Source organism: Brassica rapa, chromosome A06, assembly GCF_000309985.2.
Source record: "Brassica rapa cultivar Chiifu-401-42 chromosome A06, CAAS_Brap_v3.01, whole genome shotgun sequence".
NCBI lineage: Eukaryota > Viridiplantae > Streptophyta > Magnoliopsida > Brassicales > Brassicaceae > Brassica > Brassica rapa.
In genome coordinates, this window is record NC_024800.2 from 13,733,233 (window position 1) to 13,805,321 (window position 72,089).

The 72,089-nt window shown below is 37.7% G+C and overlaps 4 protein-coding genes across 7 annotated transcripts in view; 1 reads left to right on the top strand and 3 right to left on the bottom strand.

The window, feature by feature from the left end:
• The window catches only part of LOC103848025 (auxin-responsive protein SAUR71), a 1,811-nt gene extending 422 nt beyond the window's left edge, over positions 1 to 1,389 (bottom strand). The window contains exons 1-2 of the mRNA XM_009125015.3: positions 1,235 to 1,389; positions 41 to 532 (exon numbers count right to left, since the gene is read on the bottom strand). Coding sequence (XP_009123263.1) covers positions 41 to 491 — 451 coding nt within the window. The 5' untranslated portion in view covers positions 492 to 532; positions 1,235 to 1,389. The remainder of the gene's footprint in view (positions 1 to 40; positions 533 to 1,234) is intronic.
• A 19,323-nt stretch (positions 1,390 to 20,712) lies between these two features.
• Positions 20,713 to 22,743, bottom strand: LOC103848023 (pollen receptor-like kinase 3). Its single transcript, XM_009125013.3, has 2 exons — positions 21,423 to 22,743; positions 20,713 to 21,281 (listed from the first exon to the last, which is right to left on the bottom strand). Exons 1-2 carry the CDS (start codon positions 22,741 to 22,743, stop codon positions 20,713 to 20,715), a joined length of 1,890 nt encoding a protein of 629 aa, XP_009123261.2.
• Positions 22,744 to 29,814: 7,071 nt separating this feature from the next.
• On the top strand, positions 29,815 to 37,279 carry LOC103848022 (PHD finger protein ALFIN-LIKE 3). 4 transcript variants are annotated; one of them, XM_009125012.3, is made up of 5 exons: positions 36,066 to 36,234; positions 36,346 to 36,378; positions 36,454 to 36,682; positions 36,753 to 36,888; positions 37,013 to 37,279. In XM_009125012.3, exons 1-5 carry the CDS (start codon positions 36,135 to 36,137, stop codon positions 37,277 to 37,279), a joined length of 765 nt encoding a protein of 254 aa, XP_009123260.1. In that variant the 5' UTR covers positions 36,066 to 36,134. The 4 variants fall into 4 exon arrangements, with proteins under 4 accessions (XP_033129006.1, XP_009123260.1, XP_033129004.1 ...); XM_033273113.1 differs by having other exon boundaries at positions 36,134 to 36,234; positions 36,753 to 36,920; positions 37,015 to 37,279; XM_033273114.1 differs by having other exon boundaries at positions 36,134 to 36,234; positions 36,753 to 36,885.
• A 2,837-nt stretch (positions 37,280 to 40,116) lies between these two features.
• LOC103848021 (WD repeat and HMG-box DNA-binding protein 1) lies at positions 40,117 to 44,638 on the bottom strand. The gene is made up of 12 exons (XM_009125011.3): positions 44,359 to 44,638; positions 43,218 to 44,293; positions 42,917 to 43,093; positions 42,714 to 42,827; positions 42,206 to 42,310; positions 41,745 to 41,879; positions 41,607 to 41,662; positions 41,409 to 41,511; positions 41,197 to 41,313; positions 40,875 to 41,001; positions 40,616 to 40,746; positions 40,117 to 40,500 (listed from the first exon to the last, which is right to left on the bottom strand). The coding sequence occupies exons 1-12, from the start codon at positions 44,636 to 44,638 to the stop codon at positions 40,117 to 40,119; spliced, it is 2,805 nt and encodes a 934-aa protein (XP_009123259.1).
• Between the last annotated feature and the right edge of the window lie 27,451 nt (positions 44,639 to 72,089).

The following is a 72,089-nucleotide window of genomic DNA, read 5'->3' on the forward strand; positions in this document are numbered from 1 at the left end:
GTGGATATTTAAAAAAGGAGGAAGAAGAAGAGCTTATTACCTGAGGTGTCATCTTTAGGATGATTCTCAATGCAGTTAAGTAAGTACTTGAAAGTCTCGACCTCGCAAGGTATGGTTAAGGCGCCGCTATGATCAAATCCGTATTCTTCCTCAGCTTTCTCAAGCAAGACCTTGAACAGAGAATGGCTTAGAAAGTTTGTAGGAATTATAAATCTCCGGAGCTCGGGTCCAACATAGACCGCCAAATACCCTTCAGGGACATCAGAAGGTGGCTCAGGACTTTGGCTAGTTTCCTCATCCGAATCACATGTCTTCATATCCAATAGCCTCTGGTTGATAACAGGAGAAATGATGGCTGTGTGCTTTCTTGCTCCCAACTCGGTATCATCTGACTTTGAACCTATTGTGACACTTTGCCATTTTTGCAGAATCTCCTTTAGCCTCACAATCTGCTTGATCCCGGTTAACTTTCCTGCGTTGTTTTCATCCATTTTTCTCCTTGTTAAGGATATGTAAGATCTTCCGAGGAAAGCTGCAATTTAGAATCCCGCAAACCATTTTAAAAAGGGAAAGGAAAAGGAAAAGCATATTTCATCGTTTTGCTTCATATTGCATTGCTTAAGATCAACAAAGTCAATGTTTTCTAAATCAATCCGACTATAGGTTTGATAAAGCTTGAGTTTGTAAGGTTGTATAATTTTGGCACTTATAAGACACGGTGGTAAGATCAATCACTATTATAAATAACCTAGTAAAGTGCTATTTGTTTATAGGACAGATATGCTATTTGCAAATATCTCTCTATATGTCCATAGAATTAACGCAAGTTTCCAAAACAATGTAGGATTGATTTTCGAGAATAAATGCGTAAGATGTATCATGTTTACATAAACAAATTGTGCGTTATTCGATCTGATCTCAATAAACATGAACTCTGGATCACAAAGGCCCAAGAAAATTAGTACAAAATTTATTTGATCCTACATAAATTTGTAACCTTATATCAATCTCACAAAACATCAACCCTCCCTTATGTTTCCTTGTATATTTTTCTGTAGCCTTCCTAAAATTGCAGCATTCAACCATATATAAGCAGGGAATCAAAAGCACATCAATCGAATGGAAAAAAAAATCGAAATACATGAAGCAAAATCGTTAACAAGACCAATCAAAATAAATCACCGGTGATTCTCAATAACTATTCATGCTAGTTACATAAGAATGTACAGATTACCAGAAGAGGAAATGGAAATGAAGCACTCTTAGACACGAAGAGGAAACGCCATACAAATGGATTTAGCAGCTCTGGAAGATTTTATTCTTTTTCGATGACTTTTTTTGTTTAGTTTTAAGATGATAGCGAGAGAGATTTCAAGCAACGGATCTACGAAATTTACAATTTAATTTCTAATTTTTTTAAAAAAAAAATCTTATTTTAGATTTTATAATTTCACTGATTTTCTTTGCAAAACAAAGATCTTTCTTGGCCTTTCCGTTACTTTCGCCATTATATGTTTTTTTTTTCTATTTATATCATCATTAGTTCACTAACAATATCTTAAAAATTACAGGGTCTCTTTTTTTAAAAAACTATTCTATTATTTAGGAATATATATTGGAATAAAATAACCAACAAAAACTAAAAAAACAATGAAAAATATGAGACATCATACCTAAACCATATGTTGTACGATTCTTCTCTTTCAGAATATAGAAAATTTTGAAATCCGGAAATTTCGTTGAATCAATGCTACCTCACTTAACTCTGTGGAGAAACTCTTCAATGTTTTTGGATCATGATCATCAATATAATATCCTTGCTTTCTGCCACAAAAATGCTAGCAATTTGTGTGTTGAAACATGATCTCCTAGACCAAATTAACACCTCCACTTCTGAATACAAAGAAAACATACTATTTTCTTTGTTACATGATCCCTTTTTATTTCAGCAAAATTATTATGTTATTCTGTCATTGTATTTAGCCTAGATCTTATCTTCATTTCTCTCTCTCCTCGCAGGAGGCAAGCGAGTCAAAATGTTCTTTGTATCGCCACTTGCAAATTTGTTGGAGCCAGAAAAGTTTGCATTATAGTGTACTATTTTGTTGTGTTCTATTCTTTTTGAAATTATATAGTAGAAAATATGATTTTTATGGTAAATGAAAATGTATTATGTTTTTGTTGTATTTTTGTTATGAATTGATTAATTTGCACCTATTGATAAAAATTAAGGATTTACAATTGACAATATTTTAAATATACATGTCAATTAGGACCGAATCCTGCAGCTCAATCCCGCCTATCCTTAAAAATACCGGGTTTGGGCTTAGTTTTATAAGTTCAAAAAAATATGTTTTTCGAGCTAAGCCTATTTGGGCTTTAGGTATTTTAGGCCTAAGCCTGTTTCGGCTAGAGCCAGCCCGAAAACCCAAAATTTTGTATTTTACCAAAAATATTATCGTTCTTGCAATCAAAACAATTATTAGTATTGACATATTATTTAAATATTTTTCTAAAATCTAATAAAGCAAATATAAAAGTTGTTAATGCACTTTATTGTTTAACCATTACAAGTGTCACATTTTAAATTTTGCAGATGTACCTTCTTATTTTATGTACAACATGTTTTTTATTTCAAAATACAAAGTATGAAACGTTTGACCATGTTTATCACAAATTTTTTCTATTATATATTTAGTTTTAATTTATATTTAATTATTTAAATTTTATTAAATTTAGTTTGTTTATAATATGGTTTTAAAGCATACGAAAAAGTAAAATATTTTTTTATAATGAAAAAAAGTTAAAACTCACTTTATATTTTAAAACAAAAAAAAAATAAAACTGTATTTTTATGAAAATTCACATGTATTAAAATGATGAAAGTGACAATGACAAACTATTTTTTTCGAAAAGCTCAAAAAGCCTGAAAAGCACTATAGCCCTATAAAGGCCGGTGATATACCATAGATTTTATCCACTCTTAGCCACAGTATATAGGTGTTTTAGGAACTATTTATTATGTTTTAGGGTCTTTTTAACATATTTACAGGTCTAGAGTGTTTTGGAGGAGAGTGGTGATTTTGATACATTTTAGAGATAAAATGAGAGGAAGCCCGTAGCTGACCATCGAACATGTCCGAAGGTCGACATTCAGAGATAAAATCGATCGACGCACATCTTGTTACGTTGATCGACAGCGAAGCGCACAAGACCCGACTGGGTTTGCAGCCGACTTAAATCCCAAGTCACCCACATTTACAGAAATACTCCTGGCCAATTTTAACCTAATATTTATGTGCTCTGCCATTGTTCCATTCATACTTTTCACAGCAAACACTATTTAGGGTTTATAGTAGTTTGAAGAGAATATCCTAGACTCATTCAGAGATTTGTATTGGAACTCGAATATTTCTGAATATATTCTATTTATGCAATTTATTTAGTTATTTATTATGATTTGCTTTGCTATGTATGAGTAATTCTTCGGTTAGATTCATGGTTCAAATAGGCTATGAGGGATTAGCCCAAAACATAGAATTGCTAAGGTGATAAATATCTTTAAAAAATTGTTGTTAATACATGTGTTTTAGAGTTGCTAACTAGAACCTTGAACTTCAACTACGACGGTAAGTTCTGCACCAGAATTAATTCCTTTGAGCTAGTATTGCTAGAAACAAGTGAAAGCTTATTTAGACAATACTGGTGAACCTATCGATCAATTCGCTAATGCTTTTCTAAGAGAACACATCGATCGACGTTCTTACTATAACATCGATCGATGTTCGATCCGTATCAACAAACGACAGCTGAGATATTGGACTTAGTCAATAGGATTTATTCAACAACGAAAGCTGGAATACTTTTTCATAAGAAGTCGAGTTCTAGGATTGACAACCTAAGTATTCAATACCTCTAAAATCCTGATTACCTGAATAGGAACCCTAGATCTAGCGCTTTCTAAAAACTGTTTACAAACCTCAAACCAATCAATTGAATAACTGTCTTGTTCGCCTTACTTGCTTATTTATTGTTTTATTAATTTACCTAGCTTAGTCACTCCTGATTAGGATATATTGTGTGCCCTAGCTTCATGTGGATTCGATCTCTAAGTACTACAATTGAACCTCTTATTTGAAAGAGTAAATCACTCATTAGGAGAATTTGAGTGATATCAAATTTGGCGCCGTTGCCGGGGAGCTTTGATCGCCATTAAATCTTATCTAGTTAGATTTAGTCTAGGTTTTTCAACTGTTCAAGAAATTTTATAATGTTTTTTCTTAATTTCTTTCAGGTGCATGCCCAGCAGTACCAGAAGCAACAAGGAAAAATCACTGTTATTCTCAGACCCAACACTCTTGAAATGCACGATCCACAAAGAGAAGAGAGCCGCATCGATCGACAATAACCTCAGTTCGTCGACCGGCACTTCTTAGCAAACGTTGACTGATACTACTAATCCGTCGACCGATACCTGTGAGCTACCGCCGATCGACACTTCTATCTGAACATCGATTGACACCCGTCAGCGAGACATGGTTGCGACCCCAATCTTAGTGCGAGATGAGAAAGAATACATGCATGACCAGGAGGGTTATCTACGTAATGCAGCAGGTCAGAGGCTAGATGATCAAAGGCCTGTAATTCCTGATCATGATCCTGATATTGCTGCAACTGCTCAAGCTGTAGACGAGGCTGCTTGACCCAGAACGTTCGCTGAGTACAACCGTCCAGATCAATACTACCCCATTCGCTGACTACAACCGTCAAGATCAATACTACCCCAAGTGCTATTCGTCCTCCAGCTATCCAAAGGAACAACTTCGAGCTGAAACCCCAGTACTTTACACTCGTGGCGAGACATCATATTGTGGTCTTTCGCACAATCATCCTATGAACCATCTGGAGCGGTTTGAGGATCTGGTTCTGCCATTAAAGCCAATGGAGTCCCTGTGGACCATCTCTTTTGCAACTCTTCAAGTACTCACTATTTGGAGAAGCTTCGCGCTGGCTTAAGCAGTTACCACCAGGATCTCTTACATCCTGGCCTGACATCAAAACACATTTCTCCGTAATTTCTTTGATGAGTCATGAGCTGAGGACTTAAGGAGCAAGATTGATACATTCACATATGAGCCAACAGAATCATTCAGAAGCTACAGGATCAGATTCAAGTCCTATCAGAGAGACTATCCACACCATGGATTCAACGAAGTGCAGCTGCTTAGCACTTTATTCAGAGGCATCCAGCTGGCATATCAGATGGCTCCGGACACTGCTAGTGAAGGAAACTTCAACACTAGAAATCTAGAAGAGGCTGTGAGACTTATTGAGAACTTGGCATCTAGCAATAGCACCAAGAACACTGATTTTGAGAGGAGAAAATTGGCCACCCTAGGAAAGGAGGAGATGGACGATGTTAACGCTAAGTTGGATAGTGTTCACAAGCTTCTCAAGAAGGAGGTTAGCTTTGTAGAGGCTGTAGATGTCGAAAATGGCAGAGCGTTCGAGGAGGATGTGAACTTCATCAGTGGTACCGGTTTTCAGAATCAGAAGACTGGAAATCAAAGTGGATACATAAACTCTTATGGCAATGGACAGTGGAGTAACTTCAACCAGAGTTCACAGTACCAGAAACCCTACAACATCAACTTCAACAACAACAACAACAACAGAACTTATAGCAATTCTTCCTCGAGAGAATATGATAGAAGGAATGATTGATCAGGTTCTTGAGGGCCAGCAGAAGCTGATGGTGAATGTCAATGGGAAGATAGATGATGTCTACAACGAGCCGAATGCAAAGTTTAAAACCTTGAATACACATGTAAAAAAGTTGGAGACACAAAGGGTTCAGACAGGAGACGCTGTTAAGAGGCAAGAGACCTTCATCAAGGATAAAGGAGATGAAGTACTGAAGTACCACGTGAATGCCATCATAGAGGATAATTGCTGGCAAGTGGTTAAGGAGGAGAAGCTTCAGGAGGGAGGTTTTGAAGTTGAAATCTCTATTAGTTTCGAAAGTTCACATTAGTGTCGACCGACACCGAGAGAGGAACATCAGCCGATGGAGTCAGGTGAACACCGATCGATACTTGCTCTCAAAAATCGATTGATACCTGCTGTCCAACATCGATCGACGGTTCATACGGAGTCAGTTGCATCATGCCAGATGGTAAGAATCATGACCCATGAAGAGTTAACAGCTAAGCGCCCTCATCCACCCAAACCCTATCATACATCGATCGGCCCCATGAGACAGTCACTGATCGACAGAGAGACTCAACCGACGATGGACAAACACCTTCCAGCATTGATTAACGAGCACCTCTCACCTACCGAGTGCAACTACCCAAAATCAATGTAGCGTGATTGAATGCACTCAGAAACCCATCTCAACCTTCAGATACATCAAGAGACAACATCAATAAGCAATCTGAAGATGCATCAGAGCCTATGGAAGTTGATCAGGCTACTGTTGGAAGAACCTTAAGGAAGAGGAAGGAAAAGGTTCCTAAGCATCTGAAGAAATGAGCTAATGATAAGGAGATGGATAGTTTCACAAAAAGGATTCTAAGGATTCCAATGGACAAGGATTTGAGGAGGCTTACTTTACCCACAGGTTGTGGATGTTCTTCAGAGAGACAAAGGAGACTGAAGAAGAAAATAGGAGAATGTTCCACCAGTTCAGAGGGAAAATGAACACATGATTACACTGAAAAAGAAGAGTAATCCTGAAAATTTTGTAGTACCATGCTTGATAGGAGGCATCAATTACCCTAGTGTGCTCTGCGACACATGTTCTTCAGTCAGAATTCTACCAAAGGTGATGGCATACATCTAGGTCTGAAGATAGAGCCTTCAGAGGATTCATTCACTTTAGTGAATTGTTCTCAGAGGAACTCAGGAGGAATCATCAGAAACTTGGAGGTGAAAATTGGTAATGCCCTATTTCCAGTAGACTTCCATGTCATGGACATCAGGCTCAACTGGAATTCTTCTCTATTACTTGGGAGAACTTTCATGGCTACTGTAGAAACAATTTGCGACATGAAGACCAACAAGTTGTGCCTGACACTCATAGACCCTACTGTCTATTATGATCCAGTGAGAGTTGTCAAGCAACAAACGTGATACATGGAGATTGGAGATGATCCAGGATTCATTGTAGTTTGTTACTGCGACCATAGAGCTGAAGTGGAATCAAAGAATGAAGCATCAATCGACACTCAACTTGAAGAATCCATCGACGAGATGTCTGAAGCGATGATCGACAAAGCTTTGGAAGCACCGATCGATAGTGACCTTGTGAATGAGATAAGACGACTTCCCAGAAGGATCTATCAATAGTTGGGAGAACGATTACTACCAACCTAGCTTCGCAATTCAGACTGCTACACCTTCAAAGAGGAAGATCAGTGCAATGGATCCTGATGAGTATGATGAGAACTACAGAAAAGAAGAGATCATTGAGTATCGTGGCTTTGCCATGGAAGAAGAAGGAGTTCTCAAGATTTCCCATGAGACCAGGGGGAAACATCGATAGACGGAAACCACAAACCATCAGTCGATACTCATCACGAGACAAAGTCAGATGCAAGAGCAGAAGATGACGCGGATTTTGGTTATCTCAGAGCAGATGAGTTTGGTATTTTCAGAGATTCGGAAGGACAAGCACGTGTTTGGATGGACGAGTTATACACATCTCTAAAATCTTCGCAGAAATAATTGCAATGGCTAGAGAATCAGGAAACCTTCTCAGCCAGCAAAACGAAACAGAAGAACTAGCATCGATCAATAGGAGAGGTCAACCATCGATCGACAGCCGCTACGAGTTTGGAAAGAGAGTTTATTATCACAGCGGCAGAAGAAGATTCTAGTGGGAAACAAGAGATGAATACTATATATACGGAAACGAGCATGGAAATGCACAAACTGTAGATGGCAGAATCAGTCATATGTCTAGGAAAGAGATCAGGGAAATTATGGAAAGAGCTGCAATGGATGGACACACTCATATCTTTCTACCATAATATGGAGAGAAAGTCACCAGAACCATGCCAGTGCCAGACAATTACAGCAGAGCAAAAATTGATGACATGGTACATGGGATTTATAGAGACCAGGAGATGTCACTGGATAAATCCTACAAGAGGCTCGATGATGTCTACTACCCAATCAACGACCAAATTGACAGGCTGAATGTACGGATGGATGAGCTGAAAGAGGAAATATACATGATTCAGAGACAAACTGTGGTTCGATCAGAAGACTATCCATTTATCGACGGTCACACTCGACCATCGATAGATACTAGTCACACACCTTTCAGAGGAAACCTGGTAACAGTGAAGTTGTTAGAAGACAAGCTTGATGAGATTAATTTTTCTCAAGACTTGCTGAAAGAGGATATTCCCCAGAGATTAGAGGACATCGTGGAAGCAACTCATGCCAGACTTAGAATGCAGCAAGGCTGTATTGGACACCTTCAGGAAAGGATGCAAGTTAATGAGGTTGCTAGAGAGGTAATGAAAAACAAGTGGACCAGAGGAAATGAAGCCATAAGAAGCTTCGTTGGAACATGGTTTCAGATGATCAAAGAAGATGTATACATTTTGTTTTCCAGCAAGTAGTCACTTCCTTCCATAATAGCCAAACAATCTCCAAAAGTCAAGCTAAATGACTAAAAATAAGCGCTGAGTGAGAGGCAACCTATCGACAAACACTTAAATGCAGGTCTAATATTAAAAAAAAATCCAAGGAGACGATTGCTCAGTCTATCGACCGATGAGACCTGGTCAACATCGATCGACAATACTACACCAGCAAAGATCGACATACACTTAATTGTGTCGATCGACCCTAACATAAGCGAGCAGGTATATCGTTCTTCCTTACTAATTTGTGTACTTTTAGTTTATGTTATCACCAAACTTCGACTAAATATACATTAGGGACAATATAATTTAAGTGGGGGGGGGGGAGTTTACTGATATTTAGTTTATTTATGAATTTATAAAATATTTTCAAAAAGTTTTTTTTTAATTGAATCGAGAAGGGGACAATGAACTTTTTCAATTTCACTTATTATATAACCACTCTCGAGCACCACTCTTAGATTTATTGATTGTAGAGTGTATTAGAGTTACTAAAGTGGATAACATGCCAGTTACACTTGCTGAAAATGTTTGAAAGAACCAAAAATTGACCTCCAACTTAATTGAGTTTAATATGCTTGTCTTGGGGCTTGGTATACATTAGATAGGATTCCTCCCGTAAGTCTGGAAGGTAAAAGTTTGTGTGTGTCTCTCTCTCTCTCTCTCTCTCTCTCTCTCTCTCTCTCTCTCTCTCTCTCTCTCTCTCTCTCTCTCTCTCTCTCTCTCTCTCTCTCTCTCTCTCTCTCTCTCTCTCTCTCTCTCTCTCTCTCTCTCTCTCTCTCTCTCTCTCTCTCTCTCTCTCTCTCTCTCTCTCTCTCTCTCTCTCTCTCTCTCTCTCTCTCTCCAGCATCCATAAGAATAATAGATTGAAATGACTTCATGTGGTTTAGAGGGGTAGGAGTATCTCATGCGACCCCATTATTCTACTCTAATTGAATGATCACATATCTTTGGAAGCAAAGGATAGGAGTGTCTCATGTGATCCCATTATTCGCCTACACTTTTCCAAGAAAAAAAAAGAAGAGAAAACACGAAATGAAGATGAATAAGATGGACTGTATCAACATCATTGGAATTGGAATTGAGATTCAGAAAAGACAGAAAGATGGAAGAAATGGATCAGATAAGATTACTTGCGTGTTTAGAAACTTGCTTGAGTAAGAATCTATATGTCTTTTGATTGATACTCCCAAGGTAAAACGTACACTTTTTATATATGTAAAAAATGAGGTCAGTAGAGGGGGTTAGTACAATATTAGGTAAGTTGCTAGATGGATTTGGTTGCTAAGCTAGGATATGGTATATAAAATACCACTAAAGTTGGGACTGATCTGATGTGGCTTGCAACATTGTAGAGGTGATGATAGTGAGTTCTTAAATTGTGTGTGTCCCTGCTGTTTTCAAACCTCTTTCATAAAAACTACTCTTTATTTTGCTTGACGACAAGCAAAAGGGTAAGTCTCGGGGTGTTGATACACCATGGATTTTATCCACTTTCAGCCATGATATATAAGTGTTTTAGGAACTATTTATTATGTTTTGGTGTCTTTTTAGAATATTTACATATTTGAGAGTGTTTTGGAGGAAAGTGGTGATTTTGGTGTATTTTAGAAATAAATGAGAGGAATCACGTAGCTAATCATCTAACCAGTCCAAAGGTCGACATTCAGAGATAAACATTGATCGACGCACATCCTGTGCCGACTACATTTCCAGGCAACTTAAATCCCAATTCACACACATTTACAAAAATACCTCTGACCGATTTTAACCTAATATTTATATGATTTACCATTGTTCTAGGTAATACACGCTTTCATACTTTCATACTTTTCACAACAAACAAAACTTATGGTTTTTAGTAGTTTGGAGAGAAGATCCAAGACTTCTTTAGAGATTTCTATTAGAACTCCAGTCTTTCTAACTATATTCTATTTATGCAATTTATTCAGTTATATATTATGATTTGCTTTGCTATGTATGAGTAATTCATCTGTTAGATTTAAGGTTCAAATAGGTTACGAGGGATTAGCCCAAAATATAGAATTGTTGTTAATGCATGTGTTCTAGAGTAGCTAACTAGAACCTTAAACTTAGGATTGTGGACAACTACGATGGTAGGTTCTACACCAGAATTAATTCTTTTGAGCTAGTATTGCTAGAAACAAACAAAAGTTGATTTAGACAATAATAGTGAACCTATCGATCAACTCGCTAACGCTTGCCTAAGAGAATATCGATTGACGTTCTTACCATAACATTGATTGACGTTCAATCCGTATCAACAAGCGACAGCTGAGATATTGGACTTAGTCAATAGGATTTATTCAACAGCTAAAGCTGGAATACATTCTCATAAGAAGCCGAGTTCTAGGATTGACAACCTAAGTATTTTATACATGTATAATCATGATTACCTGAATAGAAACCTTAAATCTAGCGCTTTATAATAACTGTTTACAAACCTCAAACCAGTCAACTGCCTTATTCGCCTTACTTGCTTATTTATTGTTTTCATAATTTACCTAGCTTAATCACTGATGATTAGGATATATTTTGTGTCCTAGTTACTTGTGGATTCGATCCCTAAGTACTATAATTGAACCTTCTATTTGAAAGAGTATAATCACCCCTTAGGATAATTTGAGTGATATCAGTCAGACCGGGCCAGCCCGAATTGACACCCCTAACTTTAGAGTTATATTATTTAAAATTGAAATGGTTAAAGAGTTGTTGAATACTATGAACTAGTAAAACAAAGACTATACTATTTGTGTTTAGTATAACATGTTTTTCATCGTAGCCACAATCTTCTCGTCCAACATTGTCGTCATCTATTAGAGTATCATTGTATATATGGAAATGATCATAGTGTAAATGTATATACCCTAGTTCTCTCTGTATCTTAGCTCCTATATATTGTACTTACTATCATTCTAATAAAATATACAGTTCTACATTATATATGGTATCAGAGCCGTCACACCTAAAACCTAAAATTTTCTCACGTTTTTCTTTCACGCAACCTGCTATCACAGAAACGATCACGACAAACAACCAAACCCTCCTCAACATAACCATGTCAAAAGTTTCTAACTTTCCACATCCAGTTACCTGATGTGGAGTCGCCAAGTCCATGCTCTCATTGATGGATATGGTCTTATTGGCTATCTTGATGGATATGTTGCAGCCCCGTCTCTAGTTGTTGTCACGAATGGAGAAATTTCTTTCAATCCCGATCACACCACCTAGAACTGAAAAGATCAATTGATCTACAGTACACTCATCGGTGATATTTCCTTTCCTCTGCAACCTCTTGTTTCCCATGCTGTCACAGCTGCTCAAGTATGGGAGACACTTGCTTCAACCTATGCGAAGCCAAGTCGAGGACGTATTAAACAATTGAGAGATCAACTCAAAGTTTGGAAGAAGGACAACAAATCAATTGACCTCTACTTACAAGGTGACATTACTCGCTTTAATCAGTTCATCATCTTAGGAAACCATGGATCATGAAGATCAGATTGACACTGTTCTTGCTCGTTTGCCGGAAGAATACAAATCAATTGTAGATCAGATAGAAGGACGTGAAACAGCTCCTTCCATCACTGAGCTTCACGAGAAGCTCCTAAACCATGAAGCTAAGTTGTTGTCTGCTTCTCCATCGCCACAAACACCATTCCTTATCTCTGTGAATCTGTTTCACAAGAAGAATCAGCCTATCAACACCAGCAATCACAACAAGGGACGTCAGCACTACAACTACTTCAATCCGCAGTCTCGCCCAATCAACAACACCAATTGGCAACACCAACAACAATAAAACTGTGGACCAAGACCTTACTTTGGAAAGTGCCAGATCCGTGGCACACAAGGACATGGTGCGAAGAGGTGTCCAGAGCTCCTAAGCTTCCAGCAATCTCCCTTCACGCCATGACAGCCACGTGCGAATGTTGCTGTGACAAATCCTTATACATCAAACAACTGGTTACTTGACAGTGGGGCAACTCACCATATTACTTCTGATCTCCATAACCTGTCCCTACATCAACCATAAGAAGGAGGAGAAGTTGTGGTCATTCCCGATGGATCAAAGCAGAACATAACTCATACGGGTTCCACTACTCTATTATCTTATAACAAACCGTTTGCTTTAAATAACGTCTGTGTGTTCCTAATATACACTAAAACTTGATATCAGCCTATCGGTTATGCAATGCTAATAGGATTTCAGTGGAATTCTTTCCATCATCTTTTCAGGTGAAAGATTTGAGCACAGGGATCCAGTTGTACTGAGGCAAAACTAGGAATCAGCTGTATGAGTGGCCTTCTCAGACATCTCCACCGGTTGCATTGTTCTCCTCTCCAACTTCCAAGACTACTTTATCTTTTTGGCATTCCCGATTGGGATATCCATATATTTCTGTTCTCAATAAAACTATCTCTAAATTTCAGCTCCCTATTTCAGACACTTCTTCAAACAAAATTTCTTGCTCAGATTGCATGATAAATAAGAGTCACAAGTTATCTTTTTCAGACTCGAGCATTTCATCTACTCGTCCCTAGAAATGATTTTTACTGATGTTTGGTCTTCACCTATTCTTTCTACAGACCAATTCAAATATTACCTCCTATTTGATGATCACTATACTCGATACTCTTGGTTATACCCAGTAAAACAAAAATCGGATGTCAAACATATATTTGTAGTTTTCAAAAGTTTGGTTGAGAATCAATTCCAGCAAAAGAGTGGTACCTTATTCTCTGACAATGGTGGCAAGTACATCGACCTGAGACCATTTCCTCAACAACATGGTATCTCTCATCTCACCTCATCCCCCCCCCCTTCCCCCACCCCCCCCCCCCCCCCCCCCCCCCCCCCCCCCCCCCCACACGCCAGAACACAACGGAATCGCAGAGAGGAAATATAGACACATTGTTAAAACTGGTTTAACACTACTCTCGCAAGCCTCGATGCCAAGAGAGTATTGGCCTTTTGCCTTTGCAGTTATGGTCTTCCTTATCAACAGAATGTTGACGCCAAATCTTGATAACAAAACACCTTATCAAAAGCTCTTCCAGCAAGCTCTCAGTTACAACAGACACTGAGTGTTTGGATCTCTCTACTTTCCTTGGCGCCACCCTTGCACCAAGAATAAGATGGAAGATCGGTCAAAAGGTTGTGTCTTCCTCAGCTATTCCACTACTCAAAGCGCATATCTTTGTCTAATCTCCCTACCGACCGAATCTATAAGTCGTGCCATGTGATCTTTGAAGAAAGCCGATTTACATTCTCTGATTTGTCTCGCTTTCTGCCGGTCACTGTTAACAAAACTAGCCTATCGGAAAGCTTCAACCCGCCAGTCACTCATGTATGTCGCCTAAAGAAACCTATCTACGGACTGGAACAGGCTCCGCGCGCATATTACATGGCTCTCAAGCATTATCTTCTCGACCTTGGCTTCACAAACTCTCTCTCTAAAACGTCCTTGTTCACTCACCAGTTTGGCAATCACAGCACATACATCCTCGTTTACGTGGATGACATTATTGTCACTGGAAGTAACTTATTGAGGATTTCAGATGTTCTGCGATCTTTAGCGAACAGATTCTTAATCAATTATCCCGTAGATCTTCACTACTTTCTTGGCATAGAAGTAACTCGAACCTCCTTGGGTTTACACGATGCAGAGACAATACATTCTTGAATTACTAGCCAAGACCAACATGACTGACGCCAAACCGGTATCAACGCCAATGCAAACATCTCCTAAATTGACGCTCTCTGATGGAAGTAGTCTCACAGATGCATCTCAATATCGTTCTGTTGTAGGAATTTTACAGTATTTCGTCTTCACCCGACCATATATTTCATTCACGGTGAATCGTCTCTCTCAGTTCATGCACCAGCCAACAGACTCACACTGGCAAACTGTGAAACGAGTTCTTCGATATCTCGCCGGTACACCTTCGCATGGAATACATATGCGAGTTAGCTCTCCTCTCACACTTCATGCTTTTATAAACGCTGATTGGGCTGGGGATCGCGATGAATACGTCTCCACGAATTCATATGTTATTTATCTTGGCTCAACTCCAATCTCTTGGTCATCTAAGAAACAAAATGGAGTTGCGCGGTCTTCGACGGAGGCAGAATATAGGGCCATTGCAAATACGGCATCTGAGGTCAGTTGGTTATGTTCTCTCCTTCATAAGCTTGGGATCAAGATACCGGTTGCACCTATCATATATTGTGATAACATGGGTGCTATGTACCTATGTGTTAATCCTATATTTCAGTTTCAGATGAAACACATAGCCATAGACTATCACTTCATTCGGAACTTGGTTCAAGCTGGGGTGTTACGTGTGCCTCACATTTCCTCAAAGGATCATCTGGCTGCCGCTTTGAACAAACCCTTATCACGCCAGCAGTTCTTCTTAGCAACATCCAAGATTGGAATCACAAAAGTTCTTCCATATTTAGGGGTATATTAGAGTATCATCGTATATATGGAAAAGATCATTGTGTAAATGTATATATCCTAACAAGATATACAGTTCTACATTCTATATCGTCCATCTTCTCTTCACCTTTTCCTACTATATCTTCTTCTCCTCCACTTTTTGTAACAACAACAGCATCATTTCTTTCGCCGTCGTTAGATAACCTTCTTCTTCACTGCAATTAGTTTTGTAAAATGATCGGAAAAGATGAACAATTTATTCCACTTCTAGCCTCCACCTCTTTCTCCGTCTCAATCACCTTCACATGTAACTCGGCACCACCACTGCCGGTTGTTTCATCACCATCACTGTAGAAACCCGTTAAAAAAAAAAAAAAAAGAGAGAGAGAGAGAGAGAATGGTCGAGTATCTTTGTGGTGGTCGATTCTTGGGCGATATGGATCGATCGAGAAGTTTTGAAGTACGAGGTGGGCGAAGAAGTGATCGTGAGTTAACTATGGGTCGAATAAGTTGGTCGACCATAGTTAGAAGATGCCTTAGATTGATGAGACGGACGTTTTGGAAACATAATATTTTTGGAAGCACGACGGTTTAGAAGCTTGACGTTTGTGAAGAATGACGTTTCTTCAGCACGAAGTTTTCCGCGAAACTTCGTATCAGCGGAATATTATTTCGAAGACATTGGAAACATGACGGGAATTAAGCACGACGGGAAGCAAGCACGACGCGAAGCAAGCACGACGGGATCAAAGCACGACGGAAAAACCTGAAGTTGGGCGAAAACCCTAATTTCGGTATAATGGAATTCTTCGAGGAGGCCGGAGGCTCAGGGAATATTTTTCATCAAGGTCAGAAATATTTTGTAGTCTCTGAAGAATAATTAGCTCATGAGAACGGGAGCGGAAAAATATTCGGGATTGTTCGCGGGATGAAAATATGCCGGAAGGGTCAAAAATCGCGTAAACCGACCAAGAAGCTCGAGGTGTCTCTATGCATTTGACCAGGACGTTCTGTTTATCACATCAGCAGCTGAGTGTCAACACAAGGAGGAGGTGTAGACGTGCATGGAAGCTGCACATGCAGCTTGACATGTAGAAGCACGAGGTGGATCGACCAAGCACGAGGTGTCTCCGCGCATGCAACTGAAGCATGCAGCCAGCCATGTGTGTGATGCTGTGGCGCCTTGCATGAGTTCCAGTAATGCAGCCTGACATCTGGGAGGAGTTGTGGCGTCCTGCATGTGTCCTGGACATGCAGCAAGCCATGTGGAGCACGAGGTGGATCGGCCAAGCACGAGATGTCGCGACGCATGCAACCGAAGCATGCTGATCGACATGTGTGAGGATGTGTGGCGCCTTGCATGAGCTCCAGTCATGCAGCCTGACATCTGGGAGGAGTGGTGGCGTCCTGCATGTGTCCTGGACATGCAGCCAGCCATGTGGGGCACGAGGTGTCGCCGTGCATGCGTCCGGAGCCATGCGGAGCGACACACGGGCTGCCACCAACCTGAAGCTGATTGGCTGGTGTCTCCTATAAATACCCCACGACCCCAGCTCATTTCTTCACATCCAGACCTGTCCAAACAAAGTTAAAACCTTGAGAGAAAAGTAGAAAAAGAAAGCAAGTGATTCCGAGCTATTTCGAGAGTTTTAGAGAGTTTTCGAGATCAGTTCTCTATTGATTTCGAGTCATCGCCTTGGGAAGGTTCTGTCCAACTGAAGGTCAATCAAGTGAAGATCAGATCAGATGGGAGTCAAGTCAACGTGGCTATAGAGAGAGAGAGAGAGAAAGGAAGTGATCGATTCTAGAGTATTGTCGATTCTGAAGACCGATACTCCACTGAGAAGGCCAGTTCCGTCCAATCGGCGATTCTCTACGATTGTGACGCGGAAGCTCTGTCCAATTCAATTCGTCCAAGCCAGTCATATTCTATGATGGTCTAGTGGAGGTTCTGCCCAGAGTTAGTTCAGAACCACGGGTTCAGATCAGTCGAAGTTCTGCTCGATACTCCGCGAGAAGTCCGAAGAACTGTCCAGAAGCTAGAGGAGGTTCTGTCCGAGTCCAGATCAGCCTGTCGAGGCCTGTCAACTTCTTCATGGTGAAGCCAAGGTTGTGTCCAAGACAAGATCAGTCCATTCCAGTCCAGTCAAGGCGTCCATTGGGTTTTGGCCAAGTCTTCTCCGATCAACCAGCTGCTTCTCGCCTAGAACACTGTGAGTTGGTTTGTTTGAATTCCACTTGGAATTTAGGGTAGATCGAGTCGCATATAGAGTAGAATGATCACGTTATTGAATGGTAGAGTCCTTAGGGTTATTTTATTTATGGAACCGGACTCAGTTTAGCAAGGGCTAAGCTGAGATGAATGGAATTAAGACTGAGTTAATAACCTGACTAAGACTAGGGCTAGGATGCATCATGTTTTCTATTATTGCGTGTTGATATTGTTGAGTGCAGGTTCCCGTTATCTTTAAAGATAGTTTCTCAGCGGGAGGCTGGACTATCTGGGTAACTGTTTGATTGTGTTGTTTAGTATTCATATTATTGTTTAGTAGTTAGTACTAATTGTCTTAGGCCATATAGGCCCGACTACTGGTACTATTGGTTTGTGTTGTAGAGTCGAGTGTCTAGTTTGGATCTGGAACTTTGGCTTTAGGTTAGGTTCTAGATTGAGTTTGTTTTGTTGTGAGTGTGCCGACAGTATGTGCGTGACCCGCCCATACTAGGCATGTGTAGGGGTGATTAGTGTTTCCTCGGCCTCGTACCCAGCGGGTTCAAGGAAACCCCTTATTCGCTGGATCGGGAAGACTCAGACGAACGGTGTCATGTACTATGGCTGAGTATTACACGACGGTGTAATGTGGCAGTGACCCGAAGGACTGTGGGCTGTCGCGCGGTGACCCGAAGGACTGTGGGCCGCGGTCGGTTGAAAGTTCCTTCTTCTGGCCTTTGTGGTAGGAAGATAGGATATTGCCGATAGGGAGGAGGAACACGAAGTCACCAGGGCCCAGGTTAGAGTGTTGTGTTAGAGTCTCGTAGAGGGTTATGGAACCCTCGAGTTAGTGTAGCACCGATATACGGTGTTACAAGTTAGATCGAGTCGTAGTTACTCATAGTCTTATTAGTGTGATTGTGTTTGTGGTTGATTGATTTGCTTGCAGGTTCTGACATTAAGTCCTAAGTCTGGCTTAGGTACCGAATTAGGCTTGATGTGTATTTTGTTAGTGTAGGCCTGACGTTGGCCTATATGTGTTTGAGTGATTGCTTGTGAGGGGTGGTGGATATTAAAGCTATGCGGTATCATTGGTTGGCCGATCATGTTCTTGTTTGATTGTTGGTCGATCGGCCAATGGTATTTGTATAGTCTAAGTGTCTAACACTACATGAGTACTGAACTCAAGCGTATATATGGTTAACTAGGGATTGCTTGTTGACTTGTTTTAATGCAGGTTCCCGTTACTTGAAGCTAGATCATGGCAGGAGGCCAAGTCTAACTTAGTAACGGTTTGCTTAGCCTTAGCTTTTATTGCATGCTAGGGCTAGATTGATTGTTATTTTGGGTTGTCTGGGTAGAGTCTAGGTTGCGGGTAGAGGCCGCCAGCTCACTGAGTAATACTAGATTACTCATCCAACTCCGTTGTCCTTTTTGCAGGTTGCTTTAGGTAAGGATGATAGGATAGCTTCGTGCTGGACGTTAGGACCGCCGGTGTAGATTTTCATGCCTTTTGTAAACGGTATTGTGAATTGTGTTATGTTGACTCGATTTGGCATTAGGCCGGGCCCAGTCTTGAATTATTCAATGTATGAATATTTCTTGAATCAATAAAAGTAATTGTTTTATATGCGCTTCATGAGTACTCTGATATTTGACTAGTCCGGTCTAACACAACGTTAGGTCGTGGTACGGGTTGAAAAGCCTTAGGCCTCGATCTAACGGAAAACGCTAACTCTAGGTACGGGTTGCAAAGCCTTATGCCTTGACACAGCGGGACGAGTTAGTGGATGAACTGGTCTAGGTCGTGGACTAAAGTTTATGACTCTGACCGGATCGTCCCTAGCCTGTCACGTAGCGCTTCCGGACCATGGTGTTGGGTTGGACGGTCAGTCATGTTCTTGTTTGATTGTTGGCTGGCCGGTTCGCCTTTCATCTCCAACCCTTGGTGTAGGTCGTCCGTCGGTCATGTTCTTGTTTGATTGTTGGCCGGTGGGTCGACCTATGCCTAGGACGGTTCGGGGGTGTTACAATCACCATCTTCTCCTCCATCACCGTTGCCACCCATCGTCTTCTCACCTCCTCCCACTTGCGCTTCTTATCACCGACCCTCATGTGGTAAATTATTTTCCTTTTCTCAATCAACTTCAGTAATAACTCCATCAGCTCCTCCGAAAATCATGTCTTCCTCCTTCTCCTGATTCTTCTCACTCACTTGCGGCACCAATAACAACATTTCCACATGTAAAGCTGAATATTATAGTATTTGGATAAACAATGCGTTATAGTGGATGATTGGTTGCGGCTGTAGATGCGATCTAGACAGCCAAAATTTAGTCTAAAATAATATATGTCAACCAATCGAGCTTTTCTTTCCTTAAAAATCTCACAGAAAAAAAATCTCTACAAATTATAATATGGCTGTAGAAAACATTATTTCCAGAGCAAAAAGATAGTGCTTTACAAAGGTACAGTAAAATAATCTACATCAAATAAATTTATAGTTTAAATTCTACAGGCAAAAACATAAATCTACGGACAAAAACATAAATCTACAGCTCATTCCAATCTTCATCATAGTGTGAGATTTAGTGTTTTGTCACATAATTAAGTAATAATACTATACTACTGAAAATTGCATATTCTATCATATATCTCGAATGCGCATGTTCACTCACGCACATGTTGGGTTATTTGGTCTAAATTGGTGATAAAGTGTTACATCATCCTGTACATGGCTATATTTTTAATTATTATTTTTTTTTGAAAAATATATTTTTAATTATTTCCATCATTTTTGTTTAACAAATTCTCCCTAAAATTAATTGAAAAGTTACAAAAAAAATATTACTCGAAAAGAAACTATTTATATAATATTCTTTCCAGTTCATGAATTATAATATATGATTTAGGAAGGTTTTATATTTTCAAAGGTAATAATTTTTGAGATTTCTATGTTAACTATAACTTTATTGAAAAGAAAATTAACGATTACATTTTGAAGTTTTTTATTAGTCCCTTTTTATTATTTGATAAATTATTCTTAATGATATATGAGATGAGTTTTTTAATATTTGTGATTTTAGTCATAACATTCAAAATCTATTAGCATCTTATATTACGAGACATATTTTACAGTCTTTTGAAAAAAAGTAAAATGGGAAATGAAAAAAAAAAAAAAGAAACAAAAAAAACAGCGAAAATCTATGAAACAAAAAAAAATATATATATATGGTTTTATCTTCGTCTCTTCCTAATGAACACGGAAATATGATTTTTATCGGTTATCAGTTAGTATCTTCACTCCTATTTATGTAACACTCATTTCCTGTTATGTTTGTTTATCTACAGATTCCGAAGGCTTCCTCTTAAAACCTTGTCAAATCGTTATTCCTTCTATCCTTGTAACAGTTTCCTTCATGGTTTCTCTGTCATCTGGATTACTTGCAATACAAGCAGCCCCGATCCGCAGCAATTCCACCATTAGTTGCAACGAATCAGTATTACTTGCTATCTCTGGATCAATAAGTTCTTCTTCTTTATGCTGCTCAACTGAAGATTGCACCCATTCAACGATATCCGTCCCGCCTTTACCATTGTTTAGGTACTGCGAAGGAAATTTCCCCGTCATGACCTCAAGAAGGATAATTCCGAGGCAATAGACGTCTGATTTTGGTGAAACTTGCTGGTTTTGAGCGAACTCTGGTGATTTAAAAGCGAATAAAGCCTGTGAGGCGTTGTTAGGCTGAAGAAACGGGAGGAATGCGTAATCACTGATTAATGGCTCATAGGTTTCACTTAGTAGAACGTTACTGGATTTAAGATTTCCATGTGGAAGGTCGTAGGACGCAAACTCTTCGTGCAGGAACTGCATCCCACGTGCGACCCCTTGTATGATCTTCAACCTTGTTGGCCAAGTTAGCTCGGAATGATAAATCCCTCGATCTCCTGAAATTATTAATAAAAAGAAAAGACATTCGAAATTTGTTGCGAGTAGGGATAACAATTTGGGGGAAAAGTCTGCGGAACATGAGACAAAGCATGGCCTTTTTCAAAAAAAAAACATGAGACTAAGCCATGCATGTGTACCGTGCAAAACGTAGAGTAGACTGCTTTTAGGCATGTACTCGGAGACGACAAGCTTTTCTTCGCGACGATAGTGATAAGCTAAAGGGGTAAGAACGTTAGGATGTCGTAGTTTCCCAAACCGTTGTAGCTCGACATCAAATGCGTCACGTGTGAGCTTGTTCATATCCCTAATCCTCTTAACAACCACAGATAATCCGTTAGCCATTACGGCCTTATAAGCCGATCCAAGACTACCATTTCCCAGCACTTCGGCTGCAGCCTTCATGAGATCAGGTAAACCAAAGGCGCCTTTCTCGCTGTTCACCATTATAATGTCTCCCATGCCGCCTCCTCCAGGACCACCTTTCCCATGATGATTTGAACCTTTCTTAGAGGAACCGTCGGCGTTACTCCGCTTCTTGGTTGACTCAGCAGGCTTCTTTACCGACTCTGGCAAACGGACTTCCCCGCTTTCACGGTCATTTAGATGGTCCTTGCCGAGCATCCGGAACTCGGACTGCCTCTTCTTCTTCCATCTTGTTATAATTGCCACCAAGATCAAGAATATCAAAAGAAAAAATATGACCATAAAGACGGCTTTCCCCGTGACCTCGTTTGGGTCTCTCCCTGGTGATGATGGTTTATCATCACATTTGATATTCAGCGGCTGTCCACAAAGCTTCTGGTTCCCTTGGAAGTTCATCTGTAGATTCTTTCTTTCTGCAATGCTCTTCGGGATCTCTCCCTCCAGGTTATTATTGGAGAGGTCGAGAGATTTCAAAACCATGTTGCCATCTGTAAGCAAAGGTATCTCACCAGAGAACTGGTTGCCTTGCAAGTGAAGCTCCTCCAGGCCCGGGAGTTGCATCACGGACGCGGGAATTTTCCCAGCAAAACGGTTGTTATCTAAAAACACCCGCTTGAGCTGTTGCATATCCTTGAAGAAATCATCAGCAATCTCTTCAGAGAAGCTGTTGTTTGATAGCAAGAGGGATCTCAGGCCATGAAGCTTGAAGAAAGGAGGGAGTGGGCCTGAAAGAAGGTTATTGTCGAGCCTGATTGTTCTTAGGTTTGGGAGATCATTTAGATCCTCGATATGGATGATCCCAGAGAGACCCAGCTTAGTGACATGAATACCGGAGACTGTTTGACCTTTTTGACAGTAGATACCAAACCATTTGCCATTGCAAGGATCGGTTCCTGTTCTCCATGAATTCAGGTCCCCTTTGGTTATATTCACTGAGCTTTTGAACCGCATGAGCGGCTCAGACTCGCTGACGTGTTGCAGAGAAGGGGTGAAGGAGAAACAGAGGAGGAGGCAGAGAAATTGAACAGCAGTCATGGGTTAAGGAAAAGAAAAATAGCTGCTGTTGAATTGTTCTTTATGAAGAATCTGATCACAAATATGATGTGTGGTGATGTCTCTTCGTCTATGAATGTTTTGTTTGCTTGGATTGTGTTTATTGTTCAAAACTTTGGTCATTTTTTTTGAGGGTTCAAAAAGAAAGGGAGACATTTTTCCTTGTCCTTGAGGGAGTTAGCTGGCAAAGTTTAGACTTGCTCTTACCAAAAATAGGGTTTAATTATTTTCCTAAATTGAAGATTGATGCCAGAGACTTTCTTGGAGAGTTTCTTACGGCCATGGGTTTTAAAAGGTTTTGACCTTGTATTTACCATCGTTCTCGGGGTCTTTTTTTGCGACATCTCTCATTTCTTCATAGGATTTGTTTTAACTTTTATTTCATTGGTAAATTACCATAATTATACCAGTTAACTATCTATTTTCTTTTTAACATTGGCTTCACTATCTATTTTGCGTTAAGCTACTATATCTATGCGAAAGTTTACCAACTCTTTTTTTTTTTTAGTTTTAATTTTTTTTTGAAATTTTACTGAATAATACTCTCTTTTACTAGAATAAATTGTTTTATAAGAATTTTTATCATTTTATAAAATGTTAACAAGTTTATGCCTATTTTAACGTTATTTATTACTTTTTACTCTTAAAATTTATAATATTTTATATAAATTATTGAGCATATGTTGTAACTAAAAAATAATATATTTATATGTTTTTATTTTGATATGTATTTAAGTTTAGGTTATGAAAAGAATTACATTTTTTGATTTGTACTTTTCTTTTATGTTAAAAAGCTATTATATTACTAAAACGAGATGGTATAGAAGCTACATCAGAATAAAACTAACATATAAAGATCTTTATGAAAGAAATTTAACAGTCTTAGCTAATGAATCGGCAATCCCATTTTGAACCTATGGTAAGTAAGAAATCATGAAGTCTTGAAATCTTGTTTTTAGAGATGCTAACTTCTTCAGTTATGTTTTGAGAAGTTTGGTCATCTCACTCGTTCTTCGATCATCAAGATCATGTCTTTGCATTCCGAACCAAAATGCTGACAAGTTGAATAGCAGAATATACTTTTCATTGTTCAAACAAGTGCTTCCAGATTCGAATACAGAGAGGATACTGGCCTCTTTTGATTTTTTTTACCCATAAGCTAAATCTGACCAGATGTCTCTTTTTACAAATCCATCCACACGAACTATATTGCAATGTAGAAGTCCATGAATCATCTATCATACAAATGTTCAGTAAGCATACAGCTTGTGAAGCTGTTGGATAAAGTGGTTGCTACCTTCACTGCAAACCATGCATGATATTCTCCTTCTGCATACTTAGTAAGCTCTAAAGGATCTTTGTTGATTCCTCTGAATAATTTATCGTTTCGAGATTTTCAATGATATCATATTATCCACGGATAAATATTTCTATTCAACTCCATATCTTTAATAATTTTTCCACCATAAGAGATATGCCAAATTGTTATGGACACTCGTACGGATGGTGTAGACCATAAGACCCATGTTTGTAAAGATGGTGGACATTCAAAGATAGCATGAGTTACAAATTCAGTCTCTCCACGTTTAGAAAAATGATTATCATAAAGCATATGACGACGGGTCATGTTTCGTGTTACAACTAAATGTCATGTACATGAATCGTGGCTTTTTGCAGAATCGTGGCTTTTTGCAGAATCGACATTCTTCTAGCTTCTCATCATCTCCCAATAGATCATGGAGTTTTCAATGCAAACATCTATCATCTCCGAAGGAAACCCAAGACTATAAACCAATTTCTGAATCTCATAATAAGAATCAGCAGACACATTGTCTTCCGGCAAATACTCTTTAAACAAGTCCGCCCATTCGTTCATGCAACTTTCAGGTAGATTGTGATCAGTTTTAATATTCATCATTCTAGCAGCCAACGACAATTTAGAGAGACCTTCTCTACAACCACTGTAAAGTGGTTGATTCGCCGCGTTTAACATTTCGTAAAACTTTTTTGCATCTATATTAGGTTCTTCATCTTCATCATGAGCTACGAATGCATCAGCTACCATATCATGAACCCTATCATAATCTACCATCTCCTCCTGATGGTAACTATGTTCATTATGCAAATGATGATTAACCGGTTCTTCCTGAAAATTGCTATTACTACTACTAGCTTCATTCTGATCATAATTAAAACCTTTCCCATGTTGAAACCAGATATAGTAATTTGGCGTGAAACCTCTATTTATTAAATGCTTCCAAACATTTTCACGGTTTGCCAATTTTGAATTGTTGCATTTCCGACAAGGACAGAACATCTTACCACTTTCTTGGGCGAGCGGTGTTGAATCTGCTTGATGCATAAATGTCTCCAGCCCTGCAAGGTATTCTTTCGTCACTCTCCCGTTAGCATCTCTATGCATATACATCCAATTCCGCAACTCGTAAATAGTCCCAGCACTACAAGAAAACACAAGTTTTACGAGGGCAGTTTTCCTCGTGACTTCGTCGTAAAAGCAGTGTTACGAGGAATTAGCGAGGAAACCCGTTTCGTCGTTATACGTTTGTCGTAACGCATATATCCTCGCTAATTCGTCGTAACATAGCGAGGAAATAATTTCGTCGTAAAAGCGAAGAGGAATATTTCGTCGTAAAGACCACGTAAAGTTTCCACGTAAGGACGTCGCTAAGTTTCCTCGTAAATACCACGAAAGACTTTCCTCGTAAAACCCACGTAAATAAAAACTCGTAAAGTAAACGTAAATACCTTGATAGCTTTCCTCGTAAAGTAAACGTAAATACCTTGATAGCTTTCCTCGTAAAGTAAACGTAAATACCTTGATAGCTTTCCACGTTATTTCCTTGTAAACAATTCCTCGTAAAAACCACGTTAAGCTTCCACGTAAAGAAGCCGCAAAATTAGCTACGAATTTACTTTGTTTCGCTATTTTACAGAAATATAAAAATTTATAATTAAAAAAATAATTTAAATTATTTAAATTATTAATAAAATTAAAATTCTAAAAAAATCAAAACCAAAATATTTTATATATAAATAAGTTTTGAATTCATAATACAAGAACCGAAATTAAAAAGAACTAATGGTTGTTAATCGCCCGGTAGAATTCATCACTCCTCGCCGTTACATCCGCCTCGACATCTGAGTCGTCGGTTGGTGACTCGCCTGGGATAGGATTTTGTTGTCGCATGGTCCTCAACAAAGTCGCCCATTCCGGATTTGTGGCCGCTACAACGTCCAAGAAGCCCTCGAGTCCACCCACACGAGCTGTGAACGCAGATCGCGTCGAGCTCAACTCGTGACGCAGCTCAGTAGACTCTCTACGCAGCTCTTCGGACTCCCTACGCAGCTGAGAGACTTCATCATCCCGTCGCTGAACATATGACGATGTTGCTCTCGGAACATTGTTGACGGAGCCAATCCCCAACGTCCGTCCCTTTTTTTTAGGGGCAACCTTAAAAACAAAAAATAAATTTTGTTAGTAAAAATTAAAAGTTAAATTAAATGAATAATTTAAAAAATTAAAATTTTAGAAAATTTACCTCCTCGTAAAGCTTATCCACTTCAGGTGTGGATAAGGTGACGGGTAATCCATCGGTGGACTGCTGGGTCTGCTGGGTCTGGCGTTCTTCAACCCGAGCAGCCAAATCGTTGTAGATTTGCTCGGAGTTGCCATCTATAAATCGGCACGCCTTGTTCTTGTGGGTCCTCTCGTAAAGTTGCATAAGAGACGGGAGAATTCCCGTCTCTTTGGCCTAAAAAACATTTAAGAAAGTTGTTAGAATATATATAAAAATATACTAAAAATTTAATATAATTAAATATTTAATTACCATTTCCAAACGGACACCGGCGTGGGGTTTTTGGCCCGTAGTGTGAAGCATCGGCCCGTTCCCGTGCTCATCGACTGTGTTACGGGAGTTAGAGCAAGACTGGGCGATTCTAATGGAATCAGGAAGACGCCAATATCGGATGAGGCCATCCCAGACATCCGTGGTGAGCTCAGCAGGTTTGCCACGCTCATACCCCTTCACGATCCAGTCACCCTTCCAGTTGGAGACCGTGTCCAACAAGCGAACTTTCGCCTTCGCGATAAACTTCTTCCTCACCCTCTCAGTGATCCCCAAGGCCCAATTATATTTTTGCTGTTGGAAAAAATAATTTATAATTAGTTTTTCAGAAAGAAATATATATATAAATAATGAAAAAATTTAAAGATATATAATTAATTAATAGAAACTTAAAGCGTAAATTTTGAACCACGTCTTTCTGACGTAGTGAGGCGTCTTACTCCAGTTCGGATGTGCCATGGAGAAGTAACCTTTTATCGTGTCGGTTACGTCCGATGCAAGACATCCGTCAATCCCAAACTTGGAAAATACAAATTTAAAATTTAAATTATTTTTTAAAGTTATAAAAGAATTTAAAAAGAACAAAAAAATAATGAAACATACCACAAAGTTCCGTCCGGTCGGTCGGGGTCGATGACTGGTAAACCTTCTCTGCCTGGCAAACGGAGAATGTCCTCTACGGTGTAGTGCGAGTAAGGAGCACTCGGAGGCACCATCAAATCGGGATGAATCTCGGCGGGCATCGGAGGTGCCATCGGAGGAGGCACAGGAGGAGGAGCCATCGGGGGAGGCACGTGAGGAACCGATGGTGCACTAGAAGAAGGAGATCCAAAGACTCTCTGAGTGTACTGAGTCTCGGGGACAGTCTCCTGACCCGAAGAACCGGGAGCTAAAGAAGACGACGGGTCTAAACGACTACCCGGCTCACCGAACATCTCTCTGTAATGGGCAGTAAGTCTACCTTTTCGAACCTGAGAAAAAAATTTAATTTTTTAAATTTTCGTGAACAATATACTTTCCAACATTATCCACCTAATCAACACTAAATAACATAAGATCCGTAAACCTATCTAAATTCCCTATACTAACCACCTAATCTATCCTTAACTAATCAAACTAGAGAGGAATTAGAGAGACTTACCATTGCTACGAAATAGGGAGGAAGTGGAGAGGAAAGAAAGAGCGAGCTCGCTCGGGGATATATATAAGATTACTTGTCCTCGTCATTTCCTCGTAAAGTTACGAGGAATTACAGAGGCCCGCGTTTTCGTTAACGACGTTTTTACGACGAGTTATGTTACGTGAAATTAACGAGTTAACTTGTTACGAGGAATTAGCGAGCTTATATTTTCTATAAATACCCACAACTTTCCTTCTCAAACCACACACAAACTCACAAAACACACCCTATCTCAAATCACACACCTCACCAAAATGCTTTTCAAATTAGAAATATTTGAAAAAAAAAGAAGAGAAGAAGATTTTGGAACTTATGTGGACGAGACGTAAGTCTCGCCAAATATAATTCCAGAATCTTTCTTCTTTTCTTTTTTTACTAGTTTTTATACTATGAGAAAGTAGCAAGTCCCGCTTTTTACCAAATTAGAAATATTTGGAAAAAAAGGAAGAGAAGAAGATATTGGAATTTATGTGGGCGAGACTTAAATATTATAATTGCTGGAAGTCTTGCCACATGTAAATCTGGTATCTCTCTTCTTTTTCTTTTTTTTTTCTAGTTTTTACTCTACGAGGTTTTTACGACGATTTTTGTTATGAGGTGTTTACGACGAATTCATCCTACGTGGAATTAAAGAGTGCCTCCTTCGTCATTTACTTTACGGGGTATTTACGTCTATTTACCTTACGAGGTCTTTACGACGATTCCGTCCTGCGTGGAATTAACGGGTTTCGCTTTCTTTATTTTTTTAATTTCGTCGTTATTTCCACGTTACCTAACGAGTTCTTTACGATGATTCTGTCCTACGTGGAATAAACTAGGATTACGTCGTACATTCGACGTCAACTTACGAGGAATTAATGAGTAGTACGTTTAAATCCCTAAAATCCGAAACCCCAAACCCCAAAACCCCATATTCCTTATCTTCTACTTCATATATTCCAAACCCCATCTTTATTTCCATTCCAAACCACAATTCCCATATTTACTTATTTATAAAACAAACTCCCACATTTTCTTATTCATAAAACAAACTCCCACATTACCTTATTCATAAAACAAACTCTCACATTACCTTATTCATAAAACAAACTACACAAAGTCAAATACATCAATCGGATACATCGACATTCTCGTCATCACTAGAAATATCATCATTTTCATTAAACTCGTCTTCTACAGCTTCGTCTGTGGCATCATCGGTAAGATCTTCGTATTCGTGATTATGCGGATCAATGAGAAGGATGTCATCAATTTCTTGTTCAGGTTCCTCGACTTCATTTATCTGTTCTTCTTGCAATGGTGGTTCTTCTCCACTGATGATTCGTCCTCGAGGTGTAACTTTGATCACTGCTAACCAATTTATACCTGAATCTCTCATCCGAGGGTATGGAAGGAAACTAACTTGGTCTGCTTGTGAAGCTAAGATGAAAGGCTCGAATTTGTTGTACCGTCATCCACCGTTGACATCAACTACACCAAATTTGTTAGACCGAACACCTCTGTTGACGACGGGGTCGAACCATTCACATTTGAAGAGGACGCATTTCAGCTTCAGTATCCCTGAAAATTCGACTTCAATAATCTCCGTCAAGATCCCGTAGAAATCTGTTTCCCCTTTCACACATATTCCATAGTTACTGGTCGCCCGCTGTCTACCATACTCATATGTGTGAAAAGTATAGCCTCGTGTGAAATACATCTGTGATGTGGTGACCTTTACAAGTGGAGATTGAATTACTTCGTGTAACCACTTAGGATAATCTGCATCGTCGTCATAATCAACCTGCAAAAATAAAGAGAACATTAAAATATAAATCATGTATGAAAAAATAGTTTGAGTTAATACCTGATTCCGCAACCACTTAATGAAGTGCTGATCTTTCCTTTTGTCTACGTCACTTGTGTATATACCAGGAAATGTTTCTTCGACTTGAGAAACAAATAGGCTGTAAAATTAATCACATTTCATAGGAATGAATCTCTTGCAATTATATAATTAATTATATGTGTTTTAAAGTGTCCATATATGTTACCTTTCAAAATAACGCATCAATGGATCCTCGCAATTGAGTAGAATATAGGTGTGTGCACTATGAACGTCTTGTTCATTCGACCACCAAACCTCTTTAGACTTCCCACCGAGTCGTCCAATCTGGCTAAAGATGTCTGGAACACCAGCAACTGCATATGTTGGCGCAACCCCACCATCATCATATCTTCTTGGAGCTCTTCTCCGGGTACGTACTTTTGACGCAAAGTAGTACGATGTGAAGTGAGAAACTTCTTCCGTCAAACTTCCAGAAATTATAGAACCTTCAACTTTGGCGAGGTTCTTTGCTTTTCCCTTCAAATATTTCATGGCTCGCTCATACTGATACATCCATCCGTAATGTACAGGTCCACGAAGCAATGCTTCATATGGGAGGTAGACAGCTAGATGCTCCATGACGTCAAAAAATCCAGGAGGAAATATCTTCTCCAAGTTGCACAAAAAGATGGGAATGTTCTCCTGAAGCTGTTCCACAACTTCTTCTTTAAGAGTGCGTGTGCTCAGATCCCTGAAAAATGCTTCAATGCCTTTTATATTCCAAAAACAATTAAACACATTGTTAGTCATATATTATTTTGCAAACTAGACAGTTATAAAATTATTGTGATATAATACACTACGAACCTGCAAGTGCTTCATGTACGTTTGTTGGAAGTAGCTCCGCAAATGCAAAGGGCAGTAGTTGTTGCATAAAGACATGACAATCATGACTCTTCAGCCCGGAGAACTTTTGACCCTTTTCAACACATCTAGAGAGATTTGAAACATACCCATCGGGGAATTTCACTTCTGATGCCACCCAGTTGAACAACACCGACTTTTTTTCTGAAGACAGTCTGAATATCGGAACGGGAACTTGTCCATTGCTTTTAATATGTAACTCGCTTCTTGAGCAAATATCCGGCAAGTCCAACCTCGATTTTATGTTGTCTTTTGTCTTCCCTGGGACATTCAATATTGTATTCATGATGTTCTCAAAGAAATTCTTCTCTATATGCATCACATCGAGGTTGTGGCGCAGAAGAAGATCCTTCCAATATGGCAACTCCCAAAATATACTCTTCTTGTGCCAGTTGTGATGAACACCGTAAGAATCAGGCATATTACGAGGGACATGCCAATTACCACCCCAACGAACTGTTTCGTTAGCTCCGTAGTAGTCGATTTGTGCTTCAATTTGTTCTCCAGTTAGATATGGTGGAGGAGTGTCTCTCACAACCCTTTTGTGCCTAAACAAATTCTTGTTTCTTCGGCAAGGATGGCCAATGGGAAGAAATCGACGATGACAATCAAACCAACTTGTCTTCCTACCATTCTTCAGTTGAAATGCATCTGTCGTTCCATTACAATATGGACAAGCTAATCTCCCATGTGTAGTCCATCCAGACAACATACCATAGGCAGGAAAGTCACTTATGGTCCACAGAAGCATAGCTCGCATCGTAAAATTTGTCTTCGTTGAACAGTCGTACGTCCTCACCCCTGTTGACCACAAATCCTTCAACTCTTTTATCAGTGGTTGTAGGAAAACATCCAGGGACCTTTTTGGATGGTTCGGACCAGGTATCAATATGGTCAAGAATAGCAACTCCCGTTGCATGCACATCTCCGGTGGCAGGTTGTATGGCGTAAGAAAGACTGGCCACAATAAATATTGTCTCCCTGACATTCCGAACGGACTAAATCCATCTGTGCATAATCCGAGATACACATTCCGGCTATTGCTAGCAAAATCCGGATGTACTTTGTTGAAATGTTTCCAGGCTCTTGCATCTGATGGATGAGTCATCTCACCATCCGTCTGAGTATGCTCGGCATGCTATCTCATCTTTCCAGCAGTCTGCTCTGATTGATACAATCTTTTCAATCTGTCTGTAATTGGTAGGTACCACATCCTTTGGTACGGTACCCTATTACGTCCCCGTCCTTGCGGCTTGAATCGTGGCTTCTTGCAGAATCGACATTCTTCTAGCTTCTCATCATCTCCCCAATAGATCATGCAGTTGTCGATGCAGACATCTATCATCTCCGAAGGCGACCCAAGACTATAAACCAATTTCTGAATCTCATAATAAGAATCAGCAGACATATTGTCTTCCGGCAAATACTCTTTAAACAAGTCCGCCCATTCGTTCATGCAACTTTCAGGTAGATTGTGATCAGTTTTAATATTCATCATTCTAGCAGCCTACGACAATTTAGAGAGACCTTCTCTACAACCACTGTAAAGTGGTTGATTCACCGCGTTTAACATTCCGTAAAACTTTTTTGCATCTATATTAGGTTCTTCATCTTCATCATGAGCTACGAATGCATCAGCTACCATATCATGAACCCTATCATAATCTACCATCTCCTCCTGATGGTAACTATGTTCATTATGCAAATGATGATTAACCGGTTCTTCCTGAAAATTGCTATTACTACTACTAGCTTCATTCTGATCATAATTAAAACCTTCCCCATGTTGAAACCAGATATAGTAATTTGGTGTGAAACCTCTATTTATTAAATGCTTCCAAACATTTTCACGGTTTGCCAATTTCGAATTGTTGCATTTCCGACAAGGACAGAACATCTTACCACTTTCTTGGGCGAGCGGTGTTGAATCTGCTTGGTGCATAAATGTCTCCAGCCCCGCAAGGTATTCTTTCGTCACTCTCCCGTTAGCATCTCTATGCATATACATCCAATTCTGCAACTCGTAAATAGTCCCAGAGCCAGCCATTTTTTTTCTTTCACGTTTTTTGTTGTTGGTGTGTTTAAAATGATGTTCAAACATCCATATTTATAGGAAATTTCGAATCTGGTAGTTGTAATTTTACTATGAAATTACGACGAAAATTAATTGGATGGCCAAAAAAAAAACGTGGGCCCCCTACCAGGTTGGTAGATTCAAAATTTCCTCGTTAAGTACGCGTAAAATATTTCGTCGTAAAGAACTCGCGAACTTTACGTCGTATTTACGAGGAAATAGTGTTTTCTCGTAAAAGCCACGTCAATTTACATTGTCTTTACGACGAATATGTTTTGTCGTGACCTTACGACGAAATAACGATGCTTTTCTTTTTCCACGTACTTTCCTCGCAAAATCAACGTACTTTTACGAGGATTGTTTTTCCTCGTTAAATTTCCTCGTTAAGCTTACGTTTTCTTGTAGTACAGAGCCAGCCATTTTTTTTTCTTTCACGTTTTTTGTTGTTGGTGTGTTTAAAATGATGTTCAAACATCCATATTTATAGGAAATTTCGAATCTGGTAGTTGTAATTTTCCTATGAAATTACGACGAAAATTAATAAGATGGCAAAAAAAAAAAGCGTGAGGCACCTACCAAGTTGGTGGATTCAATATTTCCTCGTTAAGTACACGTAAACTATTTCCTTGTAAAGAACTCGCGAAGTTTACGTCGTATTTACGAGGAAATAGTGTTTCCTCGTAAAAACCACGCCAATTTACATCGTCTTTACGACGAATCTGTTTTGTCGTGACCTTACGAGGAAATAACGATGCTTTTCTTTTTCCACGTACTTTCCTCGCAAAATCAACGTACTTTTACGAGGATTGTTTTTCCTCGTTAATTTTCCTCGTTAAACTTCTGTTTTCTTGTAGTGTGTTGCAGTCTGCCATATAAGATGGTGCATCTTTTGAGGAGCATTAATTTTACGAGTAAAGACTTGAAGCTTAATGATAATAGACTCTAAGTATACAATATCAGGTTCTCGATTTAGGACATTCCTTTCTACCTGATATTCCGACTTGACAGTGTACAGACCACTCTTCATATAGCTCAACAAAAAAAATATTGATGGGTGGTTTAGCTTATGGACAAGCTCCGAGTAAGCGGTATGTCTTCCGATACAACTTAACTCTTAAGTACTTTCACATTCCCTTCCTTAGGATTATCTTGAAAAAATCAATAATTATAATCTCAAGTGGACTACCGGAATGTTAGGCCATGCCAACCTCAAAGGAATTGTCAGAATCTAAGGAGCATGCCAAGCTCTAACCTCATAACCAAATGCACTTTCTGTCCAACGTAAATAATGGCTTCAAAGCTAAAAGACTTGTCCATACATAAGAAGCATTATCTAGAGAACTTAACCACAAAGGCAAGCTAAGTTTGTGATACTTGCCACACATCACTCACGCAAGCAAAGAGTCAGAAATTGTACTAGTCTCCATAATTGTTTTGCCAACAACGCTAGATTAAATTCGTGGATCATAAGAGAACCAAGACCAGGTTCATCTTTTGGAATGCAAAGTTTCTACCATTTTCCCATATAACACTTTTTGGTGGATTTTAACTCCATCAGAATCGTGGCTCTTGCATTCACAAATTTCTAAGGGAAGCAAAACCTAGACGTAATATAGTTAAGAAAAGCTAGTGTAATAGAGTTAATAAGAACCTCATTTCCTCCTTTTAACAATCATCTTGCCAACCACCCATCAACTCTATGTTGTAATATGTTCTATAAGAAGGCAAAATGTTTGCATTTTTTACCACTAATACCTTATGGTATTCCCAGTATGAGCCCATTCCACCTTAATTTTGAATCTCTAAATCATCTTTGATTGTTTACTTCACATTCCCAAGGACTCTCTTACCAAAGAGTAGAGATGACTTATCAAATTTGATGCACTGCTCCGAGACTTTTCCATATATCCCTAACTGCTTTCATAAATAATGGTGATGATTGGTTCGACTGTGGCTTTAAAATTTTAGTTGTAGATGTTTAGCTGTAGATAAATCGGTTGTCACTGTAAAGTTGTTACTGTAGACTTTTTCTGCAGAGACTTTTGTTGTAGTTAAATTTGTTGTAGCTGTAAGTTATAGGCTGTAGATATTTTAAAATAAAATATATGAAATATGTGTTGTATATATAAAAATATTATTTTATATGAATTAAAATAATTTATATTAATATTTTTTTTATAAAGTATCAAAATTTATTGTAATTTAAAATGTGATAAGTAAGTAATATTTATATTATTTAAATATCTTAATAATTAAAAAACACTCAAATCCAAAATTAAAATATTTAAAAGTTTTTTTTATGATTATATAATTTATTTGATATTATAGATATTTTTTAAAAAATATTTACAGATTCTATAGCCTATAAAAAGATGATGTAGCATTTTTGCCTAAAATACATAAGAAAAAATTTTGCTTTATTTTTTTTTGTTGTAGCTTTAAAAATAAAGCTAAAGCATGATTGGTAAAACTAAATAAAAACTTCATGTAGACTTTAATTTTTAAAAGTAAAGCTACAACATGATTGGTAAAATTTAGTGATTTAAAAATAAATAAAGCTAAAGTATGGAGATAAAACCCAACCAATCACCCCCAATATCATCACATTTATGGACTTCGTGAAGGGACCCAACCCATTTTCGTACTATTGGGACGACTCTTTACTCCCTTGATCAGACTTAGGCCATTTTCCAAGTTTTCTATACTTTAGCGTTTAGTTCACTTTAAGAGGCGGCTTATTCTGATGTGTAGTTAGCTCGTTTTGGACGGGCAAAATTACAATAGGGTATCGTTTGGGTAGCATAGAATCTATCTATGTGATCGTAGGTGATATTAGTTGACTCTATTGTATGTTTGGTTTAATCTGTGTATATGTAACAATCATGTATTATCCACTTGGTTAATGAAAGTTGTGAAGGAACCAAAATATGTATATATATAAATTCCCTTCGATAACCTTTTTTAAGTTTTTGTCACAAAAATAGCTTTCAATAAAGAAAATGACCAAAATAAGTTTTATTGAAGGATAAAAATGTATTTTTACCTTACGGTTAACTGATCTAAATTTAAGGTTTAGAGTTAAGGGGTGAAGTTTTGGGGATAGAGTTTCCAATTAAAAATAATAAAAAATAAATATTAAAATTTTCAAAATAAAAAAAAAAAGTTATTTTGGTTATTATCTTTTTTTAGAGTTGTTTTGTGACAAAAACTTAAAAAAAAAAATCTATTTGAGAGAATTGTCCAAATATATGGATGGGTCTAGTTGAGGTTTGTTTTCATTTAACACCCCTCCCCACCAAATAAAAATATCCATTGTCCAATAATTAATTAACGAGCCTGGGCTTTTCGGTTTGTACCTACGATCCGACCCGAACCCAACTTTGACCAAAAGCAAAAACTGACTCCAGACTTTTTGTCAATAAGAAAGAAGATCGGGTCTGGTCTGAGCACAGTCCACGGCGTCTTCTCGATTTAATTTTTTAAAAAGGATCCAAACCACAGAGAGAGAGATAGCTAGCTATGGAAGGAGGAGCTGGTCTTTACAATCCTCGCACCGTCGAAGAAGTTTTCAGAGATTTCAAAGGCCGTAGAGCCGCCATTGTCAAAGCTCTCACCTCCGGTATTCGCAATTTTATCTCATTTTTTTTTGTATTTATAATTTCATCTCCGATCTAATTGATTTTCATTTTTTGTTTTCTTTTTCATTTTTTGTTTTCTTTTTCTTTTGCAGATGTTGGAGAGTTTTACCAGCAATGCGACCCAGGTTAGGGTTTCTCTTTCGCTCGATTTTCTTCCCAATCCTTACTCTTATAATTATTTGTTTTTCTATGATAATCAGAGAAAGAGAATCTTTGCTTGTATGGGTTACCAAACGAACAATGGGAAGTTAACTTACCAGCTGAAGAGGTGCCTCCAGAGCTTCCAGAGCCAGCTTTAGGCATTAACTTTGCAAGAGATGGGCTTTCTGAGAAGGAATGGCTTTCTCTTGTTGCTATCCACAGCGACACTTGGTTGCTCTCCGTCTCTTTTTACTTCGGGTCCAGATTCGCTTTCGACAAAGCTGATAGGTAGATGGTTTCATGATTTTAAACACATGTCTGTTTTATATTGCTAACTTGTATGGCTTGTCTAATTCAGGAAACGCTTGTTTGATATGATCAATGGGGTTCCTACCATTTTTGAAGTAGTCACTGGAAATATGAAAAAGCAAACAAAGGAAAAGTCCTCTGCTGCAAATCGATATGGCAATCTATCCAAGTCTGATTCGAAAGTGGTAAAGACTATTTACCTGAAACCCAACTTAAAGTTTTACATTGTTGGTTGGATTAGTTTTGAGTTTCTTCTTAGGTTTTCAGCTGTAGGTTAATATATAATATATTGTTTGTCTCGGAATGCAGAGATCTTCGGATGGCAAAAACTCAAAGGCCGTGCAGGCAAGCAATGAGGAAGATGGATCAGAGGAAGAGGATGAGGATGAACACGGGGAAACCCTCTGTGGTGCCTGTGGAGACGGTGATGGTACTGGTACTGATGATTTCTGGATCTGCTGTGACGTTTGCGAGGTATGGTTCCATGGGAAGTGTGTGAAGATAACTCCAGCTAGAGCTGAGCATATCAAACAGTACAAGTGCCCTGCATGTAGCAACAAAAGAGCACGACCTTAAATGTTCTATTGTAGAGAGTAGCCTGTAGTAAGAAACTCTTACTACCCTCATCTTTATTTGGCTAGTCTTAGCTCTTTATCCACCATAACAACTTAGCCCTATTTCTCATTTGAATTGCTGTATAATTGGTTTGTTTGCAGAAACATATTTCTAAGTCCATTAATCAAACTCTTCATATGCATCTAGCTTTAAAACCATCAGGACAAACAGTTTTGAACACCTGTATTCTGATCTTAAATTGTCTATGGTCTGAAAAATATATGTTGTGCAGACAATTTAAACATAAGCTAAAACGATTATGTATTCAGAACTGCAGAACAAGTACCTAGGTTATCAACTTCTTTTCTACCAATACATTCATCTTGTGTTTGCCGGTAACTGCAAGAGGCTTGCAAGTTCCAGCTCATAATCCTCATGCCTATCCGAAACAATAACACTACTTCCAGTGTATAAAACTTGTACTGTTTGCCTCCTTACCATCTCCCGTAAATGATCCATCTGTAATAGTCTAAACAACAAAAGATCAAACTTGTGGAACCCTAGTGTGGGATTAGAACCCGCAATCAACAATATAATAGAATAAAAGTTAGGTTTATGAATTCGGTCTGAGAGAGTGTATGTGAGTAGAATTTTAATATAGTTTGATCAAACTGGACTTTAATATTGACAATAAATATGACGAATACAAAAGTATAATATCAAAGATAATATGACTCGAAGAGCGTATTCTAAGTAGAACAAGTCGGAAATCATATGTAAATGCCCACCCTCTTTCTCTTTCTATAGGATCTGCTCATGATTTCCCTCTAAGAGACTTCTCTCTCTCTCTCTCTCTCTCTCTCTCTCTCTCTCTCTCTCTCTCTCTCTCTCTCTCTCTCTCCTCTTTTGGCAGATAGAGCAATACTTCGATAATCTCAACATGGTGGATGAGCATGCAAAGGTGAAGGCCATGACGTCTTACTTGGGGGACACGGCGATGTGGTGGCGGAAGAAGCATACCATCATCGAACGGGAAACTTTCCGAATTGATACTTGGAAGGATTTGAAGGAGTTTTGTGACAATTTCATCCAAAGAATGGTGTATATGGAGCCCGTTTGAAGTTGAGGGAACTTAGAGAGCAATGTACAATTTGTTACTATGTAAAGGAGTTCACTACTCTCATGTTTAGATTACAAACATGATAGACGAAGATCTCGTCTAGTACTTTTCTGATGGGTTGCAGTCTTCGGCGAAGCAAGAGTTGCAGCGACAAGAAGTGCAGTCTGTCGATGAAGCTATCGCGGTGGTCGAATCATGGACTGCCTTTTCCACTTCAGGTACTTTCGAGTCCTTTAAGAGGAAGGAGAAGGTTGTGACCAAGGGTAGGGGAGAGACAGGATACTGCCCGACCAACCAAGACAATGTGTACTTAAGAGAGGATGCTTTGTGTGCAATGGCCCACATCCTATGACGGACTGCCCAAAGATGGGGGTCATTGTCCGTAATCATGGAGAATTGTGAGACAGAGACTAAAAAATAAGAACTGAGCAAAATGGGTCGCTACAACTCTTTAACGCTTTAAAGTCTTATCCGGTGGGAAAGCCAACGAGCAATGGGATCATATATATTGAAGCTCAGATCCACCCATAACTTCATGGCGGAAGATGAAGCCTTAAGACTCAGTGTTAAGTGGAGTAGAAGAGATGGTTGGATGAAGTCGGTGAATGCTAAGGCTCAACCCCTCAATGGGATAGCTCGGGGACTGAGATGTGTCTGGGAAAGTTGGAGCGGTACGGTGAATCAGTGTGTTGTTCTTGGTGAATTTCTTGGTTCTTGGATCCATTTTGATATGGCTGATCTTTGATTAGGCTTTTGAGTTAAAGATTTTTTATGGCCTCTCTATAGACAGCGCCAAATAATTGAAGGTAAAACCCGTAATCAAAAATTTAATAAAAACAAAGTAAGGTTTAGGAAAATAATGGGAAAGAGATTTTGTTTTAGTAGATCTCTAAGATAGTTTGCTCGAACTGGATTTTATTATTGACAATGAATATGGTACATACAAATGAATAAAGCCGAAGATGATACAGCTCGAAGGAAGTATTCTATGTATCAAGTGAAACAACTCAGAAATGGTATGTAAAATAATGGTATTTGCTTGTATATTATACACTTCAACTCGTTCCAACTACTCCGCGTATATACCGTGCCTTACTCTGGAGATTTTGTATTGGTTGGTATCCACTTAGTTTGAACTCGCTACCAGCCGTTGGACAGGATTGTTGGTTTCGCCCATGGAAGTTGTCAATACCTTTAGTAAGCCGGATTTATGTGATAAATCTTCCTCACCATCTTTAGTGTCATTAGTGATAAAGTTGATAAATCTTACTGACACACTAAGAAAAATGTTCTGTACTGAACAATAGATTGATAAAAATAAACAAGGCTTTTCTGCACAGAAACAGATCAACTTCAAGGAAGCTGCACCTTTTCTTGGGCCATTATCTGTTGATTATCCAGAAAAGGGATTAACATTCTGCTGGGTTTACCGGAAAAGAAAGGAATGAAATTCTAATAAAAGCAGAAACCAGTCTTGCTCAAAAGAAAAAAAAAAGCAGAAAGAAGTCTCTGTGTTGGGGTTTAAGAGCATGAGCTGAAAACTTTCAAGGTCATAGAGATACCAACATCATCGAACTGGACAACAAAGTTAAGTTTGGGAAAACCCATGAAGAAACTCACATACATGCTGACAGAGAAATAGATTTGAAAGTCATTTCTAACTGAACACAGAGAGTTTGGCAGAAAGTGACGTAGAGGCTGACGGTGCCAAACCAGAATCAAAAACATCCAAAACTCATTAAACAATTGATTTCAGGAACGGGTTTGAAGAAGGTCGTGCGTCTTGTTGATTCGCTTCCTTTCTCAGTCCCTTGTCTTCACTACTAACACTGTTCACAGGATTCTTCATCAAGTTCAATTTATTTACCTCTCGTTTCTTCACATCGTCAGTTTCGTCTCTCTTTATTTGTTCTTTTCCCAGGTTGAGACCTTCTGAAACTTTTGCTTTCCTAACAAGTGTAGTAGCAGACGGTTTAGGTGCAGAAGCTTTCAGAACTGCCTCTGTGTTTTCGCTTGTCTGAACCAGAGCCGAAGAATTCTGGACCTTGGATTTAACCACTTCTCTGCTTGGATTTTGCGGATGATTTTCGGTAGCCTCGTTAGCTTCTTCGAGCAACTTTTCCTGTTAGTGAAAAACCATAAGTTAGCATCATGAGAATGAGAATCGGTGGTTGAACTTTCTTTCTTTCTTTTGTGCAGAATATAAGAATTGCTAAAAGGTCTTTGCAAAGGAGTACCTCGAGTATGCTACAGAATTTCTCTGCCAAGAATGGAAGCTTGAGTTTGGTAACCAGTGTTATTGCGGCTCTCATCGATTTTTCTAGAGAGAGTAACCTCATAAGTTCACCAGCCCTTACAAACTTGTCACCTAAAAGAAAGTAAAGAAAATTGTTGTCAAAATCTGGAAAATAACTTCACATAGAATTCGACATGTTCTAAGTATGTAAGCGCTCACAAACGCGTGTACGAACAACAAATGTAAAATAATTGACTTACGGCTACAACACGAGCTGATGAGCCTTAGTATGCATCTATCTTGAGAAACTTCCAGGTCGAAAGCCTCATCTTCAAGTGCTGTCGTGTCCACCTCGGCAAAAGCCATATCGTCCACCCTTCTTTGAGTCTGGGATCAGGAGGAAAAGATATATTAGAATTGCTTGAAAATATACGCAGATTTCTCCTCCCTGTTTGTTACCTAAAAAACTTTGACAGTTTCACTCACACATTCCTGACGCGAACAACTCAGATAAAACTTCTTACGAAAATGAAGGGAGACATAATAGCAATTATAAATGGTGTAACAAGGAGAGAGGAAAACCTCGTATAAACGCAGCTGCTTTAGAATGAACTCATTTTCTAGAGATGCTGCTCCTAAATCTGAAGATGCAAGCGGGAGGGAGAGGTCCAGAATACTAAGGATTGGTTTTGGTGTCACCTGAAATGGAAGGCAGAAGAGTGGTGAGGCATCCTATCCTTTTGCAGATACAGTAAACACCATACCATAGTCTCGGCAACTATAATATATATTACCTGTGGGAAACGTTCTGGGTGTTTACAAGCTATACAGTATAAACTGGTCGTATTCAAACCAACCACCCAGTAGTTTTCTTCCTGTTTCTTCACTTTGGTGGTACTGAAAATGACAATGAATTCAGTAACGTACAAATACCATTTGAGAAAAGATAATAAGGAACTTGTCAGAAATTGTAGATAGCTACGTTAACAAACCTGAAGACCGGGATCCACGAGCCACCATATTGACTAGTAAAAACCCTCAGTACACCCTGCAATAAAAATGTTGTTGTTGTAATCCATATTTTATGAAATGAATACCAAAAACATAGCAAATGAGTCAGCCAAACTAACCTCAGAATCAAATGAGCTGAAAGAACCTTCTTCACTGAATCCTATCCATGTTAAATGTGAGCCAGGGGTTAAGGCAACACGGCCGTTCAACTGTTGAGTCATTTTGCTTATGTTCAAGACTCTAAATTCCATCACCTGCATATTGTAAACACAAGAATTAGCGGATGTACCGTACATAACAACCTGGGCGTATGTTTGTTTGTCATATTTGTAGATAAATGAAATGTCCATCAAATAATTATTTTTTCCTTTTTTGGTCAAAGTTCAAAGTTCTTTTAAAAATAGAAGTTTCATGTAATGAAACCACATCAAAAAGATAGATCTTAAGAAGTTGGATCAGTATTCAAAAAACATGAATGAAAATGTTCTCTCACACTATTTAATCTTTAAATGGATATCAAGTGACTCCAGGGTTAATCCATAAGGAAAATAAAACAAGAAAAAAAGAAAACTATGCCTACCTGTTCATTTGAAGGAAGACAGTCTGAAACATGAGTTACCACAGCAAGTTGATCTCTACATCCTGTTGCAGTGACAACTGGGCCACTAAGGGAGATAACATGTTTCTGCAGGAAATGACATGTTCTTATCAGATCACAAAAATCAAAGTATTTCACTAGTGAGGTACACATTACACACTAGCACCCCCTAATTTGGTTAGAAACTGTGGAAGTCGATAAATACACTAAATCAGTCATTCCCTAGCACTCGGTTCAAGTTAGTTTTTCGAGAACTGCAGATTCTCATTGTAACTACAGGATGAAACAAACATTCAACTACATAACCTTTTCATCTGACAATACAGTATACACCAGTAAGAGACAAACAGGGAACATAACACAACAGCAAGTTCAGTAGAGAAAAACGATTTACAACACTTTAGGGTAAACAACGATCAATCAGTTGCGTAGACTATCAGCTTACGTCAATGGTGACACATGATAAACAATCGAAAGCAAAAGAAGAGACCTGTAAACCACCCTCGCTAAATATGTGAAGCAAATTGAGGCTTGTAATCGCAGCTACCCAACCAGAACCGTTAGCGACAACCTTCACCTCTTCACCTTCAAACCTCATTGTCCACTTCATGTTTTCAATAAAAAAAAAAAGCAAGTCAATTATTTTCTATGCTGGTCTGTAAGTTGGGATGAATTAAGTGTAAGGATTCTAACCTCACTATTACTGGCCCAGCTTCTGAATGGTCGATACATAAGAACACTCATGTTCTTTTCTCCCTTGCTCGGGTTTGCAAAGACACATCCACTTTCATTTATTGATGCCATAGTGAAGCCATAGATGTCGATCATTGATGAAACTCGTGGACCTCTTCCAGTATCATGAAAATCTGTCTGCATTTAGAGTGACAAGAAGAAAAACATCCAGAAATTACACACAAGAATCTTTTCTTTATGGAGAACTTATATAAGGAAGACATTAGAAATTAGAAGCATGACAAAGGTAAGCCTCAAGCACCTCAATACGGTAGTTTCCCTCGTGTTCAATTGTAGTTATGCATCCCAACATATTGTAACACAAGAATGTCCTCTTTCCTTGTTCCGGGGGTGTTGCACCCGGTTGAAAAGGTTTTTGCATTTTGAAGTTGGTTGATCGGGCAATGCTTCTGGGAAGCCCACTTCTCACACCGTGTGATTTCTTCCTGTAGCCAGGTATGCTGCTACCATCATCATAAAATTCCTCATCTAGATCAACATCATCATCAATGACGGTTTTTCTCCTGATTCTTTTCCTGCTAGGCTGATGAGATTCTCCATCATCATCATCATTTAAACTTGGAGATAGTTCTTCCTCCATTTCCTCATCAAAAGTAAGAATCTCATTCCTCCTCTTTGGTAGTATGTCTGGAATGCCAACAGTAGGAGCAACCATTGATGATGGAACCAAAGACTCCCAAATTCCATATTTACCCCTGACATCAATCACAGACAAAGCATTAGAATTTGGTTTCCAGGCCATACAACATATCCTCTCCTCGAACTTCTGCCTGTCTATGTCTTGTTTCTTATCAAGATCCCAGAGAAGCACTTGTTTATCCAAACCAGAAGTAGCTATATACTTGCCATTAGGAGCCCACGTTATGTAGCATATAGACTGGAGGTGGTCTCCTCTCAGGGCAAAAAGCTTCTCCCCGGTGAATCTATCATACATCACCACGTCGTTTCTCAAACCAGGCACGGCGAGGATCCGACCATCAGGGCTCCATCTAAGGATATTCACAACGGAAGTGCTGAAACCAGTGTCGGGAGCAACAGACTTAAGGGTGTAGGAAACGATTCCACTCTGGAGTTCCCAGCATAGAACAGTCCCGTTTGAGTCAAGCGAAGCCAAGAGCTCACCATTAGGGTTGAAATCTAAGCCAGTCACAGGTCCTTTATGCCCTTTTAGAACTCGAACAATGGAGCCGTCAACGGTGTTGATGAGTTTGATCCCTTCGTCGTCTCCAGCAGCTGCCAATAAACTCCCTGAGCCATTAAAGGCAAGCACCCGAATCGGAAGCGTGAATCTGGTTATGTTTGTCTGAAATTCTCCACCTGATTTTAAAAGGGAGCTTGTTAGATGAACTAACTAACCAAAGAAACAATAGCTAAGAAATTACTTGGGAATTTGTAGAGCTTAACGCAATGATCTATAGATCCAGAGGCGAGGAAGGAAGAGTCATGGCTAAGAGCCAAGGCGGTGACGCCGTCTTGGTGATGGCGGAGAATCGTCGGGGGCGAAGAGGAAGGCGAGCGTCCATCGTGGACGGAGATGGATGGATCCGAAGAAGATGAAGTGACAAAGTGTTGCGCTTTCTGGTCCCAGAGAATAGAGCAAAACGCGGCGCCGCTTCCGCCGACTTTATGGGCTTCACGGAGTTTAAGCGTTCGTGACTTCATCGCATTTGTCGCCTCTGCCTCCTGTTGCTGTTGCTGTTAGGGTTTTACTTTTTTTATCCCTCTTTGGTTCCCATTCGGCGCGAATTTGAGTGTGTGATGCCCGGGAATTATATTTCCCCCTTTTCACACTTTTTTTTTTTGGATAAATTAAAATTTATTATCATTCCAGAACAAACCTAGGGTTGGACAATTGGGATCTTAATCGGATTTAGGTTCATGTGCATTCGAGTTCCGGATTTTTGGATTCATGAATTTCAGTCTCTTTGGATTTAGATTCAGTTTGCGTTTAGTAGAGTTTAGTTCGGATTTAGTTACATGTATTGTAAAACTATTTTCAATTGTTCTATAATACTAGAGATTTTTCTAGACTATGCCCTGATTTGTTCATATATATATATTTATATAATTTTTTTATTTTAGAGTTTATATTATATTTTTTATACTTAGATAATAAATTATTAGACAGAATTATTCTTTTGTGTTGTTTTTGGTGACTACAAATTGTATATTATTCAAATTCACATCTTTCTTTTCAAAATATAAAAAATACATATAAGCTAGTAAACAAATTTAGAAAAAGTAAATTGAATCTTAGTTAAAGTTTTGTTATTCTTTTCTCTTTTACTTGAGTTTTTATGAAAATATGGTTAAATTAGTGTATAGTTCAAACTTTGTTTGAACGTTAAAATCAATCAATATGCATTTTAAAAATAATTTATATGAATTTGTTCTTATGTGTGTATGGCAATGAGGAAATGAAGAGCTATTGAAATCTAAAACTGATGTACATTAAAAGAATCCTCAAATCATGTCAAAACTGTTGTTTCCATGTAGCAAAACGAATTCGAAATTAAGATTAAGAAAATATAATAATGTTCCATTAGATTCCATGTTTTTCCCTCATTTCATGAGTTTGTTAGATGCCATAACATGTTTATAGGACTAACGAACTCAAACCTTTAAAAGAAACGCTTTTAAAACTTATTCGTATGGAAATATGATACAAATTTTCAAAAGAAAAAAATTAATAAATATAAGTTAATAACTAATCTATATATACTATAATAAAAGGGATATATGAGCTCCATTGAGCCTATCCACGTCAGACTAAAAAATCAACCAATGAAAAACTTGGTTTTTGCCATGTCACACCTAGGGATGTCAATTGGACGGACTGGGTGGATTTGGGCGTGTTCAGATGGGCTTATTTTTTTATGGACATTTTTGGTCGAGCCCAAATAGCACCATGTCCAAATAGGACCATGTTCAAATAGGACCATGACCAGATGGACTGTCCATGGAATCCAGATGTCCGTTTAATGTAAAATGTCTAATTTTTAAACTTAAAAATGTACAGATTAGAAATGTCATATATATATAACATCTTAAACTTACTTAAATTTCATGTTTTACAAAAGATACTTAAATTTAAATTTCATGTTTCACAAAAGATAATTAAAGTCTTAAACTTTCTTCTTCTCCTCCTCGCAAACCCATCAACCTAAAAACAATCAAATCGCAAAGAGAAGAGAGTCGAGATGAAGCGATCTGAAGCGAATCGAAGACAAAGTGAGAGACGGAGAGGAGAGTCGAGATGGAGAGACACAAGCAATCAAATCGCAAAGAGAAGAGAGTCGCGATGAAGCGATCTGAAGCGATTCGAAGACAAAGTGAGAGTTGGAGAGGAGAGTCGAGATGGAGAGACACAGCTCGAGAGATGAAAAGACGAGGCGGAGAGACACTTCTCGAGAGATGGAGAGACGAGGCGGAGAGGCAAGTCAAGACTCGAGAGACAGATTGTAAATTTGTGATTTCAGATTTTTTTTCCCCAAATATTAACCCTAGATATTTTTAAAATTATGGGCGTATTTGGGCGGCCCATATCCATCTGGTTTTGTCCATTGGACTTTGGGCGTATCTGGACATAGTCCATTTGGACAAAAAATATTTCGGGCAGATTTGGGCGTGACCATATTAGTCCATATCGATTTGGACATGGACCGCCCATGGACAATGTGCCCAATTGACATCCCTAGTCACACCGTTTTAGGCAGTGTTGGATTGGTTTCGTTTTTGATCCGCGAAATGAATTATTTGGCCCAAAAGCCCAGTCCAAGAGAAACCTAGAACGTGAGGCTGGGTCGTGGGAAAGAAAGAAAATGGAAACAAAAGCTTCCCTCCGGTGAATACTGGGTGCTTTCCAGACGAGATCCCTGAGCTAACGGAGCCAAAGGTGTCCAAGCCCAGCCTGTCGCCGTTCACCGTCAAGGATATAGCTCCCCCAAAGCTGCCCCGCGGCCACAATCGTCAGTCTCCGAAGATTAACCGACACCAAACCCTAACTACCGCCGCCGCTCGAGACCTTCGTCGTAACAGGAGTCTGAGCCTCAACGTACTTCACTCCATTCACGGCGGTGAGGAGAGGGACTCGAACCAGCGAGAAACAAATCGCAAGAGAACCGCCATCCCTTTTGACAGATCCACCGACACCAAGAATTCTAGCATCTATCGGCGATAAGCTTCCCTCCCTGATGGCTTACAAGCGTTTAACGGCAGTCTCTCCGCCGTCCTCAAAGCCGAGATCGAAACGATGAACCACCAGAGAGAAGAAACTTTCCTCGGGTCTTTCACTCCACAGACCTTCCCATTTCGACAAGAGGGAGATGAAATACTACCAAGACACACCGGATCTGTACTGTACCGTTGTTAAGCGCAGGATTCCGACGGGTAGGAGGCTACATCAGCTCCGGCGAAGACGCTTTACGCCGCTGAGACTCCAAACCTTAGAAACGCGAAAGAGAAAGTTGAGAGAGTTTGTGAGTGGGCGCGTGTAAATCAGTCGATATGCTTCTTCTTGACTCAAAGGTCTCTGGCGATTTGTAAGTAAGGATGGGATTAATAATTTGAATATTATGTTATGTGCTTCGTTACAATTTTATGTCATGTATACATTCAATTGTCGTTGCGTTTGAATTTTTGCAGTTCAAAATAAATTATTTGCTCTTATTCTTTCTATGGATTTTGAAGATTGGACATTAGAGTGTTCAGTGCACAAGCAGCTGAAACATGGAGGATTGTGACTTTGAAGAAGTTTAGGTTCGACAATTTAGAGCCAGCGAGTGTTAAGTCCATGGTAAGAGAGATGATGATTATTAACTTTATCTCCACAGTCACTCACTGTTGCACTTTATGCATGATCTGATTTTGATCTGTTCTTCATAAACAAACCAGAGATGCTAACAACCAGGTCCTAAATTTATGTTTATGTTTTGAATAGATTATAAAGTTTACATATGTTTGTCTAACTTATATATCCAACCCCTTGAACTATATTAATTTAGGGTGAATATGATTTGTCCGTCTTCTTTTAACTAATTAACGTTGTATGTACATATTTTTCAGGTTTTTGAATATACGATGAACTCAAAAATTGAAACATGAGATTAAGAAGATCTCGGATGATTAGAAGATGTGGGCTAGCTGTGAAAGTTAAGCCGAAGCGGTGGAATATCTGAAACCATGAGGGGTAGAAATCTCTCACCCGAGGTCTTGCGACGGAGAAAGCGAACTTTACTCCGGTAACCATCAAGGAAAAAGGTTCTGCATGTATTCTTAAAGTAATCATTGAGTAACCAAATGTAGAAAAGTTGCTCAATATACTCTTAATAAAAAGCATCGTACTTGCTATGTGGTTAGAGAAGTAATGAAGTGTAGACAGTTCAAAGGGAAGATAGTTTATGACTCTTCTGCAACTATATGTCTACGTAAGAATTCATCTTAATGAAAATAATATCTCTCAATTGTTCATTACATATTTTGCTCTTATGGCCATGGACTTATAGATTGAAGATCCAGTCTTTTTTCTTTGGCAATGATCTATAATTTATAATATTTCCATAGCTCTGTAGCGCATATAGTAACTTTTATTATATGAGCTAGGTATGAGCGATGTGCAAGTATCTGAGGACAATTTTAGCGGCTTTTTTGCACCTAGACATCAGGAATCACCAGTCTTCCTATTAAAGAACTCTTAACATTAAGTCGTAAACCATAACACCAGATATGCCATGGAAGGCAACGGGTGATAACAGAAAATAATTTAAAGTTTTCGCAATCATTTGTTCATGTTTCCAATATACAAGAGTTGAGGAAGAAGCTGCATGAAATATACAATGTTCTTAACAATAAACTACAATACAAAGACGAAAACATACGAAGCCTTATAAATAAATAAAAATATGAAAAATCATTTTAATATAAATATGAAAAAAAATCATTTATAAAATCGTTTTTACCCAAAAAGACGTGTTATTCTACCATTCTCTTTGTCAAAAAAACTCCCAAACAATGTAAGGACAAAGCATTACTTGCTAAACTTTTTTTTTGATATATTACAGATTTGGGAGAATTATGTTAAAGGACAAGAAGTATCAAACGGAAGTACAACTGTCGCAACCAGAAAAAAATGAGACCTTTGTGAATATCTCTTCATCATCAATATGTATGTAGAATAATTTTAATATTATTTTTTACTCTTGAGTTATATATAAATAAGTTAGAAATAAACTTATTTATTAACAAAATTATATAATGTATGTGTATAGAAAGCTAAGTTACAAAATGTGAAAGATCATATGTCATTTAATAACATTTTAAATATAATAACATTTAAATTATTCAGTCATATACTTTTTAAATAGTAGTAACTAATATTATTTTCCATTATGTTACCCAACTATAAAATAATGGTATTTTATAATGATTTAATTCTTCACCTTTGCATTATTTAAAGTAATTTTTAAAATAATACAATTTATAATAATAAAATACTAAGAAATACAAACAATAATTTGAATGCTAAGATCTCACGGAGCAATGTAAAACTTCATGCTAACAAACATTTTAAAATTGTATAACCATTTCAATTATATACAAAAAAAATAGTTCTAAATGCTTACACAAATTTATGATCTATAAGAAGAATAAAAAATAATTTTAAGTTGAACTCAGACACATACAAGGGTGAGACTAAAATGTATTTTCATAAAATTTAAAATCACAACAGAAAGAGAAAATAATAATAAAAATAATACAATGTCTCAAAATATTTAACAGCAAAAAAAAAAACATATCAAAAATATAAAAAAAACAAAACACTAAATTAAATAAATATAATTTCGTGCGAAGATTGATTCATTCGAAACACATTTCCAATGAAAATATACAATAATATATTATTATATATCACATGTAAAGTATATTCCGCGCGTAGTGCGGACCAGTCCTAGTAAGCATAATGTCGACAATTATAAGTCTGCCACTTGATTATGACCCAATGACCTTCTCAAGCAAGTGTAATTCAGGTGCAATTCATACATTTACTGTCCATTGCTATTAATCTGAAGAAACCAAATTTATCAACTATGATTAGATTTTTTCTCACAGTTTTGGACACTCAGGGACTTCGAGTGGATTATATTTGTCTCCCTCCTCAAGTTGGTCCTGGGTCCCGTCTGATAAACGGTAACAAAAGTTACAATGATCACCCGAAAAGACAACCAGATATTCCGCCTTTGCTGTTAACTTGCCCCACAATCAGTGTCTTCAACAACCAGTTGGTAATAAAGATCACTCGAAAGGGCAACCAGATATTCTATTAGTGTGTGAAAAAATTCATATATCCAGATTAGCTAACTGTGGACAATTTCTATTGCTTCTGTTGAGTTTTTCACAATTTTACCAGGGTATGCATGCATGTTATTCAGGAAAATTTACTTTGCAGTAAGATATAATAATACTTACGTTCTTTATTTACCTTGGAGCGGATGCAAGGTGAATTCAAACTTGCAGATTTGGCTTCAAAACTGGATAGGACCATCATTGTATTTTAACAAAGCCACTCCAACTGTAATCAAAGATCGAAGTCAAGCAAGATGACACTAAGAGGCTTTGAAAATGAACAGAGATTAAACTTAATAGCTCACCATATTATCTCCAGTGTGCCCTTTCATGACTCTACTCCAATGATCACGTGAATCCAATCCCTCGTCTTGAACTTCACAGCCAAAAGCAGTGAGATAAAACAGTATTCAGCACCATGTAGAACCATAGCTCGAGCTTCCTTGGAAACCGTTGATCCAAACATATAGCAGACTAAGGCATGGCACCAATACTTAACTAATAAATCATAGGGAAATCTTGATTAACTTACCTACTTCAGTTTTTGCAAACTTTGCCTGGACAACCTATTGATAACCATAGAGAAATGCTGAAACATGTTAACCAAATACATGATTAAGTTTAAAAAAAGTTTAATTTGGGAAACTTCTACTCAAAAGTACCTTAAGGTCATCTTGCAATGGTAGGATGGTCCTTGTAAGGCTTGGCTTGCAGAAAAGTCCTTTCATTGTGCTGGACAGAAAAGTCTCTGTGTATTCATGGATGTAAAACAATAAAAAGATTGGAGATACTTGGGTTCATCTTGAATAGAAATCATTTTGTAATACAGGAGAAGACAATATATATCACTACAGAGCATCAAGGCAAGTGATGATAATCTAAATTGAGACACTATAGCAGAGATGTGGCCTTCTGAGAAAACAAAAGCTGAGAAATATTTAAGAGCAAGAATGACCTGAATAAGAACAATGTTGCTTCCTTTGCTTGTGTTTCTCTGCGCATAAACCAAAACCAAACAAAAGCTCCACCACATTCTCTCCATCGTTTGTACCTGGCTCGCTCGCTTTCTCTCAGTTTAAATAAGAAATGTTATCTCGACTTCACAACGGCTAACTGATCTTCTTTGGATCATTCAAAACAAACTCTGTATGTCATCTTGCATCTCTGAAGCACCATATTGGTAAAACGGTCTTTGGCTTCAGCAATCACTTGTGGAGTTATTTTGATCCGTTCTATGAACCAGAAAGGATGGGTATGACCCACTCAAAATCTTTAAGAACGAGATCCCTGCTTGAGTAACCCCTCCATGTTGTTGATGTCGCTATTACTGCCCCAGGTCCTCTCATTCCAAATCTGTAAATGTCTTGGGGACAAACAAATAAAATTAATATTAATATAAAAAACAGTGATAAGAGGCATCAGTGCATCACTAAGACCCAAACATGTACATTTTTCATTTATCTGGACACTGAAAAACACACTGAAATTGACTCTAAGAGGTAGATGGACATGTCATAATTTAGTGGGCTGTATAAAAATTCTTTCATTTCTTTCTCTTGCTCGATTGTCAAGTTGATGTGTTTTCGTCAGCTTCTTTTCAGTTTATGCTACAACCGTAAAGTTCTCCATTTTGTGTTGAAGGCGCAGCCTCAGCTTACTTTAATTCTCCATGACATCTGAGAAAAGCCATATCCATGACAGTGACTAAGTGAGCACAGAAAAGTAGCGTCAATTAGTCATCACTCATCAGATTCAGAGTTTTTGTGTTACCTTTTAAAGTTCAAGTAGAAAGTTGCCTTATGATTCAAAAAGGTAGTGATGATGGAACCAGTTTGGCCTCACACAGACCGAGGACAACATCATGGAAGAACTACCAAGCCCAAAATAATTAATACCACGATAGAACCAAGGTCTCCGATTGTGATACCTCTCGAGTTTGGTGAGATCACCATTCCTGCAAGAGTGTAAACCTCGAACAGAAGATACTACAAAAACAGACTCTCTTTTCCTTAACTCAACAGACACAGCGTCAGTCCGGTGGTTAAATAGAAACCCACATTGTTCCATAACCATAACAAAACAAAGTATCCCTCAGCCATAACCACCGAACCCATTTTCCCACCGCTTTCACATATTTGATAAGTAGTTGTGATTAAATAAAAAGGATGTTTTTTCTTTCTTCAGAGATCCAAGTATAAGAAAGAACAACCATAGTCCGTCTCAATTCTCTCCATGAAAGCTTCGCGCCAAGTATATCCAATGTTGTCTTACTCTAACCAGAGAAAGCAGACGTTTTCGGCCATGCCTCTTGAAATTGTTTCTTCTATGTATTATGTAATACGGCAATTCACGTCCATTGATTCAGAAACCTCTGCAAATATTATGTCTTAGTATGAAGATTGTTGCAATGAACTAAAGAGTATTGATTTTCTTTGCATAGACTAAGTAATTGTGTGACCTTTATTGAGCGAATTATAAGCAGTGAGTCGGAAAGAAATTATAACTTACTTGTGTAGCAGCCGGTCCATTCCCAAGTTCCGTTTCCAACAGCAAATTCCTTTTCTTGTCTCATTCTTACTCTAGCAGCTTTTCTCTATCCAGCTTCACACTTTTCTCTCTCTTGTACCTTTTCTTCTTCTTCTTCTCTTGCGCTTCCTCTCTGCCCCCAATAGCTCCCTCAAAAAACGCTTCTCCTCTTCCTGTCTATGGTCTGTGGAAGCTTAGCTGTCAAACAAAAGAAGCAAGGATGGAATGGAATATTTTAATGGAAAACTACCCGTGAGAAGAAGAATACGGAAAAAATTAACATGAAAGATTTGCATGCAAAGTGGAGCTGTCCCCCGAATTCTCATTTTGAATTTTGGAATTGGTATTCATGGTTTGACCAGAAATAACACAATTTCCTTCAATACATACACTTTTCATTGCCAAACCACCATTTGCAAGAGTATAGGCAGTCACAATTTCATACCTAAGCATCAGCAATATTCTCTGGACTGAATCACACCGACCACAATGGAGCAAAACACTCGGCATTCTCAGAGCTGTGGAGAGCTTCCTGAAGAAATCAACAGTGAGGTAACTGCACTCCATGTCCACCAGCTGCAGTGTTGCGTTCTTACTTCCCTCCCACTTCTTGTTCACTGACTCTATGGCTGTATTTTTCATCGCCGCACTCAGAGTTTGGTATTGGTTCAATCCTTACACATGTTCAAGCCGTCTATAACACTGAGCCAAAGTAAATAAGTCTTAAGATCGTATATATAGTACAAACAGAAGAACAGAACGTACCGTCTCATTCACAGACTTGTGAACCAGATCCATCAAGGTCGCATGAACCTGGTAGTAAAAGAAGCACACAAAGAAAGATGAAAGATGGTTATTGCGTGTTTTGTTTTGTTTCTGATTCACTTTATATTGGTTAAGAGTTATAGGAACACAATTACTATAACAACTCATGGTTTAAATTTATAAATATTAGCAGCAAAAGTGGCAAAGACATACACTACATCAACACACTTCTTGAATATTTGGTCGAAAAGTAATAACTTTCCCTGCACCATAACAGTAATCAAACCCTTTTTTTAACAGTAATCAAATCTTAATATCTAAGAATAAAAATTAAAGATAGAAAAATACACAATTTTACCCCAGTTTCAGATGGTAGAGGCTTTCCATGACTACTAAGTTTATATTCCAGCTCTCACATTTTCTGTTAATAATCATATGGACGCCTGGAAAGGTTGGCTTGATCACATGTTCTAGATGTTGTACAAACAACAGAAGATAAATTTACAAACAACAAAGAACGGGAAAAAAATATGAACCAATGCTTTTTCCTCAATGAGTATAAGGTTGTCTGATGACCAACCCGAATTGGTGGATTTGAAAACCAAAGCGGCTTGCACAACGAGGAGAAGGTCAATTTTTGTAAACTCGTTGTGCTATTGACGCAGTAGATTTCGAGTTGTGGGCCATTGTTGCGCTGGACTTTATGGTTTTAGTGCGAAGAATACAACAAAGATTGATTTGGATCATGGAAGAAGAAGTTAAAAAAATATGATACTTGCTCGCCGATAAGGAGAAGCTCAAAGCTTAGTTCTGACTTGGCTGGATACTTTCCGGTACAATTAAGCAGATCTCATGGCCATAGTTTGATCTTCGTTCGAAGAGGTTGTAGATTAGGGTATATGAAGAATCGAGAAAGAGATAATATATGAGCAAAAGAAAAAGGAGGTGAAAAGATACATCTTAAATGAAAGTGTAAACAGAAGAGTCAATTATTCAGAGTAACAGAGATTTGGAGAGAGTGAAAACCATGGCCGTGGATGGGAATCGTCGGGGAGACGATTGAAGAAGATAGCAAAAAAATTTCAAATGGGCCACAAACAATTTTAAAAGTCCATGTCGACAAAAAGAAGTGAACTGGCAAAATAGAGACATATTATTGGCTGATTTTTTTTGAGGACGTGGCAGCCTCACAATACAATATATTGCCCTTTTAGTATTGTGATTTTGAACCAATAAACCGAAAATGCCTTAAACAATAAAGTACATGAAGATAGACTGGGGTTTTTATTGACATTGTTGTGTGTTTGAACTGAACTTGACATTTTATGATATTTTGTGTTTTTGTTCTGTTTTTAATTGTTTAACTATATTTTGATTTGTGCTTTCAAAGCGCAGAATAATAAATTTTCAATGAATCATATTTTCTCTTTACTTAAATTTGGCATGGTATAAAATCTGTAACCCAAAATCCGAACCGAGTACAGAACAAAAAGCGATCCATACTAGGTCCTAAATATAAGAAATACCAGAATGAGTTTTGTAGGATGGACAAAACATATCTAAACCCAAAATTCTATTAGCCGAACAGACAACTTGAAAATCGAAAAACCAAAATAATCCGAAAAACTGATATGAAATGTCCAAATTAATCACAAATACAAATATTTGAAACATAAATATGTACTTCAAATATTCAATTATATATTGATTTTTAAATGATATAATTATTTAATTTTTAATAAGTACATTAAATATCCAATTCTATATAAATAAATATTTATTTCTTACGTTTTTCTTTTAATTTTTGGATTTAATTTCAGATATATCCGAACCAAACCAATATAACCCTTATCCGAACGATATATGGTTATTCTATGGGTTTTAGGATGTGATATAAATTATAATCAAAATCGATATGTTATATCTGAACTTGATCCGTACTTACAAATTACCAAAATGGAACCTAGGATGTGATAAAATTAGAACCAAAAAATAAAATACACAACTCGTATCCCAACGGGTACCTGAACGCTCAAGCCTAATTTAAAGTATATTTTATGTTTTATTAAATAACTTTTATTTTTGATAAATATTTTACATGTTTTCTTAGAATAACCCGTAAAACTATACTAAAAATATCAATAATAACATGCTCCATCATATAATTAAATATTAAGATTTATTTTATCAAATATATAAATATATATAATTTTAATACTCTGTCTGTAAGAATTATATTATTATGTATTTGGTGAGAGGTTTGAAGAATTTGTTTCTTGCATTTGAATTAAATATAGCTGTATATATATAAGAATTAGTATATAATTGATTAGTTACTTAAATTTAGTGTTAAAAAACAATAGACTGTTTATTTAGTTTGTTTATTTTAGGCTAGAGAATATATTGAATAATAATTAAGTTAGATATAAGTAGAAATAATAGGGAAGCTAGTTAAATGTAATGGTCCAACCTAGACTATTTGTAACTAGATAAAAATTGTTTATGTTTTAATAGTATTAATTAGTTGGTTTCATGTGCCATACAAATAGATAAATATTGCCATCAATGTGCTCTCTCTTGCGCTTAACAAAGCCGCTGCTTCAGGTGACATTGGTTACCATCCTACTTGCTCTCAGATAAATCTTACTCACCTGAGCTTTGCGGACGATGTCATGGTCTTCACTGATGGTGAACCTCGCTCCTTGCAAAGTATTTTCTCAGTTCTACACGAATTTGAGCGCTGGTCGGGTCTTGCCATAAGCCCCTCCAAATCGGCCATTTACATGGGAGGAAAGGTTCACCAAGGGTTTATTGATGAGGTGAATCGTCTCAATCTCTCCATTGATACGCTTCCGATACGATATTTGGGTCTTCCACTTACGACCAAATCCATGACTCGTGATGATTATGAGCCTCTTATCGATAAAATCAGATCTAAATTCTTGTCGTGGTCAAGTAGAGCCCTCTCGTATGCTGGACGACTTCAACTGATAAATTCGGTGATTGTAAGTATTACGAACTTCTGGTGCTCTGTTTTCAGGTTACCGAAGCGTTGTCTTGAAACGATTGAAAGCATGTGTAGTGCTTTTCTCTGGTCTGGCTCGCCAAACTCAAGTAGGAAAGCAAAAGTGGCTTGGGCTGAAGTGTGTCTTCCAAAGGAAGAGGCAGGTTTGGGTATTCGACGTCTGGTTGATTCATCAAAGGTATTTGTCTTGAGCCTGATTTGGCGGCTCCTAACAAACTCAGGCTCCCTTTGGGTTGCGTGGACTCGCACAAACCTACTGCACAATCGATGTTTCTGGGATGTCAAGGACACTCAAGCAGGCTCTTGGATATGGCGTAAACTGCTAAAGCTCCGCCACCAAGCAGCTATTCTCCTAAAGTGTGAAATAGGTAACGGGAAGGACACTCTTTTCTGGTTTGATAACTGGCTGAATATGGGAAAATTGATAGATATTGCAGGTGACTCGGGTACCATGATTCTTGGTATTAGCAGATATGCCACAGTCTCCGACGCAGCCTCGTCTGGGCAATGGAACATAAGAAGATGTCGTAGCTGTCACCTACGGGCGATGATAGCTGCCATCAACTCTGTTCCACCCCCGGTAGAGGATGCAGGAGGTGACCGTGTGCTATGGAAACATGGAGATGACAGTTACAAAACTTGGTTCTCATTATCCAAGACATGGGACCAACTTCGAGATCACGGGAATGTTGTGGAGTGGAGTAAAATAATATGGTACTCGGAAGCAATACCACGGTTCTCGTTTATAGCGTGGCTGGCCGTGCGTAATAGACTTTCGACAGGCGATCGGACTCGAGCGTGGGGAGAGGTTCAGGTTTGCAGGCTCTGTGGCGAGCCAGACGAAACCCGAGACCACCTATTCTTTGCGTGCCCGTACTCCTATACTGTTTGGACTGACTTGACAGGCTCTCTTCTGCCTCGGCCAAATCCAGACTGGAGTATTACCATCAACACCCTGCTTTCTCCTCGCCGTAATAAGGTTGATTCCTGCCTGCTTCGGCTGGCTTTTCAAGGATCAATCTACTCACTGTGGAGAGAACGCAATGGTCGGAAACATAACAACTCTTGGAACTCCCCGGCTCAGCTTGTGTGATTACTAGACAGAACCATACGGAACAGAATCTCCTCCCTTCGCGGCAGGAACCCTGAGTTCAGTAGCCTCCTTATGCAAAGATGGCTGGGAAAGAATTAAAATGATGGAACTGCAATAGCTCTTTCAAAATTTCAGTATTGTAAACAATTTTTCTTTTGTTGATATATAAATTTAACATTTCAACAAAAAAAAAACAAATAGATAAATATTTCAAAATAATTATACAAATAAGTTTTTTATCAAATATTTAACTCTTCATAAAATTTTAGTCAAAATCGTCATTGTTGTTGTGAAAAAAAAAGTAAAAGAAAAAAGAGGAATATTGCCAAAAATGACTCAAAACTTGATTTTAAATACAAAAGTGTATCCCAAATTCATTCAAATGCAAAAGTAACCCAAAAGGCTAGTGAAATTACAACAACATTCTTATGACTAAACAAAAACGTGTATTGAATTTTACTATTATAACCCTCCGCGTGAGAAGACTTACAAAGAAGTCTTCTCAGAGAAGATTTCTTTCTAAATCTTCTCGTTTAGTAGATATTTAAAACAATTTAATTTTTTATAAAAAATATTTTAATGGGAAAAAATTGAAATCATGTAATAATAAATATTTCTAAATAATGTAAATTTAGTTTAACTAAAATTGAATTATTTTTAACATAGATGAGTGAATATAAATTAACTCATGATAGTTCTTGGATTAGGGTTTGGTAACATATGTTATAGTATTGTTGGTATTTTTAGGGTTAGATTTTGAAATCTTATCTTTTTATTTTTAGATTTGACCTATGTGTATTTAGCGACTATCTAATAACTTTATTTAAACACTTTCTATGTATCTTAAAAGTCTAAGAAAGTGTTTTATTTTGTTTAGTTATTTGATTATAGGGTCTGGAAGACTCACAGAAGACTTTCCAAGAAGTCTTGTGACATATCTCGTCTAAATTTTAGTAGAATTTAGGGTTTCCGCCTAAATTTTAGAAGAATTTAAGTTTCCCTCCTAAATCGAAGTCTTCGAGAAGTTTTCTCATATGTTAGATCTTAAAAGTAATTTATAAAAAAATATTTTAAAAGAGAAAAAAATCGAAATCATGTATTAATAAACATTTCTAAATGATGGAAATTTAGTTTTACTAAAATTAAATTATTTTTAAAATAGATGAGTGAATGTAGACTGAGTCATGATAGGCTTTGATTTAGGGTTTGGTAACATATGTTATCTTTTTAATTTTTTTTAGTTTGACCTATATGTGTTTAGTGCATATCTAATAACATGATTTAAACATTTTTTAAGTTTAAGGAAGTGTTTTTTGTTTAGTTATTTGATTATAGGATCTAGAAGACTTCAAGAAGACTTTGGTTTAAGGTTTAGTAACATACAATATGTTATAGTAATAAGTGAAAGTGGGTGTCTTTGCAAACCCCAGCAAGGGAGAAAAGAACATGAGTGTTCTTATGTATCGACCATTCAGAAGCTGGGCCAGTAATAGTGAGGTTAGATTCCTTACACTTAATTCATCCCAACTTACAGACCAGCATAGAAAATAATTGACTTGCTTTGTTTTTATTGAAAACATGAAGTGGACAATGAGGTTTGAAGAGGTGAAGGTTGTCGCTAACGGTTCTGGTTTGGTAGCTGCGATTACAAGCCTCAATTTGCTTCACATATTTAGCGAGGGTGGTTTACAGGTCTCTTCTTTTGCTGTCTATGGTTTATCATGTGTCACCATTGACGTAAGCTGATAGTCTACGCAATTGATTGATCGTTGTTTACCTTAAAGTGCGTTTTTCTCTACTGAACTTGCTGTTGTGTTATGTTCCATGTTTGTCTCTTACTGGTGTATACTGTATTATGAGATGAAAAGGTTATGTAGTTGAATGTTTGTTTCATCCTGTAGTTACAATGAGAATCTGCAATTCTCGAAAAACTAACTTGAACTGAGTGCTAGGGAATGACTGATTTAGTCTATTTACCGACTTCCACAGTTTCTAACTAAACTAGGGGGTGCTAGTGTATAATGTGTACCTCACTAGTGAAATACTTTGATTTTTTTGATCTGAAAATAACATGTCGTTTCCTTCAGAAACATGTTATCTCCCTTGGTGGCCCAGTTGTCACTGCAACAGGATGCAGAGATCAACTTGCTGTTGTAACTCATGTTTCAGACTGTCTTCCTTCAAATGAACAGGTAGGCATAGTTTTGTATTTTCTTGTTTTATTTTCCTTATGGATTAACCCTCGAGTCACCTTATATCCATTTAAAGATTAAATAGTGTGAGAGAACATGTTCATTCATGTTTTTTGAATACTGATCCAACTTCTTAAAATCAACTTTATTATTTGTTATTTAGTTAGTTATTTGATTAGGTTTTGGTTTGGAAGACTCCTAGAAGAATATCCAAGAAGATTTCCAAAAGACTTCTAGAAGACTTTCCAAGAGAATCTAGGTTTTGGTTTGGAAGTCTTTTGACACATTCCCGCCTAAAGTTTAGTAGAATTTAGATTTTCCGTCTAAATTTTAGTAGAATTTAGGTTTCCCGTCTGAAGCGTAGTCTTCTAGAAGTCTTCTCATGTATTTGATTTTAAGGTCTACAAAACTTCATAAGAAGTTTTCTCTTAGAAGACTTTCCAAGAAGTCTTATGTATCAAAAATATTTAACATAATTAGAATTTTTGTCTCTATTTATAAAGAAAATGTACACATTCTATTTTTTCCTCCCAAATGTCTGCAACGAAAATGTAATGTTTTTCACTCTAAAATGCTCCTAACCTCTCTCTAATCTATTTGAACATCAAAACACCTAACTTTAAATCCATTTCTCATTTTTTTCTTATTTCTTTTCACTAATTTATCTTTTTTTGTATTACATGATTCTCATCTTTCACTCATTTAAAAGTAAATCTATAAATTTTGGATATGTATTATTGTGTGTTTTATATAGTAGATTCTAAAATGCTATAGATTCAACCTAATGTGACTGTTTTGTTTGTTATTTAATCATAAAATTATATTTTTGAAGTTTTTCTTTATTTAAAAGCCACTTGAATGTTTTTGAGTTTGCAGCCTATTCAGATCTGAAAGAAACTTTGAAACAATTCTCAGAAGACTCCTCGGAAGATTTCTAGGCAAGTCTTCTATGCATTTTATTCTAGAAGACTTCTCACTAAATCTTCAAGAAGTCTTCCGAAGTCTTCCGGCCAAAGTGGTACAAATTTTAGATATGTATTTTGTGTGTTTTATATATTAGATTCTAAAAAGTTATAGATTCAACCTAATGTGGTTGTTTTGTTTATTATTTATGCACAAAAAATTTGTTTTTGAAACTTTCTCTGTTTTGAAGCCATTTGAATGCTTTTGAATATGCAGATTTTTTCAGATCTGAGTCCGACTTTGAAAGATTTCTTATAAGACTCTTGGAAAACTCTTGAAGCACTTCTTGGGAATTTTTCTAATGTATTTTATGTTACAAGACTTCTCAAGAAATCTTCGGGAAGTCGTCCGAAGTCTTTTGTCCAAAGTGGTACAAGGGAATGATGTCAAGTGGAGTCCAAGCTTATCTATGTTGCGGAATGATATCTAGCTCCATGTGTAATAGTTTTGTTTATACTCTGTTTTATGATTTGTATGTGTACTATTTTAGTTGTGAATTCTTTTGTAAACTTGAATAGATGTTAATCAAAATAATTTGGTAGATATGTTTATGTTCTGCCTAAAGTACTTGACATCATTGAAGTTATTGATAGATCATACCAAATGTTTTTTAGCCATTCTACCCACTCATAACAAAACACAACATTACAAAAGCTTAGTCAAATTTACTAAAACTCAGGGAGAAGACTTCACAAGAAAACTTAGATTAAATTCACAAAAGATCAAACCTGAATTTTAAGTGAAAGTCGAAATTTTAAATCTCATGTAAGTTAAAAACTATTTTTATTATCTAAAAAGACACATTAACCACATGACTTGATATTCTTGAAATTACTTAAACACTTTTGAAAGTTAAAAAACATACCTTGAAGTTGCTTAACACTCTAGAAAATCTAACGTAGAAGACTTCTTAAGAAGTCTTTTCGAATTAGCTAGAAACATTAGTAAACATAAATATTTGAAATCTCATAATTATCACCAAATAAGTTATGAGTTTCATCCACGAGCCCTAATATTTACTAATACACATGAATTAATAAGAAAATATTAAAAAGTCATTTTAATTGTAGAGAAAATAAAAGTTTATTAAACATTGACGAAGAAGTCTTCTATTTAGGTCATTTTTGCAATTGCAAATTTACGAAGGAATACTTCTTAGGAAGTCTACTCTACATAAGACACATTGAGAAGTCTTCCTTTGTAAATATTAGCTTACTTTTGAATTTGAAAAATTCTCGAAAATGCTTCTCAGACTTCTATAGAAGTCTTCTGAAAGTCTTCTCAATGTCGTAAGAAGTCTACCGGGATACTTTTGTAATTGACTATATTTAAATTTTCTTGAGAAGACTTCTATAGAAGTCTTTCGTGAGAAAACTTCTATAAAAGTCTTTCATCATAAGACTTCTGTAGAAGTCTTCTCTCGTACCCAAAGGTTTGACCAAAACTCGGAATAAAATTTGAGAAGACTTATATTAAATGTTTTGCTTTTATTTTTTTAATTGGAAAAGTAACCCACGCAGACTTCTTGTGACAGTGAGAAGACTTTGGGAAAACTTTCAGAAGATTTCAATAAAAGTTTTTCCCGAGAAGACTTCCGGAGAAGTCTTCTATACAAAGTCAAATTTCAGACAAACTTTGGTCAATTGCAAAACTAATTTGTTTATCCGAAAAGACTTCTCGAGAAGTCTTCTATGGGATTTTTCGGTTTTTTTCATAATGAAGAAAAGTTAGAAGCCCTAGAAGTCCTCTTGATGGAAAACACATCTAACGAAGTCTTCTGAAAGTCTTCCCTAAGTCTTCTGAAAGTCTTCGCAAACAGATCTGAGAATAAAAAAGATTTCATACTTTGAACCTGTGAGATGACTTGCTTAATTTCACCAAGCACCCAAAACTTCACTACAAAAGCTACAAAGTCGTTAATGACCACAAATCATGAGCTTTAATGTATCTATGAACTTTACAAAGCTCGGAATCAAAATATTGGTTTTCTTGGATGAATTTGAAGAGAGAGTGAAAGAGATGTGATTTGTGTGTATAAGTAATGAGATATGAAGAGTAAAAATAAAAACTTTGGTGCATTAAGTGCTTCAAATTGGTTGTTCATGGTGGTTAGTGTATTGATGGAAATGTCAATATTGTAAATATCTGGTGAAGATGAAGATGATAAGGTAAAAGACTCATTTTTGAAAAAAAGAAAGAAAAACAATTAATGGCATTTTCGTGAATAACTCAAACTTTTAGGATAAATAGAAAAAAAAAGTTTCAAAAAAAAATATGAGTTATTTTTTTGTTTGACTTGAAAATTTCGATCATATTTGAAAAAAAAATCCAAATAAAAAGAGAATTGTTAGTGTTTTCCATAGGAAGATGTGCCATCTTTAATGGCAATTGATAACGGGTCAGGTGGCAGTAACGAGAAATCTTGTAAGGAGGAATATGAGGTGTGATAATTATTGGCCAAGGTGTGGAGAAATAGAAAAATCTGTAACTCACGCAATATTTGAATGCCCTCCGGCTCTCCAAGTATGGTCCTTATCAACAACTCCTTCATGCCCAGGTACATTTCCAGTGTCAAGTGTCTACACAAACATGGATTATCTTTTCTGGAGGAAGAATGATATCTTAGAACCAGACCAAGACAGAGATCCTTATCCCTGGATAATATGGTACATTTGGAAGGCTCGTAATGATAAACTCTTCAGGAGAATAGACAGAGACCCTTTGGAACTAGTTCGATACGCAGAAAGTGAGTGTCAAGCATGGTTTAACGCAAATGAGATGATACCACATATGGTACATGATAGCTATAATGAGGAATGCCAAGTCTTAAGCTTGGGTAATATTTGCCTGTTAGATGGATCTTGGACAGCTCTCGATCGATTTAGTGGATGTGGATGGGCCTGGATGGACAGTGGGGAGAAAATACAACTCATGGGAACTCGGAACTACACTCGATGTGAATCAGCACTGCATTCGGAGGTAGAAGCATTGCGATGGCCGATGGAGAATATGCTTTAACACTCGCCATGCCAGAACTTTGGAACAGACTGCAAGGAGCTGATTGCAATGATAAAGAAACCCCACGAGTGGCCACGCTTCGCGACAGAATTTGAGAAGATAGAGACGCTGCTGATTTGCTTCCCGGACTTCAAAATCACACATATACCACGAGTGCGCAACTAGGTTTCTGATTTTTTAGCTAAGACTGCTAGAACCTTCCGTAGGGAGTTATTTTTCATTGGTTGTTCTATTCCGGTCTGGTTACCCAGACCACCTCAAGCTTGAGTAATAGAATAGCCGTTCGACGTCAAAAAGAAAAAAAAATATAGGGATACAATATTTGGAGATACACTAAATATAAGATATGGTGGAAGCACTGTGGCCAAGTTGTCAAGGTTTATAGGCATTTACACCCAGGTCTGGGATTCAAATCCCAGACAATGCAATTTCTACACCAAGAGATATGTGTTTCAATTCCCGGAGAATGCGAATTATGCAGAAAAAAAGGAAAATAATTACAAAAAGATCTTTAGCATGACGCAAAGAGTACCATCAGGAATGGATTTCATAGGGTAGCTCAGGGTGATACAGTCAGACGTGAATCTTCATAAGGCATGTAAAGTTGTCGGTAATATTGTCTATGTAATATTTCTCATAGTTTGTAATAGCATAATAACCATACAAAAAAAAGAGTAAATATATAAATATAGCCTAGAATATCCTATGAATTTATCTATTTAATGGTCATCAATATCTAATATTCATAACACTACCCTTGAATATACATTACACAAAATAAGTCATAAAGCACGTAAGATGATGCCTCGTTAATAATCTTACCAGAAAAACCATGGTGAAGGAGAAAAGAGTACAACGGGCATTAACTTTCACCCATGAGAACATGAGATCTTCGAGTTAATATAATCCTTTTATGATGAAATATAGCTCCTTCAAATATAGTCATGGGGTCAAGAAACCTGAGGAGGAGGCAAACAGCTTTACATTCAGAAATGGAAGTGCTACAGTGGGCAATGGAGAGCATGCTACAACATTCGATCAGTCAGAGGTTTGGGACGGACAGCAAGGATCTGATTGCAATGATAGAACAACCACAAGCTTGGTCCAATTTCTCAACTGAACTTGAAACAATTCAAACTCTTCGGTTGTGTTTTTCAGACTTTAAGATCAGCTACTTTCCAAGGACGTAAAAAGAATTTGCAGATTCGTTAGCTAGGAATGCACATTCTTTTCATAGACCCTTATGTTTTATTGGTTGTTCTATTCCGGTCTGGCTTCCCATACCACCTCAAGCTTGAGTAATAGAATAGCCGTTTGCTGCCAAAAAAAATATATAGTCAGACACTCCTCGATAAATTTATGATGTTAAATCTTCACTTGAATCAAATTTGTAAACAATCTCATTGTCATTCTTCTAAAATGTTTGTTATGTTTTCTCTTGATCATCATCTTTTATACATGATGTCATCAATGTATGACAAACTTTTCGAATAGTGACAGACTTATCTTTATAACTATAATATTTGACTTGAAAGTCTATCATTTATATAGGTTCTCTGTTGTCGTTAAACTTTTTCATAGAAAAGTCTAGTAAGATAAAACTATGATGAGGAAAAGAGAGTATAACCAGACATCATATATTTCTCCTCTTGGAAGTATCATCTTCTAGATATTCCAATCATACACATCTTTGAGGAGTTGAGCATAACCTTAATCAATAATCTCGTCTGATTTCCATACATATGGTCATTTGACTTATTAGGGCTGGGACTTATTAACCAGGATCAAGATCTGATCCTAGATCCGGTCTAGATCTGGATCCGTATATTTAAAATATATTAATTTTTTATTTTATTTAATAATTATATCTGATATATTAATATATATATATAAAATTAGTTTTATTATATATATAGATATTTATTTATAAATCTTGTATAAATATTTAATTTATGTATTATTTTTAAAATTTAGTATTTTTAAAAAATATAATTTTTTTTAATTATTTTTACGGATCAGGATCTAGATCTAGATCCAGATTCAGATCCAGATCCGTATATCCTCATGTAGTATAATATTTATAAAGATATCTAAAATCCGGATATCCAGAAGCACGATCCGTATACTTGACACAAGGATCCAAATCCGAATCTAGATACTCTAAATTTCCTAGATATCCTAAATTTGATGGATGTCCGGATCCATCACACCCCTAAGATTTATAGTCCATAACTCTCTTTTAACATATACAATCTTTTTGTAGTGTATTTGGACATCATTTCAAATTTCTTTACATGCAATAGTCTAAATGTCTATCTTCTACATACGAGTTATTTATGCTCTTGTTATAAAAGTTACTATTATGACTTATATTATCGTCTTATGAATACACATGTTTCTTTATGAAATAGATGAATAACTTGCTCAAATAACGATTTAACTATGGTATATAGAACCAAACATATATGAGCATTTTACTATGATCCTTTAAGGACTTACTGGGATAACATCTGTTTGTAGATGTTTATTTGTAATAGATAAAGAGAATGTAGTCTTTCAAGATAAATTCTTCCAAACTATGTTTTCTATAAGTCTTTAAGAGTTTTGATATATTCAAATCAATCAATGATTATGTTCATTCATAATCCCTTGATAAATACGAATGCGTATATTTGTTAACCTTATAATATATCTTATACTCATGAAAAATATATATTCTTTAATTCGATTGAATATCTAGATTTTTCAGGGGGAGTATAATTTTAGTATCATTAATCTTTCATGGATTTAAACTTAACTAAAGAAAAAAAAAACAAATTTAAAAACGCTCCGGCGACAGAAAAGGCGACTGCCAATTGAAGATGAATCTAAGATGAATCTGAGTCAGATTCAACTTTCCCTGGTGTTTTTGGGAGATCGGAGCAAGGATTATCATAAGGAGAGGGGGATTGTTTTGATTCTCAAAGCAACGATAAATGGTGATTCGAATCTGGTGGTATCTGGGGGTCTTTATTTTCTCGGGAGATATGGGAATCTTAAGGAAATTCCGATTTGGAATTTGAAGGATCTTAAGGAGACACTTCTCCCTTTTTGGGATCTAATGGAAGAGAGGATAAAGGATTTCGGGATTCTCTTTGTAATGGTAATTTCTTGGTTTCTGTATGATTATTTTTGGGTAGACTTTCAGCGAATCGATTATTTCCTTTTTTCATATGTGTTATGCAATAAGGAATATTGGATGTGTCTGTTTATACAAAGGAGATTGGGGAGTATCTCCAGAGATTGTGATTCCTACGGATTTTGCCGAATCTCCTATGATACTGATGAATGGTCTCGATTGAGTGTTAGGGTCGTTTATGGATATAAAATGTTCTGGGTGGATTTCTTAGGCTTTGATAGACGTTTAATTTGGTTGAAGATTGATTTTTTGATATCAAAATGGATTGCAATTGATAATTTTTGGAAATTAAAGTTGGAGATTGATAGAAATCTTACGTGCTCCTTGTGTATATATATAATACCTTGTGAGCTTTTGTCTAATCATACTATCTGTTCACTCTTGATTTATATATCTTTATACTTTTGTCTTCTTTCTTGTTGGGTGAGGATAATCATGTCTCAAGGACAATGGCTTGTGAAGTCTGGGGGTCAAAAGAAGCAGGCGCCAAGTGGGGGTTTGAAGATTTCGATTCCGAAGTTTGATAACTCCACGCTTATCATGGGGTATTCAAAGACTCTGATTGGCCGGTGTATGAATCCTCCCAAGCAGGAGATGAATGGGTTGCTTTATCATCTCCCACGTATCTGGAATGTCGAAGAGAGGGTGGTGGGTGCAGATTTGGGTCTTGGAAGATTCCAGTTTGATTTTCAGGAGGAAGAGGATATCGTTGAAGTGCTCAAGAAGGAGCCTTTTCATTTTGATAATTGGATGTTGTCTGTGGTGAGATGGGAACCTGTGGTGGAGGATAATTATCCTTCGAAGATTACTTTTTGGGTGAGGGCTATTGGAGTTCCTCTACACTTTTGGGCGGAACCGACTTTCAAGAGTATTGGCGAGGCGTTGGGGGAGGTTCGTGGTGATGATGCCATTGATATTAATGATGGGAAGATCCGGGTGATCTTGGATGCGTTTAAGCCGCTGGTGTTCTCCATCACTGTGGAGTTTCATAGTGGGGAGGAGACAGTGATTGCGCTGCGATATGATCGTCTTCATGGCTTCTGCAGGACGTGTTCGAGCTTGAGACATGACCAATCTAGGTGTCCTACCACAAAGGGCACAACGGAGGAAGGGGATGTTGGTCCATCTGACAAGCCGGATCAAGGAGGGAAAGCGTTAAGCTATAAGGGGGCAGTGGAGGCTTCACTTACGGAGAACACTTCTGGTGGAGATAGTAGGAGGCAAAACCAACAGGGGATGGGAAAGCAGGATGTAAAAGGGAAAGGTATTGCTTATGAGGGAAGACAAGGGGGTGTAGCTAAACCGGGGCCAGGGAGAAGGTATAGAGATCAAGGGAGACCAACGGCGAAGTATGTTAGACAGGCTGGATATCTTCCACCTCAAGAGTTAAATGATAGCTATGTTATGGCAACGAGTGGTATCAATGGGTTGAGGAACAAGGGAGTGGGAGGACATTTGGATACTCAACAAAAGCTAATGCTTGAGGCTTTCAAGAGTGGGAAAAGGGAGACGTCTCAGAGTCTAAGGCCCGTAAAGCTCTAATGTTTGAGAGTGAAGGTCAGGAGGAGGGACTTGCTGTTTCATCAGGTGGAGATTTTGTTAAAACGGGTCAGAGGAGGGACGATGTTATGGAAAAAATGGGTTTCTCTACGGAGGCAGGCGTTGTAGAGGCAGAGGTAATGGAGGAGAATAATATAGTTAAGTGTTCAAGTGTGGAGAATGAGGGAATGCGGGTGATGGAGATGGGAAATAAGGATGAGGTGGTGTCGTCGGAGATGGTGGCAGGTCTGGATGATGAAGATGGGCATTTGGAGTATGAGTTGATGGAGGATGGCGTGGATGATGTGAGCTCTGAGCGAGAGGTGCTTGGTGATTTAAACTCCATGGATGTTGAGGAAGCTTTTCCCATAGCTGAAAGTGAAGACTTTGTAGGAGAACAAGAGCACCAGGCCCCAAAGAAGAAGAATGGGAAGATCACTGCTGCAGCAATGGGAGGGAATGCGAAGAAAAGACTGGTCCAGAGTCTAGTCTCTCCAAGGAAGAAGGCAATGGCAAAGCAAGGAAATAAGGCGGGAGACAAGGGTCCAGTTCCCACTAAGAAGGCTTTGATTAAGCCGAAACCAGATCAGGATTAATTCCCCTGCTGTTTTTCTTTAATTTAAGTTATGAATAAGTGTAGGGCCTTTGATATAAAGTCTCTGGTTTTTCATATTTTGTTATCTTGGTTTGGTTTGCCTCTGATAAAGTCAGGGAGATGGAATAAAGGAGTTGGTTCCCGCTTTATTTGTCTTGGTATATGCTTGAGTATAAGAGGTCATTTGGAAGTATGTATTTGTGGTTTGGTTAGGGAATTGGCCTTTAGGTTTTTCTATAGGTGTTATTATGGGGGGTGGAAAGGTTTAATGAAATTGATGATGATCCGGAATGGTTACTGGTCTATTCCAGTGATAAGCTTGATGGATGTTGTTATTACAGGAATGGGCAGTCAGGATGAGACTTGTGATTTGGTCTCCAAGTCATACAATTTGTATGCAAAGTGGCGCCAGGAGAGAAGTTGGCAGAATGGTATTTTTGTTTGGTTTTCAAATGGGGAGATGTATGCGTTTTGGCTAGCTTTTCATACTGGGAACTGTTGCTGGCGGTGCTGCGTATGTTACGACCAAACAGATATTACGTTTCGAGTTGGAAATAACAGGTGCCTCAGTGTGGTGGTCTGTTTATCTCTTCGGTTAAGTTTTATAAGTTATATTGATGGTAGAAAACTGCTGGTTCTTGATGATAGTTTCTTCATCTTTTGGAATGTTTTTCGTTATTATGAATATAAGGTTTCTCCTATTAATGGTCTTGGTGAGATTATAAATTCCTTGAGGGCCGTGGGGGCTGGTGGAGTTGGAGATTTGGATTTAGTTTTCTGTGGGTTGTATTTGTGTGTAAAGCATGGGGCTAATGAAACTTGTTTTCAGTTTTCTTCTCTAATTAATTGGTTTGGACGAGATGTGTATTATGGGTCTACAAATGCTTTTTTGTTTTGTATTTCTCAACATAAAATTCATAGGAGGTTTACACAATGGAAAAAAGGGGGATATATGTGGGTTTTAGCTATAAGAGATTATCATATCTGGAAACGATTTATTGTAATAGTTACAATTATCGTGATGAGGTTTTTAAAAATTTTATTTAAAAGAAAGGGAAAAACAATATAAGGCTTGGATATGAAAATATTGAGTTGGAATTGTAGAGGAATGGGGAGTAAATATACGATCAGTTATCTGAGGGAGATATGGCATAAACATAAACCGGCGTTTCTTTTCTTATCAGAAACGAAACAACAGTTTGGTTTTTCCCAGAATTTTCAATTTCATTTTGGTTACAAATACCTACACACAGTGGATCCTATCGGGAGGAGTGGAGGACTGGCTCTTTATTATAATCATGATTCACCGGTCTCTATTATCTATTCAAGTAATAGAATAATAGATATTGAAACCACATATAAAGGGAAAACAATTTTTATTTCTTTTGTATATGGGGATCCGGTTCAGGGTCTTCGAGACTACGTCTGGGAACGTCTTACTCGAATTGGTATAAATAGATTGGAACCATGGTTTATTATTGGAGATCTAAATGAAATAAGAGGTAATCATGAAAAGGAAGGGGGGGGGGGGGTGTTACGGCACGCATCCACTTTTGTCGGTTTTAATAATATGATCGACAACTGTGGTCTTTTGGAATTTCCTTCGGTGGGAAACACTTTGTCATGGAGTGGGACGAGGAATAAACAGACGGTAAAGTGTAGATTAGATCGGGCTTTAGGGAATGTGGAATGGCACACCCTATTCCCGTCTGCCTTTGTCGAGTATTTGGGAATGGTAGGTTCGGATCATAGGCCTATTGTGACGAATTTAGATGAGAAACACGTACGATCGAGAAGGCAATTTCGGTTTGATAAGAGATGGATTGGTATGGATGGTCTTATGGACTCCATTTCGAAAGGTTGGTATACGGAGAGGCCAAGATATTGTTCGGGTGTTGTAGATAGAATTATTAACTGTAGACGTGAAATTTCGGTGTGGAGGAAAAATAATCCTCCATATGGGAAGGAGAAGATTAATTCTCTCCAAAAGGCTTTGGAGGACATTCAGTGTGATAGTACCAAAACATATGAGGAGATGCTAGAGGTTTCTAGAAAATTAAAAGAAGCTTATAGGGATGAGGAGTTATACTGGGAACAAAAATGTAGAACGACTTGGCATGCAAAAGGAGATAGAAATACAAAATTCTATCACGCTCTGACGAAGCAGAGACGACTACAAAATAAAATTGTGGGTTTGCACAATAGTGATGGTAATTGGGTAACATCGGAATCTGAGGTAGAAGGCGTTGCGGTAAATTATTTTAATGATTTGTTTGCGACGACATCGCCTTCGGGCTATGAAGAATTTCTAAGGGAGGTACCTACTTTGATTACAGAGGATCAAAACAGGTTTTTAACTGCTTGGGCATCAGAGGAGGAAGTGAGATCAGCTTTATTCATGATGCATCCTGAAAAGGCTCCAGGGCCGGATGGAATGACGGCTTTGTTTTTCCAACAATCTTGGTCGATTATTAGATCAGATATCACAAATATGGTTAACGAGTTTTTTAGGACTGGATATTTGGAGGAGAGGATGAATATGACCAATATTTGTCTCATCCCAAAGACAGTGCGACCAAGTAGAATGACGGAATTGAGGCCCATCAGTTTATGTAATGTGGGTTATAAGATTATTTCGAAGGTGCTTTGTCAACGGCTGAAGAGGCTATTACCACAATTGGTATCAGAAACTCAATCTGCCTTTGTCTCTGGAAGATTGATTTCAGACAATATTTTAATTGCACAGGAAATGTTTCATGGATTAAGAACGAATAATTCATGTAAGGAGAAATTTTTGGCTATAAAGACAGATATGAGCAAAGCGTATGATAGGGTTGAATGGCCTTTTATTGAAGCGATGTTGCTAAAGCTGGGGTTT

Excerpts from the sequence above, each read along its gene's own strand:
- LOC103848023 (XM_009125013.3), bottom strand. The coding sequence starts at position 22,743 with ATGACTGCTGTTCAATTTCTCTGCCTCCTCCTCTGTTTCTCCTTCACC. Across the intron at positions 21,282-21,422 it reads TCTACTCTACGTTTTGCACG|GAGATCGAGGGATTTATCAT; the intron begins GTACACATGCAT and ends TAATAATTTCAG.
- LOC103848022 (XM_033273113.1), top strand. The coding sequence starts at position 36,135 with ATGGAAGGAGGAGCTGGTCTTTACAATCCTCGCACCGTCGAAGAAGTT. Across the intron at positions 36,379-36,453 it reads TTACCAGCAATGCGACCCAG|AGAAAGAGAATCTTTGCTTG; the intron begins GTTAGGGTTTCT and ends TATGATAATCAG. Across the intron at positions 36,683-36,752 it reads GCTTTCGACAAAGCTGATAG|GAAACGCTTGTTTGATATGA; the intron begins GTAGATGGTTTC and ends TGTCTAATTCAG.
- LOC103848021 (XM_009125011.3), bottom strand. The coding sequence starts at position 44,638 with ATGAAGTCACGAACGCTTAAACTCCGTGAAGCCCATAAAGTCGGCGGA. Across the intron at positions 44,294-44,358 it reads TAAGCTCTACAAATTCCCAA|GTGGAGAATTTCAGACAAAC; the intron begins GTAATTTCTTAG and ends TTTTAAAATCAG. Across the intron at positions 42,311-42,713 it reads TTAGCGAGGGTGGTTTACAG|AAACATGTTATCTCCCTTAG; the intron begins GTCTCTTCTTTT and ends CATTTCCTGCAG.